The sequence below is a fragment of the Nicotiana tabacum genome, chromosome 7, assembly GCF_000715075.1.
Source record: "Nicotiana tabacum cultivar K326 chromosome 7, ASM71507v2, whole genome shotgun sequence".
NCBI lineage: Eukaryota > Viridiplantae > Streptophyta > Magnoliopsida > Solanales > Solanaceae > Nicotiana > Nicotiana tabacum.
The window spans coordinates 15,230,296-15,302,384 of NC_134086.1; positions in this window are offsets into that span (position 1 = coordinate 15,230,296).

The following is a 72,089-nucleotide window of genomic DNA, read 5'->3' on the forward strand; positions in this document are numbered from 1 at the left end:
CTTGTCTGAGTATGCTTAGATTGCTTGTTTGATAAAAGAAAAATCATATTTCACAAAACTCTTGGTTGCTTTGTCTGTTTTGTAGGAGCTCTAAAGCTCTGTTGAAGTTTTTCCCAATTTTTGATTCACTAATTTCACTCCTAAAAGATTAAGGACCCTAATCCCCTTTTATTTTGTTTATTTTCCCTTGTCTGATGCTATTCCCGTTTTTGTGGGCTAATGCCCACTTTGTATTTTTGTTAATGCTAGTTACTTATATGCCCTTATTTGATGTGGAGTATTACATTCTCTCCACCTTATGAGATTCAGTCCCCGAATTTAGCTAAGGTATGTAAACTGAAATAATTCATCTACTTTCCAAGTAGCTTTTTCAATTGTATGGTTTCTCCATAATGCTTTCACGAACACAATTTCTTTTGATCGTAGCTTTCTTACTTGTCTATCAACAATAGCTATTGGCTCTTCATCATTAGTTAATTTTTCATCAAGTTGTGTAATTGGTGCTTCAAGCACATGAGAGGAGTCCAATATATATATTTTTTTAATCGAAATATGGAACCCTAGATAGAATTCCACCCCTTTCAATCATCTATTATTATCTTATAAACCTTGAATTTATCTTCCCTCTTTTTCTAAATTGCATCACGTCTTTCACAAGGGAGACTCGTATGACCACTCGGTCTCTAATTGTAAATTCTAAGTCTATTTTTTTTCTTATTTGCACAAGAGTTTTATCTACTTTGTGATGTAAATGATATAAGTCTACTAAGTTTGAATCCAATACCTTATCCTCATTGTTTTTAATCATCTAATAAAGGAGTGACTTCGTCACAACGTTTTATATGATGCCATGCTCTAGCTGAAAGATACCATTATAGGTAAGTTCAGCTAAAGGTTGGGAATCATCCCAACTACCTCCAAGAGCAAATATTCAACCTCTCGACATGTCCTCCAAAATTTGTATAGTACGCGACTGCCCGTTTGTCTACCAAATCAATGTAATACTAAGATCAACTCGTGTACCCAATAATTCTTGAAAATATTTCCAAAAATGTAAGGTGAGTCATGATCCTCCCCAGTAGCTAGACACGGGAATGTCGTGAAGTCAGATATTTCTTTCTTGGATATTTATGCATATCTCGCTCCACTGTATATAGTTTTAATCGACAAGGAGTATGGCCATTGTAAGCCGATCTATAATTACCCACATACTGCCACAACTTATAAGCATTCAGGGTAGCCCATTCCCAAAGTACATGGTAACTCTTTCCATTTCTACTCTAGGACTCCGATTGTTGTAGTAGGCCCAAGGGCCATCGACGTTTAACCTTGTCCTGTTGATAATTTGAATAACTAGAAATAAAGTTAATAATTGTTTTTTCAAATATAATCAGGTCATGGTTCATATACGTGTATCTAAAGTCTCGGGCTTCATCAAGAATATATAATGCATCTCAAACACATAATCTATTACCTAGTCGGAAAAACATGCCCTCACTGTCATAGTCATATTCTTGATTTTACCAGCTAAGACATCATCTTAGTAATTGCACAATCACTTATCCTCGTATTGACTAGCCTTTATGCACTTTATATTTGGCTTGACCAATAGGCACTAATTTTTTTTGATTTTTCATATTAAATCTAATACATATACCTTGTAGTCTAGGCATATCTTTGTCCAGAAGTCTCCTTACAGGAGCCAAATGACCCATTTTTCTCTTAATGTATAAGCCATATTATTTGGCCTTTTCGAACAATAAAAATAGTACAATTATATCTTCAATAGTTCCCTCCATCGGCATTACTAAATACTTATATCTTTGCTGTTTTTTAAAAGTACTTTTGGCTCTTGTGCTATATATAAATCTCATAGGTTTCTTCGTATAAGTAGTGTCTCAAAATTCTAAGAGAAAATATACTGTGTCCATCTCCAAATCATAAGTAGCATAGTCTATCTTGAGCTTCTTCAATTTCCTTGAAGCATAAGCTATCACATGATCATTCTGCATGAGAAATATCCTAATCCTACCCTCGAGACATTACTTAACATCATGAACAAGAGCCTAATGGAATAAGGCTAATATTGGTGCAGTTGTCAAGCATATCTTGGGCTTCCGGAAACTCGGCTTACATTCCTCGATCCACTAAAATTTAGTGTCTTTACATACTAATTTGGTGAATGGTGGTGCTATTCTAGAAAAATCCTATACAAATGCCAGTAGTTCCTTCAAGAAAAAAAAATATTCGCAATCTATGTAAAAGAAACGGGTCTCAGCTATTTATGAACTGCTTTTATCTTCTCGGAATCTACCTTATTTTTATTCTTAGTTACAATGTACCCAAGGAACACCACCAAGTCTAGCCAAAATTCACATTTGATGAGCTTATCATTAAGTCGATGTTCCTACCATATTTGCAACATATTTCTTAGGTGAACTTCATGCACTTCCTGGCTACAAGAATATACCAGAATTTCATTACTAAGCATAATAACAAATACGACGGGAAATGACTTTAACAACCCATTCATTAAATCCATGAATGCAACTGAATCATTGATCAGTCCAAAAGGTATCATAAGAAACTCATAGTGCTCGTACTAAATTTTTGAAAGTCGTCTTAGGAATATATTTGACTCTAAATCTAATTGGTGATAATAAGATCGAGGATCAATTCTCGAAAAGTGGTGGTTCCCTGTAACTAATGAAATAGGCCATCTATATGGAAAAAATATATTTTTTTTGCTTATTATTACCTTATTCAATTGCTTGTAGTTGATGAACAACCTTAGAGATATGTCTTTCTTTTTCACGAAAATATATGTTCATCCCAAGGTGATATGATCGGTCTGATAAAATCCTTTTCAATAGGTCATGCAACTTCTTATTTAGTTCACTTTGCTTCGCTAGTTTCATATAATATGAGGGTATTGATATAAATTGTGTCTATTGCTAAGTCAATAAAAATTTATTTCTTGTATCGAGTTAGTCCTAGTAAATACTAAATACGTAAAATTACATCAAAGGATTTTCTCACTATTTGTGCTTTTCTTTTACAAACTAAGAATCACATCTCTTGGATCCATTTGTGAAAGTTACAAGACCATAACCACCTTTATTCCATAAGTATAGAGCCTTCATATATGATATAACTTTACAATACAATTCAAGTCAGTAACAAAAGATGCTCGCGACATGAATGCGAGTAATCAGTCCGAGGTGATCAATAGAAGTTAGTCACAATAAAGAAAAAAAGAGAAAGGCAAGAAGTTAATCCAAATGCAGAAGTTGATAAAAGATGTGGGCTGCTCAAGACACGGCCGAGGTCACAAGCACTGCATGCCTGGTCTTGATCCGAAAAGCTGAAGAAGAATGAACTAGCACCTGCAACTAGCAAGCGTCAAGGTTCAAATCTAAAGTCTGCATGAAGAACCATTCAAGACTCCAGATCAAGCTTCAGAAGACTTATAGTTAGGAATCTTGTAACTCATAGTTGACAGGATTAGTTAGTCTTTTTTATTTTTTGATTTTTGATGTAATAACAGGACCGTGGACCGAAATCTCGACGGAACGACACCTCGACCGACTCTTCACCTCGGCATACTCCATCTTCTCACTCACTTATTAACTACACGTGGCCTGATTCCTTTGTAGCCAAGGATATGTAGGCAGCTCAGATACCAGGGCTCGGTCACATTTTCCATTCTCTTAGTTTTTGGTCTCCTTAAATAAGGGTCGGGTCAAAAAACCTGTCTAGTCGTTCTTTGTCTGAAAACTCTTCGTGTTTCTAGTCAAAGAGGGGCAGATGTAGACATGTGATTTTTGACCCTCCCCAAGATTTTTTTTATATTTTAGCATGTAAATATTTAATTTAGGTCTAATATAACTATTTTAATTAATTTGAATCTTTTACTTTATTTTATTACAAGAAAATGAAAATTACAAAAAAAAATAGTTTCATTAATATTTTTGTAGTCATTTTTAATCTTGAAAAAATACCAAAAAATAGTTTATTTTAATAGTCAGTCTTATTTTAACAGTTATTTTACTTAAGTAGGACTAATTAATAAATGAGGTCGTATTTTAGTCTCGTTCGCGGTGAAAGAATAAAACTTGGGCTCGAGCAACTCATTTTTAGGCTTAATTTTGGACCTAGCCCATAATTCCCAAGCCCATAATTCCTAGGCCCATACCCCTAACCTAATCCTTACCCCTATATAATAGTACCTAATGCCTAAATAGTGACACACCTAAAAAATATTAGATCCGCCGTTTCTATCAAAGGAGGACCCAAAAATCTTTCTTCTTCCTCTTGAAGGAAAACAACAGATCTTCCTCATGAGAGCAGCTCCAAACAACAACCAAAAGTCCTCTTTTCCTCCATGAATAAGCCTTGAAAACTCCATAAAAAACTAGCAAAAAGAGCTCCATTTTTTCACTAAAAACAACCGTTCAAACAGCTATGAGAATCCCTCTATCTCCATCAAAACCGCAGCATCCATCATCCTCAATAAAGGGCTGCACAAACCTGCTACAATCAGCATAAAAACAGCCCTGAAACTAGCTTCTTTCGAGCTAAAATCAACTTTAAAACGTAGCTGAAATCTCTGTGCGAAACATCTCCAAAACGGAGTCGTGAAGCCATTCCGAAACCACCAAAAATCTGATGTGAATCTGCTGAAAAATTAGTCCAAACCCCCCCAGCAAATCACTTCATTTTCAGCTCCAAATCGCTGAAAAAAACACAGCAGTTCACCTCTAAAGATCAGCCCCAGAACCCATGAGAGTTAGCCCCAAAATTCAGCTAGAACCTGATACAAAAAGCAGCCAAAATTAGTGCACAAACACAGTAGCTCCAAGGTTGAGCTTGAGTCCGCCGGAGAGTTTAGGTTCGAGAGAGCTTCGGTCTTGGTTCGTGAGTCCCGAACAAGTTCTATTGATATGATTGCTGTAGAGACTTTGTACTGATTTTAACATTGGGAAATAGATTGGGTGAAGTTCTCTTAAAAAGGTTAGTTTATTTGTCTATTGTTTCCATATTACTTTTTGCTTAGTCATTTTCTCTTTTCAAGTAAATGTTCTGTTGCTCCTGATGTGCTTGGTCTTTTGGTTGCCTAAGTTTGATTTAATTAAGCTTTCTATGTCTCTTTGATTAACTATGGAGATCGAGTGATTGGTATTGTTTAATTAAAATTTCAATTAGTCATGCTTTGCAAGAATAATGGTTAGTTGGGCAGTATGCGAAGGCCAATTAAGAACAACAAATTTGGGCTTTAACATTTATTTATGCAATGGTATTAACTGATAGTTTTAGCAAAAGGATTTAAGCCAAAATCTTGTGCAAATGGATTTCAAGGTAGTAGACCTTCCAAGTTTGAGTGGGCCGCTTGGTTAGGAACGAAATGGGCTGCCAGTTGACCTTTGGATATAACAATTAATTGGGCTCATTAAGTAGTTGGGGTGTGCCATATTAGCTAAATGTATATTTTATGACCCTCAAAAGAGTATTTCGATTATCTATTGAGATTAGAATTCGAGGTGCGCCATTAGTGAATTTTCCATGGCCCTCGCAAAGTTGAAGTGCGGAGTTGCTTTAGGCGCATTATTTTAATAATTTACCTTCCTGAACTTGGGTGCGCATTTATATGACCCAAATCTAAATCTCAACAACATTAGATAAAATGTGTTGCGGACTGCGGGTGTATTTATGTGACGTAGTTCAAAACGCGTTTTATATGACGTTGAATCTTCCTAAAAATATTAAATAAAAGCGGTTATAACGTTAAAATTGAACCATAGACTAAAACATGTATTAAAATCAAGTAAATATGCCAAATATAACAGTTGAGCGACCGTGCTAGAACCACGGAATTCGGGAATGCCTAACACCTTCTCCCGGGTTAACAAAATTCCTTACCTGGATTTCTGTATTCGCGGACTATAAAACAGAGTCAATCTTTCCTCGATTCGGGATTTGAAACCGGTGACTTGGGACACCATAAATTATTCCAAGTGGCGACTCTGAATTTTTAAATAAATAATCCCGTTTCGATTGTCACTTAAATTGGAAAAACTCTTATACCCCCTTCGAGTGGTAAGAAAAAGGAGGTGTGACAGCTCTGGCGACTCTGTTGGGTATAAGGACCCAGAATCTCTGGTTCAGGGTTCAAGAATTCGAGCTTAAAATAATTGTTATATTTGGCTATATTTATTATCTGATTTTATTATATATTTGAGCCTAATGTGCTAAATGTTACTTTTTTACCGCTTTGATATTATTTGAACTGTATATAAACTGCTACAAAACCCCTCTCTTCTCTCTTCTGAGGAGTGCACGCTGGCGTGACTTCTTTCTGTTAGTGTCATATCCCAAATAGAATGAGGTTCGGACAAGTTGCAAAGCCGGATGATCTTTTGGTTACCGGTAAGTCAGGTCTAGAACAATACACCCAGGTTTTAAACCTAGAATAACTCAGCCTCATGTCGGATCCCTAGTAGGAACGCTTATTTACATCATGTGCATTTGACTTTGGGGACACAACATAGGGATTGAGTCCGTCTAGGACAGGTGCACCCAAATTAAAAGACCATCCTGATACATCTTACATGCTACTTATGTATCTGTCTATTTCGGCTTGCATGCTGACTGACTTCTAGAATAGGGAAAAAATGAAAAAAAATGAAAATCGAAAAAAAGAGAAAAGAAAAGAGAGTGAGAGGTAGGTATTTGAATTACCCTGAAATTATGTTGAAATTTTGAAAAAAAAAGTCATTTCAAAATAAGTCATATTATCTTTTGTTCCGTCAAAACTGGCGAACTACGCGGGTCTGATTCTCACCGGATGTGAGATACGTAGGCAAACCTCATCGGTTCCGGCCCATAATTTTCAAAAAATTCCAAAAATATTTTCCATTACTTGCTTCTTTAGAAAGCCTTTCTTTTAGACCCTAATTGTTTTTAAAAAAAAAAATACAAAAATATTTTCTTTTAATTTCTTCGAAAAATCCAAAAATATTTTCATTCTTCTTTCAAAATTGAAAAGGAAATTCAAAATTCAAAAATATTTTCTTTTTTTAGCATTTATTTCATAAATTCAAAATAAAATTCCAAAAATATTTTCTTTCTTCTTTAGAAGTTTTTCTTTTGAAATTCCAGGAAAAAAAATCTTTCTTCTTTAGAAGTCTTTCTTTGCAAAAATGCTGAAGAAAAATCAAAATCCAAAAATATTCCCTTTCTTCTTTATAAGTCTTTCTTTCGAAAAAATAAAATAAAAATTTCAAAAAAAAAGTTAGTTTATTTACTTTATTCATGATCTTCCTGAACTACGCAAGATCTGATTCATGTTCCCATATGATACGTAGGCAACCCACATCAGGTTCGATCACCATTGAAAAGAAATGAAAAAATATTATTAATAATAAGGATCGACTGAGTCCAGTCTAACATGTTTTATTTTGAATTGTGAAGAAAGTTGAGGTGGTTGGTTTCTGGTAAGCTGGAAACACAAGATCCAAGGAAAAATAATAACTAACATCGAAGCTGTTACAAGTGCTCAAGAGACTCAGGGTCAGAGGGATCAACAAGAGTCTACTGTGTTTGAGAAAAATAGAATACTGAAATAGCAAATGACCGAAATGTGTCAAGCATGGACCAGTGGTCAAGGACAGCATCGTCATGAGTCACAATTTGCTACACAACAAGAGCAGTACCACTCTCCTAAGTACCACTCGTACTCGTTTGATCTTCCTGCAAACATTGAGAAGCCTGCCCGAAAGATGGTAGAGGAAGAAATGACCCAAAAAGTGAAAAGCTTAGAACAACGGTTGAAAAACATGCAAGGGTTGACAGGTCAAAAGAGTGTTGCCTTCAAAGATCTATGTATGTTCCCCGATGTCCGCTTGCCGCCTGGTTTCAAGACTCCCAAATTGAAAAGTATGATGGACATGGAGATCCGATAGCCCACCTGAAAAGATATTGCAATCAACTGAGAGGTGTGGGAAGAAATGAAGAATTGTTGATGGCTTATTTTGGGAAAAGCCTTACAGGAGTAGCTTCCGAATGGTTTATGGATCAAGACACGTCTTGTCAAACAGTTCCAATACAACATTGACATTGCCCCAGACCGCAATTCCCTTTCAAACTTGAAGAAGAAACCAACTGAAAGTTTCAGGGAATATGCCATTAAATGGAAAGAGTAAGCGGCCATAGTTAAGCCACCCATGGATGAGCATGAGTTAATCATTGTCTTCCTTCAGGCTCAAGAGCTAGATTATTTTCAAAACATGATGTCCGCAGTGGGTAAATCCTTCTCGGAAGCAATCAAAATGGGGGAAATGATAAAGAATGGTCTTAAGACAGGCAAAATTATAAGTCAAGCAATGCTCAAAGCTACAACTCAGGCTGTCCCGATTGAATCCGATAACTTTAGTGACATGAATGAAAAGCACGAAGAAATCATGATGACATCAGGGTCGAGAAGAGGTCCTAGGAGAGCATCTCGAAGGTATGAACAACCTCATCAGGTTTTCCATGATTCCCTTGAATACTATTACCCACTTCAGAACCCTCAATACTCTGTTGCTGCACCTCAGTATGTTGCTCGACCACCAAGACACCCCAGAAGGCGAGCACCAGTACCAAAAAATCTCCACCAGCCTCCACAAAATTTTCAAATGCCCTATAACCCACATTCAAGCCAGTGGTATAGAAGGGAACAAAGGCTGAAAGATAATTTTACACCAATAAGAGAGTCCTATGCAAGCTTGTTTGATAAATTAAAGTAGTATAACATGATTGTAACTATTCCTCCAAATCATGTGGACCCCCGTGCAAGAATCTTTGATCCTTATAAAAGGTGTGAATACCATTCCAATGCCCAGGGGCACAATGTTGAAAGCTGTGGGGATTTGAAAAGAGAAATAGAAAGGATGATCCAGGAAAACCTGATTGTGATCCAAGACAGTGACACCCAGAATATCGCACAGAATCCTTTACCTGCATATCATGATGCACACTTTGTGGGGATGATGCGTGGTGACAGGGAGGATGAGAATCCTCTCGGGAATTTGCTAACTGAAGTTAATGATTTTGAAATTGGAGAAGGCTCTGCTGATTCTGATGAGCAAGTTTGTGGCTAAATGTCAAGCTTAGCAATTGAAAAGTCATTCCCTCCTCACTAGGAAGGAATCTTGGTAGTTTGTTTTGATGTTTTTTCTATTATCTGGGTTATTTTAGGGTTGTGATCCAGATTTTATTTGTTTTATTTAGTCAAACCCTTCTATCCTTCCATTCTGTTTGTGTGAGTCTTGTCTTTCTATTCCGTTGCTATTTTCATTAGCTGGGTTATTTAGGGTTGTAACTCAAATTTTAGATTGTTTGTCTTGTTGTTTACTCAATGAAATACAGTTTGTCCATTTGTGTCATTCCATGCTTAGTTCTTTTCCCACTAGTTTTAATGACATGACATGCATGCGGAATTTTTGGCCAGATATTAGAAAATTGATTTAAGTTTGAATTGGAAAACTGAGGAAAAGGCATTTTTGAGGATGAATAAAGAGTTGAAATACTTTGGAACTAAGGTCGAGTAAAATTCACCTTCAAATCATTGTGAAGATCGGGCTTGAGGATGTTTAATCAATTGAAGTTTGTTGGAAAGTTTGACATTAAGGGATGGAAAGTGTCTTGTGACCACGACACACCAAGAAGACAATCATGTTCATCAATAATGTGAGCGCGAAAATATACTATATTTGGCGTTCTCGAGGCTGGGAGGCCCTTTTTCTTCTACCCAAACACTATATCCTTTGCCACCCCTTTTGAGCCTGTGCTGTTTTCTTTGACCACCTCTTTTGGAATCAAGTTTAGAGTCAAGAGTAAAAAAAAAAGAAAAAAAAAAGTCCATGTCCCAAGAGTACAAACTAGGGCAATTTTCAAGTGAAAAAAGATGAAGAAGAAAAGAACCGGCAAAGGTCCATGCCCCCAGAAAATAGAAGCTGGGGCAACTTGTATTGAAAAAAAAGAAAAAGAAACAAAAATATAGATGAAAAAAATGTTCGGTCAGATGTTTGAACTACGTTAGACCTGATTCCTTTAAAAAAGGATACGTAGGCAGCCTCACGATTCGATCCAACCAAATAAGAGTTTAGAAGAAAAAGAAAAAGAAAAAATAGAAAAATCCAAAAACCTACAGTATCTGAAACTGGGGCAAAGATTTTATTTCATTTTTAAAAGAGTCGATTCCAAAAGTTGTAAGTATTCAACCCCGTCGTCTTTAGACTGTTTTGAGCCTCATGTCGACCTTTCGTCCAACCCTATCCAAAAACCTTCCAAATAAAGACCTCCCGATATGCCTTCAAGAATGCCAGAGAAGCATGCAATGACAACGGTTGTCACACAACATATAACACTGTCAAGTTACTCGCAAAAAGTAAGAAAAATGAAAAAGAAAAAGAAAAAGAAAAATGAGAGTCTTACTAGCCTCACGGGCACAGTAAGACGACGGTAAATAGAGATGAATAAATGAGAGAGGCTTGTTGGTGAAAATTTCTCGGGGCACTTTTAGTCGAAAGTGAGTCGTGAAGCTGATGCAAAGGATTGACACAGATTGGCCAACTTCAAAGATCATAAGAATGGAAAAACGGAAGATTGAATTAGTTTGATAGATTAGGCCGTTGAGTCCAAATTGCATGTCATGATCATTAAGGCTAGTTATTGAAAAAAAATTGAAAAAAATTCTTCCTTCTGTCCTTCCGATAGGGGCATTTCTTGTTAATACTTGTTTCTTTGCACCATTGTGTCCTCCACTCTGAGTCAGTCCTTCTCAAAACAAGCAAGAAAAGATTTCAAAACTGCTACCAGCTTTTCAGTTGCACAAAGTGAATTTGGCCAGCACACTCAGTTGTTACTGTCAACATGCCTTGACGATTCATGCAAAGGCATCCCCTAAAGACTCTTGTCTGCCTACATGGCGCAAGCAAAGATAACTGGTGATTCTCTCTGATAGACAAATTGCTCAAAAGCAGGAAGTCATTCAAGATATCGGAAAAGGTCACCTAAGCAAAGATCTCCAATTGGAATAAGACTGTTTGAGCTGCAAATACAAATGGTACTGATGTGAAACAATCAGAATTGGTGCAAAACAAAAGTCTTTTGAGACTAACTCAAGCTGATTGAGCAGAAGCCAAGCTGCCCAAGACTCAAGGACACAAACCGACCACCATTTTCAAAACTGACCAATTTTTCTTTGTGTGAAACATGAACAAAGTAGTGCAAGCAAAGTGGTTCAAAAAAAAAGAAAAAAAAGAAAGAAAAAAAAGAAAAAAAAACTAAAAAAAGAGAAGGAAAAGAAAAGAAGAGAAGAGACTACAAATGAAAGTTTCTCAAATCTTTGCCTTTGTTTGTCTTGCTATTGTGCATAAAATCTTGCCACTGATCTTTACATTTTTCCTCCTAGGATAAAAAGTCCTAGTCTGATGAATTTTCTCCTAGGATCGAAATCTTAGTCTGATGAATCTTTCTCCTAAGATAGAGAACCTAGTCTGATGAACTTTCTCCTAGGAAAGAAATCTTAGTCTGATGAATCTTTCTCCTAAGATAGAGACCTAGTCTGATGAATTTTCTCCTAGGATCAAAATCTTCGTCTGATGAATCTTTCTCCTTAGATAGAAGACCTAGTCTGATGAATTTTCTCCTAGGATCAAAATCTTAGTCTTATGAATTTTTCTCCTAAGATAGAAAACCTAGTCTGATGAATTTTCTCCTAGGATAAACATCTTAGTCTGATGAATCTTTCTCCTAAGATACAAAAAAAATCTTAGTCTGATGAATTTTTCTCCTAAGATAGAAGACCTAGTCTGATGAACTTTTTCCTAGGATAAAAATCTTAGTCTGATGAATCTTTCTCCTAAGATACAAAAAAAAAGACCTAGTCTGATGAATTTTCTCCTAGGATTAAATCTTAGTCTTATGAATCTTTCTCCTAAGATAGAAGACCTAGTATGATGAACTTTCTCCTAGGATAGAAATCTTAGTCCCATTAACCTTTCTCCTAAGATACCAAAAAAGAAGTACAAAAAAGACATAGTCTGATGAACTTTCTCCTAATATCAAAATCTTAGTTTGATAAATCTTTCTCCTAAGATAGAAAACCTAGTCCGATGAATTTTCTCCTAGGATAAATATCTTTTTTAAAAAAGGAAGTCTGAATTTGAAAAAAAAGAGGAGTCAATTTTTAGTTTTCTTAAGTAATCAATGTTTAGTTTTCTTTAAATCAGGGGCCCCGCCTGGAGAGTAGGGTCAGTCTTTACTTTAGTCAAGCTTAGTTTACAGTTTTCCGCAAGCTCAATCACTTTTAGGAGACACACTTCCTAGTTTGGTTCATTCAGGTTTTATTTTTAGCAGACGCATTTGCTAGTCAAAGTTTTTGGTTTTACTCATAGGAGACGCATATCTTGGTCTAGTCATTAGTTTACTCTCATCATTGCATCAATAGTATAAGTGGTTTATAATATTTCTAACAGCTCACAAATCCTCCTAGTGCAAATTGAGGCAGAAAATTTCGTTTGTTTTGTTTGTTTTGATGAAATCAGGCACTCACCTGGAGAACAAAGGGAGGACGACACAAGTTCAAAGGAAAGCAGATCAAGTTCGGCAATCTGGCGCCCACCTGGAGAATAAGGGAAGACAACTCAAGTTTCAAGGGAAAGCAGTTTCGAAGGAAGACAACTCAAGTTTCAAGGGAAAGCAGTTTCGAAGGAAGATAGTTCAAGTTTCAAGGGAAAATGGTTAAAGGTGCAAGGGAAAACAGTGTCAAGTAATAAGAGAAGACGGTTCAAGTTCAGCAATCAGGTGCCTAACTGGAGAATAAGAGAATTCACTTCAAAATACAATTCAAGTCAGCAACAAAAGATGCTCGTGGCAAGAATGCGTGTAATCAGTCCGAGGTGATCAACAGAAGTTAGTCACAATAAAGAAAAAAAAGAGAAAAGCAAGAAGTTAATCCAAATGCAGAAGTTGATAAAAGATGTGGGCTGCTCAAGACGTGGCCGAGGTCACAAGCACTGCATGCCTGGTCTTGATCCGAAAAGCTGAAGAAGAATGAACTAGCACCTGCAACTAGCAAGCGTCAAGGTTCAAATCTAAAGTCTGCATGAAGAACCATTCAAGACTCCAGATCAAGCTTCAGAAGACTTATAGATAGGAATCTTGTAACTCATAGTTGACAGGCTTAGTTAGTCTTTTTTATTTTTTGATTTTTGATGTAATAACATGACCGTGGACCGGAATCTCGACGGAACGGCACCTCGACCGGCTCTCCACCTCGGCATACTCCATCATCTCACTCACTTTTGAACTACACGTGGCCTGATTCCTTTGTAGCCAAGGATATGTAGGTAGCTCAGATACCAGGGCTCGGTCATATTTTCCTTTCTCTTAGTTTTTGGTCTCCTTAAATAAGGGTCGGGTCAAAAAACCTATCTAGTCGTTCTTTGTCTGAAAACTCTTCGTGTTTCTAGTCAAAGAGGGGCAGCTGTAGACATGTGATTTTTGACCCTCCCCAAGATTTTTTTTATATTTTAGCATGTAAATATTTAATTTAGGTCTAATATAACTATTTTAATTAATTTGAATCTTTTACTTTATTTTATTACAAGAAAATGAAAATTACAAAAAAAAATAGTTTCATTAATATTTTTGTAGTCATTTTTAATCTTGAAAAAATACCAAAAAATAGTTTATTTTAATAGTCAGTCTTATTTTAACAGTTATTTTACTTAAGTAGGACTAATTAATAAATGAGGTCGTATTTTAGTCTCGTTCGCGGTGAAAGAATAAAACTTAGGCTTGAGCAACTCATTTTTAGGCCTAAGTTTGGACCTAGCCCATAATTCCCAAGCCCATAATTCCTAGGCCCATACCCCTAACCTAATCCTTACCCCTATATAATAGTACCTAATACCTAAATAGTGACACACCTAAAAAATATTAGATCCACCGTTTCTATCAAAGGAGGACCCAAAAACCTTTCTTCTTCCTCTTGAAGGAAAACAACAGATCTTCCTCATGAGGGCAGCTCCAAACAACAACCAAAAGTCCTCTTTTCCTCCATGAATAAGCCTTGAAAACTCCATAAAAAACCAGCAAAAAGAGCTCCATTTTTTCACTAAAAACAACCGTTCAAACAGCTATGAGAATCCCTCTATCTCCATCAAAACCGCAGCATCCATCATCCTCAATAAAGGGCTGCACAAACCTGCTACAATCAGCATAAAAACAGCCCTGAAACTAGCTTCTTTCGAGCTAAAATCAACTTTAAAACGTAGCTGAAATCTCTGTCCGAAACATCTCCAAAACTGAGTCGTGAAGCCATTCCGAAACCACCAAAAATCTACTGTGAATTTACTGAAAAATCAGTCCAAAAAACCCCAGCAAATCACTTCATTTTCAGCTCCAAACCGCTGCAAAAAACACAGCAGTTCGCCTCCAAAGATCAGCCCTAGAACCCATGAGAGTTAGCCCCAAAATTCAGCTAGAACCTGATGCAAAAACAGCCAAAATCAGCGCACAAACACAGTAGCTCCAAGGTTGAGCTCGAGTCCGCCGGCGAGTTTAGGTTCGAGCGAGCTTCGGTCTTGGTTCGTGAGTCCCAAACAAGTTCTATTGATATGATTGCTATAGAGACTTTGTACTGATTTTAACATTGGGAAATAGATTGGGTGAAGTTCTCTTAAAAAGGTTAGTTTATTTGTCTATTGTTTCCATATTACTTTTTGCTTAGTCATTTTCTCTTCTCAAGTAAATGTTCTGTTTCTCCTGATGTGCTTGGTCTTTTAGTTGCCTAAGTTTCATTTAATTAAGCTTTCTATCTCTCTTTAATTAACTATAGAGATCGAGTGATTGGTATTGCTTAATTAAAATTCCAATTAGTCATGCTTTGTAAGAATAATGGTTAGTTGGGCAGTATGCGAAGGCCAATTAAGAACAACAAATTTGGGCTTTAACATTTATTTATGCAATGGTATTAAATGATAGCTTTAGCAAAAGGATTTAAGCCAAAATCTTGTGCAAATGGATTTCAAGGTAGTAGACCTTCCAAGTTCGAGTGGGCCGCTTGGTTAGGAGCGAAATGGGATCCCAGTTGACCTTTGGATATAACAATTAATTGGGCTCATTAATTAGTTGAGGTGTGCCATATTAGCCAAATGTATATTTTATGACCCTCAAAAGAGTAATTCGATTATCTATTGAGATTAGAATTCGAGGTGCGCCATTAGCGAATTTTCCATGGCCCTCGCAAAGTTGAAGTGCGGAGTTGCTTTAGGCGCGTTATTTTAATAATTTACCTTTCTAAACTCGGGTGCACATTTATGTGACCCAAATCCAAATCTCAACAACATTAGATAAAATGTGTTGCGGACTGCGGGTGTATTTATCTGACGTGGTTCAAAACGCGTTTTATATGACGTTGAATCTTCCTAAAAATATTAAATAAAAGCAGTTATAATGTTAAAATTGAACCATAGGCTAAAACATGTATTAAAATCAAGTAAATAGGTCAAATATAACAGTTGAGCGACCGTGCTAGAACCACGGAATTCGGGAATGCCTAACACCTTCTCCCGGGTTAACAGAATTCCTTATATGGATTTCTGTGTTCGTGGACTGTAAAATAGAGTCAATCTTTCCTCGATTCGGGATATGAAACCGGTGACTTGGGACACCATAAATTATCCCAAGTGGCGACTCTGAATTTTTAAATAAATAATCCCGTTTTGATTGTCACTTAAATTGGAAAAACTCCCTTATACCCCCTTCGAATGATAAGAAAAAGGAGGTGTGACAGCTGTGTATGTCAATCTAAATAACTCCGCATGGTAACCAATGGTAATGCGGTAAGACAATAATCAATCATACATATAAGCACGTCCAAATTAACAAGGTTAGGTACAATTTGGCTAGATAGGGTATCCTCTCTTAACTTGAATCCGATAAGCTTAATACAAGGTTTCATATGTACGAGATTCTTCCATAAAAGTAGCAACTATTAAAGGATCTCATAATATCTCAAGATGTTATTTATATAGCGTTTCGTCCCATATAAGAAAAAAATTCATATTGCGAGATTGCCTAGTCTCTACCTTCTTAAATGAATTCTTAGTTGCGTGTCAATCACATCCAGTTCTTAAATATATTTTGTTCTAGCAAGTTCTACTTCCACATAATAAGCCAGAGTCTCCGTATGTGATCTTATTGCCTTGTTTAAACGGTTAATCAACCACTTGACAAACCTCTAAACCAAAGGCGTCACATACCTAGCCAGCTGATAAAGCCTGGTGTCACATGCCAGTATGCCCATCGTTTGAATTAATTTCTTAAGTTTCTATCAGGTTTGCGCTTTCGACTATTAAGAAAGAAACAATTCGTAAAAAGTTTAGTAAGCTTATTTCTAAGTCAGTTGTGTCGTTCCTAACCACGTCCCTAAGAATATGGTTCTATTCTATATAATCGTCATGTACTCCAGTCGATAAGTGGCTAGATCCACATGCCTCTCGCTGAAATATTAGGGAGCTCATACTACTTTAAGTGTTTCGCCAAAAACCTCTAAGGATGATTAGAGTGTCAGAAACAGTAAACTTTGTGGTTTTAATTTTTGGAACTCTATTAAGAATACATCTATGCTCCAGACGATCTTAGTACAAGATGCATAAAGTAAAGCTTTTATATTTCAAATCTATTAGATTATTACCTGTTATTTTTTTTGCCATGTCTACCAATTATATCTATCAAGCTCTCAATTATTCTCTACATGGAGGTAAGTACCTCAATGATACTAATCTCCTAGTTATGGTGGTGGTATAGTACTTAATTCAAGAGTGGACTTTATTACATATCTTAGCGGTATGGAATCCCCTCACAGTGGTACAATGACTTTTTTATTGGCCTTGTTTGCTACTTCAGTTACTTTTCTTTGCAGAATTGCTATCCAATGCCAGCATTTTAGTACCCTTGAACCTCTAGCCAAACTCAATTATTGAATGACTGGTCCGCGCTATACAGGAACAAGATCAAAAGGTTACATTCAGTTATTTGACCCTAATCGTCACACACGCACAGATGAATCAGAAAGAAAAATAAGAAATATCCTATCACGCCCACGCAGAATCACGATTATGGAAATGGCCGGCTACATAACCATAAGTGAGATTCTACTACCAACGTGTGTTCCATTAGTCAAAAGAATAATCTGGCTCTGATACCGACTTTGTCACGACCCAATTTAGAATCATGGCCGATGCTTAGGAGCAAGTGCCCCCAAGTAAGTCTCATCGGTATTTTACAGAAAATCGGATCGAATTTCCCCTATTTTAGGACTATCCACAAATAACCTGTCTCAGAAAACGACAATAAAACCAACCAATGTCCAACAAAACAACTCATAATCTTTATCGACTACACAGTCAGATCTTTATCACTATTAATCTACCACTTGTAAGACCGTGATACTAAATTTATCTCCAAAATACGATAAGAAAGTCCGATCTAACGAACAAGTCGAAAACGATAATTTATACACATGACACTATTAAAATGACCATGGAGCAACTCTAAGAGTTTTAAAGAAAAGGACAATAACCATTAAATAAACTCTTTACCCACACGAAGGAATGCGGGGCTCACCAAAATTGCCAACTCGTACGCTTTAGCTAACAAAATCCTTGCATGATTAAGCTGTTGTCTCTATAAAAATATACCGGGGAGTGAGACGCTAGCTCAGTGAGTAATAACACTTAACCACAATAGTTTTTAATAGGGACAAGTCAGAAAACATGCCAGTATAATCATCAGAAAATGTCATAAGAATGCCCTTTCGGAAACAATAAACAATAATCAGTCTCGTCATGTGTTTCTTGTAATAAAAATCAACTTAATAATTCGGCAATAAACTCGGTACACACTTTGTCATATCAAAGCTTTGTGTTTGGGAGGTTTCCAAGAAAGGATCATATAATCGGTATCACTGTGTGGACCCCTTCATAAAAAGAGTCAAATATAACTGTAGGTCCCTACTCGAGGGAAAACAGTAACTGTATGCTAGTTCTACCTTCCTACTAGCGAGGGTTATAACTGTAATCGATAATCTGTCATTACATGGTGCACCAGGTCTAACGAAGCCGCCGTTAGCTACGAGATCCTTCAAAGTCTCCTCCCATTTATACTTTTCTTTGTAAACAGTAAATATTTACATGAAAGTATTTTCAAAATAGTACAGGGCATTTCAATTCTTATCAAATCATGTAATCCAATTTCGGTAACGGTAATCATATTTCGAGTAATAGTAAAACATGTCTAGTAACAGCGAGAACATCTTAAATAACTGTAAACATCTCAAGTAAATTGTTCGGTACCATATCAAGTAAAGGACTTGTTCCACATGCAATTTTAAACGTTCGATAAAATATTTTATTTTTTCAAAATCATATATAAATCATGCAAATTATGAAAACACAAATTGCGGTAACATTACTACTCACAATACTCGTGCAGGAATACCAAACGCGTCACCTCGAGCACTTCGTCCCACTTCTTCAACTGCCTACTTGTAACAAAATCAATTTATGTATTAACTTCGTGAAGTACCAAAATAATTGGTCCATACTTGTCACCTTTAATTAATTTCCCTATTTTTCATTCCTCTTAAATATGACCATTGATTCTCTACTAAGCAATTTGTTAGGACTTAAATGATTAGAAACTATAATTCTCTATTTGTTCTTATATTTTTATTTGAATCTTTTTCTCATGTAGTATTTTACAGGTATTGTGTCACGACCCAAAATCCACTAAGGGTCGTGATGGCGCCGGACACCGCTGTCAGGCAAGCCAACCAAAATGTACTAGTATCTTCTCATTTTATTTATTTTGAAATAATTTCCTTTAAACAAATGAATAATAAATAATAAACTCCACTGAATAAATGAGGATGTCTTTACAAAATTTAACTACTGAAAAATCCTGTGATCCCCCCAGAACCCGGTGTCACAAGTGCATGAGCATTTACTAGGGAACGAAATAAAATACAGTAACTGTCTAGAATACAAGTGGACAGAAATGAAAATACAATACAATACTGTGAAAGAGACTTGCTGGCCGTGGGTCGTCTCGGAAATGCAGCTCACCTAAGTCTCCGTATCAACCATGTTGCTACGCTCACTAGGCCACTAAAGATGCATGTGCATGTGCAACAAATAATGCACAGAAGTGTAGTATGAGTATGAAAACAACATGTACCCAATGAGTATCCCGTCTAATCTCGAAGAAGTAGAGACGAGAGGTCGACTTCGACACTTACTAGTGGTCCAATAATGATATATTATTAATGCGAATAATCATGGATTTATTAAGAATGACATTAATTTCAAATAAGTCACGAACAGGTAAAAGTTTCTTTTTATATTAAAGGTCTCCGGATTCATAATCCATTAGTTTTCAATTATATCAAGTCGGGGAGATCAAATATCAATATCAATAAATCTCAAGGCAAATAATACAAGCATGCGCAAATCATGTCGAGGTCGTACGACCCGATCCAACAATATTTAAACTGTGCACTGCCGAGGGTCGAATGGCACGAACCATTGATGCATCTATCACTCTGCTCGCGAATCGTACATGTGACGCAGTCAAATATAAATAAACACAATAATCAGTCAATCAAGAATTCATCAAGGAAATTATCAAAGGAAAAGCCAATTCTCTTTTAACAATTCAAGAAAATGAAGTTTAATCTTTTTAGAAATTCATTTACTAATTCGATATGATTTAAGCAATTCAAATTGTCAATAATATTATAAATATTCCAAGTATAGCATGCTTTTGGGTCCTAGACTACCCGGACAATAACATAATAGTAGCTACGCACGGACTCTCGTCACCTCGTGCGCACGTAGCCCCCACAAATAGGAGCACATAACCAATTACCTCACTTATGGGGACAATTCCCTCGTGCGCACGCGGTCAATTACTCATTACAATCCAATTTATAATAATTCCTAACCCCGATCTAGAAGTTGACAAAAATGCCCTCGGGCCCACGTGCCTGGATTCCGAATTTTTTTGAAGATAAGGTTTACCCATGAACTCATGGACTCAAATATATAATTTTCTCTTAATTCCATACGCAAAATCGTGGTCAAATTCCAAGAATATCAATTTTCTAGGTTTTCCCTCAAACCCCACATTTTCTACAAATTTTCATGTCAATATCCCTATATAATCATGTATTTAACTCAAAACTAGCATAAATTACTTACATCATGCTTGATGGTGAAAATGGCACCTCAAAGTGATCCAAAATCAGCTCCAATGGAAGAAAAATGAGGTTGAAATGAACCCAATCCCCGATTTAAAAGAACCTCACTGCCTCCAGAATTTCCGCACCTGCGGTCCCTCGACCGCTTCTGCGGTTCCGCAGGTGCGACTCTATCGCTTCTGCGGTTTCCTCTAGGCTACCCTTTTCTGCTTCTGCGCCTCGTCCACTGCAGGTGCGGTCCCTCTTCTGCGGCTCCATGACCGCATCTGCGGTCTCTTCACTTCTGGCCAAAACTGCGTTTGCAGCTCCGCACCTGCTGCCCAAATTTCGCAGGTGCGGTTATATCAACAACCAGCAACTTCAGCCCTTTCAAAAGTCCCATTTTTGATTCGTTAACCACCGGGAATCCACCCGAGTCTCTCGGGACCCCAACCAGTCCCAAAACACATTACGGACTTGCTCGAGGCCTCAAATCATAACAAACAACGCTAAAACCACGAATCGACCTCCAATCCAAACTTTATGAACTGTAGAACTTTAAACTTCTACTCTCGATGTTTAAACCTATCAAATCACATCCGATTGACCCCTAATTTTTCACACAAGTCATATTTGACGTTACGGACCTACTCCAACTTCTGGAATCAGATTCCGACCCCGATATCAAAAAGTCCACTTTCGGTCAAACTTCTCAAAATCTTCAAATTTCTATCTTTAGCCAAATGACTCCAAAATGACCCACGGACCTCCGAATTCACTTCTGATCGCTCTCCCAACACCAGAATCACCATACAGAGCTACTCCTAGACTTGGAATCCTAAACGGACATCGGTAACACTAAAATGTACTTCAACCCAAACTTATGAAATTTCTTCCAAAATGCTAACTTGCACAATATGTGCCGAAACGTTCCCGGGCCTTCCAAAACCAGATCCGGACATACACCAAAGTCTGAAATTATCATACAAACCTGCTGGAGCCTTTGAATCCCAATTTCGAGGTTGTTTACTCAAAAACCCAACATTAGCTAATTCTTTCAGCTTAAAGCTTCCAAAATGAGAATTCTCTTTCCAAATCAACTCTGAATTTCCCGGAATTCAATTCCGACCGTGCGTTCAAGTCATAAGACCTGAAGTGAAGCTGCTCATAGCCTCAAACTGCTGAACGACGTGCTAGAGCTCAAAACGACCGGTCGGGTCGTTACATTCTCTCACACTTAAACATACGTTCGTCCTCAAACGTGTTGATAACTACACTGAAGTAGTCTGAAATCACTGTTTAACACCTCATGCACCTACCCGTTCTACCACAACTCAACTGGGCGCCGTATCTTGGTCAATCTGAAGATATCCCTTTTCACTTAAGCAAATAAGCCTTTGAGCCCAATTCCATCATCCAGAATTCTCTGCCAGGACTGTTTCCAACATACGATCACCATATCAATCACTACACACTGTACCCAAACATGACTATATACCTTTGCTGAATTCACACCTTGCACCACTTTACTCACAGGACCACAATACATTTTCTGATCAAATTAGTCGAAATTCCACGAATCTGATGCTCCTATTGCACCTCATGGCCTACATAGGTCTTGCTCTAACTCTAACATTACCGCCACGACGGAAGAGATGTGTAGAACTTCATGACCAACTGCCGAATCAATAAATAATTGAGTCTATACTCCTGGCAAGAACCATCACCTCATCCTGAACTAAATAATGGTCTTAGCCCCTTAATATACTTCATATAACTAGATTGCACTAATCCTAAATCCAATGATCTCGTCTCACCTAGTACGGACTACTTAGGCAATAAGACACCTCGGACATGATCAAAAGTCTCATATGATCCCACAATGTGCCAATAGGCTACCAATTCGAACGCGATACAAAAGGAAAATGAACTCTGAAAAAGAAATCCAATTACCCCGCTCGTAAATCATACATGCGATGCGGTCATCATAATTGAACTGACACCCCGCTCGTGAATCATACATGCGACTCGGGTACACAGATAATATGAGTTTTGCGTAGAGACATAGGAAACAAAACACATAAAAACAGATATAGGGAACTATACTCGACATCACACTATTGCGGCGGACAATCCGATCCAAATAACATACCCATCGCGGCGTGCCACCCGATCCACACATAGAATTCACATAAGGAGATATACATCGAGCTAAATTTCTCATTGCAATAAGATACCAAATATCGATCATAAGCACGCTAAGTGCATAATACCATCCCTAGGGAGAAAAATAGCACAATAAGCTACAAAACTCAAGTACAACTGAGGTGCGATATACGATCTGAATCTCAAGAGCCAACCTGCTCATATAACATCATTACTATGCGGAACCTCAACACATAAAAAATTCACCAAGCCGTTTCGCAACTCGCATAGAGCAATACATCATTACATGAAATAGCTGACGACGAAATAACACCCCGACTACTCTTCCATAAGAGGCGCATTACTGAAATGAACACATATGGCCTGATATAGAGCCCATATTCACGTTTAAATCCATCCACAAACCTTAAGTTGATCCTAATCATACCAAACTAGGTTAATAACCTTTAAAAGGTCCATCCTAACTCCCCTTTTCTTATAACACACAAGAACAATCATCATAATCGGAGTAATCCTCCACAGTCCACAACCCAATAGACCGAGTGCCCTCCAGGTATCAATTCTCAATTTAACGACATCACCACAATCTTCATGCTTGGCTTAACTCCTCAATCAATCAAGTGACTACATGCCACACTTATACCCCCTCCCTATGAGGCACGCTCCCACAACCTTCCGTAATAGATAACAAGTCGGTACATCCAAACCACCGGCCGCACTAATGCTGAAAATCGATCAAGAATCCTTAACCAGGATGCAAAGCCTTTTCCACAAAACACTGATCTCAGGTGACGTTGAAGACAATACCAACTTACTTTAAATATCCAAACCCCTTTCCTGCTCATCCGAGCTCGTGACATCCTTGGCAACACTGAACTGCAACCTTAATCCTCACTGCAAACTCCATGCCACTCACTGCACCCAACCTCAGGAGAACCATAGCAACACACAGGTGAATTCTCATAACCGTAGAATATGCAAATCTCTAAGTTGTGGTCTAAGCCACCATAGCCCTTTTGGGATCCGCCTACACATAACAGGCCATAATGGTAGAATACTTCTAAATAACATCAATTACGGCGGCCGACAAGCCTCACACGTACCATCACAAATCACTTGCATAACTTGATCACGCTGAAGGAAGTGATCACTACCACCAATATGCCAATTCAACTATGGCTAACCAATCTATCTTCTTCCAATTTATCCTTGATTTCCTTAGAAATAATAATAACTCCATTCAACACATAACACACTCCATCCGCACTCATCCTGAGTGACCTTGAATCACGAGACCATGCTATCTCAAATCCCACAAACCATTTCATATTTCCCAAAAGATGCACTGCAAGTCAAACATCATAGAACATTCTGGGTTTCTTCTCATAAGTTGCTACAAAAGCTTGATTCTTAACCGTACCTACAGGCTCGAAATCATTAGGCACCACACTTTACCCCTTTGAATCCACTAGGATCGTTGTTGAGAGCCACCCGCTCTGACTTGGCCTCGAATATAATCAACTCCATGAATCTTCTATCACATGAATACCCTCTCAGCGAAGCACCCGGCAGAATCACTTCCCTTTAAACCCGCTTCTATACAAGACATAAATCCTAAATCCTTCCCCAAGTCTGAACATGAGCCAATAAGGCCAACTATAGCACACCTTTAATAATTCTTTTGCTCAAATTACCACTTATGTTCTTTTCCCGCAGCTGAAATAACCCATCAATATGCTAATAACCAGAAACCTCGCAAGTAGTTAACCATGCAACCCAATAATAGGCAGTGGGACTCTCACACTTAGCTCGAAGCCACTATTACACAACTCTAGAATTCACCAGGATTCGTAATCTCTTATTGACATAACCTTACGCAATCAACCGCCAAAATTCTCGGAATCTTTCTGTAAGACCCCTTTTTTATACTATGCATCATCAACCACATTCGCACGACCGATCTCTTCGCTATATAACCAATAGAATTCATCGCAGAAGCCTCTCCAACCACGCAACCGCTAACCTGCTCACAGGGAATAACCCACATGTGGAAATCACTTCCCAACATCTTCCAACGCTGCTGTATGGGGTATAATCACTATGACATCAATAACCCATCCTGAGTCCGAGCTCACTCTCTAGCTGCACAAGTCCATTCACCCCTCTTGGACATTAATTAAATGTGCGGTAACATCTTTCCAATTCAAACTTATGTTGTATCCTTCTTCATTTCAAGCAGCTCCTTTTCGTTATATCAAATCTTCTGCCGCATAATGGCCCATGCTTCAAATTAAATCTGTAGGTCCCAATCACTAATCTCTAAAATTTCCAAATCATTCCCAACTCTCCGTAAGGTGCGTAGTCATCCTACCACAAAGCCCATATGCAACTCCGCTACTCTCCCACTTTGGCGGAACTCACCCTTTTAATCGACTACTCGACCTTTGCTTCTTATACCTGGCCTTCTAGAAATTTTAACCACCACCTGACACTCCCTACATGTCCTTCCTAATCCTTTGCTTCTCAGTTGTTTCCTTAAATAAAATCCATCTTTGTAGCACTTGAACCCACGAATCGCTACTAACTTTAAACCTTTTCGAAGAACATCTTTCTCGAGCCGTCAACATTAGGAACACCAATTCAATCCTGAACCACTACACCCCGCAATATCTAACAGTCGTTTCTCCAATGTTATTTCACAATATCTTACCCCAAGGTGAATTGCAGAAGACCATAACACCGGCGAACTTAACACATACAATCGAGGACGACGACATTACATCGCAAATAAAAATTCCACCACGCTCGCAAATACGAAGTCTCATTACATCATCAACCCAAATCTAAACATTCTTAGTCCGATTACCTTTCCCCTGTCGGGAATAAAGTACCGTATCTCTAGATCTTGCATTGAGTAAACCTTCATTCAAGTCATTCACTGCCCCTGACGCGTAGGCAAACATCCTACCATCATATCAATACTGCGAAACAATCATTCATAGCATCATGGCAACTTGTTCCTAGCCTCAGAGCTCTCAGAAGTACCGTTACTGAGATGAAACAATAGAATATCCTCCCACAAGGTGACAATAATAACTCAGACAACCCCGCAAGGTGAAACACCCCGCACCACATTCGTAGTGCCATTACAATTCTTCAATTCTCGATTTATAACCAGCTGTTTGCGTCACATATGATTGAGTAGGAAGGAAACAAGGGCATAAGCCTTAAGGAATCAAATCGCACGATGAGGAATCAAGAAGGGAAGTCCTCATAACAGCCCTGTAGCCTCCCGAAGATAAGTACAGACGTCTCCGTACCTATCCACGAGACTCTACTAGACTTGCTCATGACTCGTGAGACCTAAGGGAACCTAGTGCTCTGATACCATGTTGTCATGACCCAAAATCCACTAAGGGTCGTGATGGCGCCGGACACCGCTGTTAGGCAAGCCAACCAAAATTTACTAGCATTTTCTCCTTTTATTTGTTTTGAAATCATTTCCTTTAAACAAATGAATAATACACAATAAACTCCACTGAATAAATGAGGATGTCTTTACAAAATTTAACTACTAAAAAATCCCGTGACCCCCCCCCCCAGAACTCGGTGTCACAAGTGCATGAGCATTTACTAGGCAATGAAATAAAATATAGTAACTGTCTGGAATACAAGTGGAAAAAAATAAAAATACAATACAATACTTTGAAAGAGACTTACTGGCTGCGGGTTGTCTCGGAAATGCAACTCATCTAAGTCTCCGTATCAACCATCCTGCTACGCTTAATAGGCCACTAAAGATGCATGTGCCTATGCAACAAAAAATGCACAGAAGTGTAGTATGAGTACGAAAACAACGTGTACCCAATGAGTATCCCGTCTAATCTCGAAGAAGTAAATACCAGAGGTCGACTTCGACACTTACTAGTGGTCCAATAATGATATATTATTAATACAAACAATCATGGATTTATTAAGAATGACAGTAATTTTAAATAAGTCACGAACAGGTAAAAGTTCCTTTTTATATTAAAGGTCTCCGGATTCATAATCCATTAGCTTTCAATTATCTCAAGTCGGGGAGAGCAAATATAATTATCAATAAATCTCAAGGCAAGCAATACAAGCATGTGCAAATCATGTTGAGGTCGTACAGCCCGATCCTAAAATATTTAAACTGTCACTGCCGAGGGTCGAATAGCACGAACCATAGATGCATCTATTACCCCGCTCACGAATCATACATGCGACGTGGTCAAATATAAATAAACACAATAATCATTTAATCAAGAAATCATCAAGGAACAATAATCCAAGGAAAAGCCAATTTTCTTTTAACAATTCAAGAAAATGAAGTTTAATCTTTTTAGAAATTCATTTACTAATTCGATGTGATTTAAGCAATTCAAATTGTCAATAATATTACAAATATTCCAAGTATAGCATGCTTTTGGGTCCTAGACTACCCGGACAATAACATAATAGTAGCTACGCACGGACGCTCGTCACCTCGTGCGCACATAGCCCCCACAAATAGGAGCACATAACCAATTACCTCACCTATGGGGACAATTCCCTCTTATGCGGACAATTCCCTCTTACTAGGTTAGAAAAGAGACTCACCTTGCTCCGAAGATCCATAACCGACATTTCACGCTCTTCCGAAGACTCGAATCGATGCACAATGCTCCCAAAACTAGCCAATAATGATGCAAATCCATTAATATATGTTCAATTACTTATTACAATCCAATTTATAATAATTTTTAACCCTGATCGAGAAGTTGACAAAAACTCCCTCGGGCCCACGTGCCCGGATTCCGAAATTTTTTGAAGATAAGGTTTACCATGAAATCACGAACTCATATATATGATTTTCTCTTAATTCCATACCCAAAATCGTTGTCAAATTCCAAGAATAACAATTTTCTAGGTTTTCCCTCAAACCCCAAGTTTTCTATATATTTCTATGTCCAAATCCATATATAATCATGTATTTAACTCAAAACTAACATAAATTACTTACCTCATGCTTGGTGGTGAAAATTGATCCTCAAAGTTGCTCCAAAATCATCTCCAATGGAAGAAAAATGGGGTTGAAATGAACCCAACCCCCTCCGCACCTGCGGTCCCTCGACCGCTTCTGCGGTTCCGCAGGTGCGAGCCACTCTACCGCTTCTGTGGTTTCCTACATGATCCCCTTTTCTGCTTCTGCACCTCATCCACCGTAGGTGTGGTCCTGCTTTTGCGGCTCCATGACCGCATCTGCGGCCCAAACTTTGCAGGTGCGGTTATATCAACAACCAGAAATGTCAGCCCTTTCAAAAATCCCATTTTTGATCCGTTAACCACCCAGAATCCACCCGAGGTCCTCAGGACCCCAACCAATCATACCAACCAGTCACAAAACACATTATGGACTTGCTCGAGGCCTCAAATCATAGCAAACAATGCTAAAACCACGAATCGACCTCCAATTCAAGCTTTATGAACTTTAGAACTTCAAACTTCTACTCTCGTTGTTTAAAACTATCAAATCACATCCGATTGACCCCAAATTTTGTACACAAGTCATATTTGATGTTATAGACCTACTCCAACTTCCAGAATTGAATTTCGACCCCGATATCAAAAAGTTCACTTCCGGTCAAACTTCTCAAAAACCTTCAAATTTCTATCTTTAGCCAAATGACTCCAAAATGACCCACAGACCTCCGAATTCACTTATGATCGCGCTCCCAACACAAAAATCACCATATGGAGCTACTCCCAGAATCGGAATCCCAAACATATATCGATAACACTGAAATGCACTTCAACCCAAACTTACGAAATTTCTTCCAAAATGCTAACTTCCACAATAGGTGCCGAAACGTTACCGGGCCTTCCAAAACCCGATCCGGACATACGCCCAAGTCCAAAATCATTATACAAACCTACTGGAACCTTCGAATCCCAATTCCGAGGTCGTTTACTCAAAAATCCAACCTTAGCTAATTCTTTCAGCTTAAAGCTTCTGAAATGAGAATTCTCTTTCCAAATCAACTCCGAACTTTCCAGAATTCAATTCCGACCGTGAGCTCAAGTAATAATACCTGAAGTGAAGTTGCTCATGGCCTCAAACTGCTGAACAATGTGCTCGAGCTCAAAACGACCAGTCGGGTCGTTACATATTGCTAACATGTACATTAGTGTTCTTGGTATAACTAATAGAATATATTATTTTTCAATCTTCATAGGGAATTCATGATTATGCTAAATAAAAGGAATACCTTAAGTTTCTTCTTTCTTTCCATTACAGTGATATACCAAACTAAATCTTAACATAGTAATTTATCTCAAATCTTGTAAAGATTAATACATATACCCATTTAGGTAAAAACAATACCACTAAACTGTGTTTTTTTCTCTTTACATATGATTCTTTTCTACTCTAAGCAATGAGCCAAAACTAGAAAAAAGACATTAATTTTCCAAAATAATTCTCTTAATTATTTAATATTTCAGTACCCAATTTAATGTTCATAAATCAGAAAATAAGAGCAAGAACATTATCGAGAACTTACTTCCTTAGTCGAAAGAGATCTGAAATCATAAGAGCTTCTTACTTCTCTATTTCACTTGTCTGAGTATGCTTAGATTGCTTGTTTGATAAAAGAAAAATCCTATTGCACAAAACTCTTGGTTGCTTTCTCTAATTCGCAGGAGCTCTAAAGCTCTGTTGAAGTTTTTCCCAATTTTTGATTCACTAATTTCACTCCTAAAAGATTAAGGTCCCTTATCCCCCTTTTATTTTGTTTATTTTCCCTTGTCTGATGCAATTCCCCTTTTTGTGGGCTAATGCCCACTTTGTATTCCTTTTTTAATGTTAGTTACTTAAATGCCCTTATTTAATATGGAGTATTACACCAGCCTAGCCGATTGCAGCTGCTCAGGACTATGTAGCTTCTGCCATGCCAGAGGACGAGCAGCGTAGGTTGGAGAGGTTTGGTACACTTCAGCCTCCGACTTTCAGTGGTGCAGAGGGCGAGGGTGCCCAGGGTCTTGGATAAGCGTTAGAGGATTCTTCGCACAACGGGTATTGTGGAGACTAGCGAGGTCGCTTTCACTACTTTTCAGTTTTCTGGAGCTGCCTTCACTTGGTGAGAGGCTTATGAGAGGCGTAGGCCTGTTGGTGCAGCACCCCTTACCTAGTAGTAGTTCTCCGTTCTCTTTCTAGAGAAGTATGTACCGCAGTCTCGCAGAGAGGAGCTGCGCAAATAGTTTGAGTGGTTGCATCATGGAGAGATGACTGTGGCACAGTATGAGATGAGGTTTTCCAAGTTAGCTAGTCATGCTATTTGGTTGGTTCCAATAGATAGAGAGAGGATTGGGAGGTTTGTGGATGGCCTCACTTATCAGCTTCGTATTCTAATGACTAGGGAGAGGGTGTCTGGTGCTACTTTTGAGGAGGTTGTTGACATCGCTCGTGAGATTGAGTCAGTTCGTCGCTAGGAGCGAGATGAGAGGGAGGCCAAGAGGCCTCGAGGATCTGGTTATTATGGTGGTGCTCCTTCGAGAGGTCAGTTTCAGCACAGCAGAGGCCGTCCATTCAGGCATGCTCTGCCAGCTCGCCCAGGTTATCATGGGGCGTCATCAGGTTATGGTTCTCACAGTTCTCATCAAGGCCAGTCATTACTTAGTGCCCTTCCAGCTTAGAGTTCGTCCTGTGCTCTATCAGTTCAGGGCTCTTCTATGCAGGGTGCATCTTCTAGCCATTCCGGTATTAGGGATTCCCTTCAGTCCCCATCTCCAGCACCCGAGAGTTGCTATGAGTGTAGAGAGATGGGTCATATATGGAGGCAGTGTCCTCATCGTCGTGCAATTTTATCTCAGTAGAGGGGCAACCATCGGCTTCAGCATCAGTTACTTCACTACCACCACCCATCCATCTAGAGGTAGAGGTCAGTCAGCTAGGAGTTGCCCTAGAGGGGGAGGTCGTTCATGTGACTTGCTTCAGCAGATGGATATTCTAGAGTGGAAGTGGGAGCGGATCACCATGGACTTTGTAGTTGGGCTCCTATGGACTTTGAAGAAGTTCAACGCTATTTGGGTGATTGTGGATCGGCTGACCAAATCCGCGCACTTCATTCTTGTGTGTACCACCTATTCTTCAGAGCGGTTGGCAGAGATCTATATCCAGGAGATTGTTCGTTTGCATGGTATCCCAGTTTCCATCATTTCAGATAGGGGCACTCAGTATACTTTGCAGTTTTGGAGGTCTGTGCAGTGAGAGTTGGGTACTAAGGTTGAGTTGAGCACGACTTTTCACCCTCAGATGGACGGACAATCCGAGTGCACTATTTAGATATTGGAGGACATGTTGTGTGCTTGTGTCATTGATTTCGGAGGGTCATGGGATGAGTTTCTACCACTTGCATAGTTTTCTTATAACAATAACTACCAATCGAGTATTCAGATGGCTCCATATGAGGCTTTGTATGGGAGGCGGTGTAGATCTCCAATTGGTTGGTTTGAGTTGGATGAGGCTAGGCTATTGGGGACAGACTTGGTGTAGGATGCTTTAGAAAAGGTGAAGGTAATTCAGGAGAGGCTTCATACAGCACAGTCGAGACAAAAGAGTTATGCTGGCAGAAAGGTTCGAGATGTGTCCTACATGATTAGTGAGAAGGCTCTATTGAAAGTTTCGCCCATGAAGGGTGTTATGAGATTTGGGAAGAAGGGTAAATTGAGTCCTCAGTTCATTGGACCTTTTGAGGTGCTTCGGAGGATTGGGGAGGTGGCTTATGAGGTTGCTTTGTCACCCAGCTTGTCAACTGTGCATCCGGTATTTCATGTTTCTATGCTCCAGAAGTATATTGGAGATCCATCTCATGTTTTGGATTTCAGCACGGTTCAGTTAGATGGTGATTTGACTTATGATGTGGAGCCAACAACTATTTTGGAGCGTCAGGTTCGAAAGTTGGGATCAAAGGATATAACTTCAGTGAAAGTGCAGTAGAGAGGTCGGCCCGTGGAGGAGGCTATCTGGGAGACTGAGCGGGAGATGTGGAGCAGATATCCTCACCTGTTTGAGGCTTCATATATGTTTCTTGACTCGTTCGAGGACGAACGTTTGTTTAAGAGGGGGAGGATGTAATGACCTGATCGGTCATTTCATGATTTACCGCTCCGTTTCCTTAATTTCTGCTTCTTATTACTTTGTTTACTGATTCTATGTGTGATCGGATTGGTTGGCTCGGGCTCGGAGAGGTTTTTGTAAGGTTTGAGACACTTAGTCTCTTTTGAGAAAGCTTAAGTTGGAAAAGTCAACCGGATGTTGGCTTATGTGTTAATGGGCTTGGATGTGAGTTCCGATGATTTGGATAGCTTCGGGAGGTGATTTGGGACTTAGTAGCGTGATCGGAATGTTTTTTGGAGGTCCGGAGTAGATTTAGGCTTGAATTGGCGAAATTAAAATTTGGCGTTTTCCGGTTGGTAGGTGAGATTTTGATATAGAGGTCGGAATGAAATTTCGGGAGTTGCAGTAGTTCCGTTGTGTCATTTGTGATATGTGTGCCCAATGTATGGGCTTCGGGAGTTGATTCTGGAAGAGGCCCATAGCTCGCGGTATTCCATTCATCCGGGTGCCGCGAAGATGTATCAGGATCTGAGACAACATTATTGGTGAAGGAGAATGAAGAAGGATATTGTGGGATTTGTAGCTCGGTGTCTCAATTGTCAACAGGTGAAATATAAGCATCAGAGACCAGGTCGGGGTTTAGGGTCATGACAGCAGGACACTACGAGGTGGGTAGTCCCGGAACAGAACAATCTTGTGTCATAAGAAAAGCTATTATCCAAATCGATTTTTTTTTGAAGAAACTAACTAATCAAAACAGAACAAATCACCACCAAAGGATATGGTACAGTGGATGGGACTTCTCCTCCCTTTACCAGAGGTCTCGAGTTCGAGCCCTTTGTATGGAAAAATCTTTGATAGGGAGCGCTTCCCCCGAATGGGGCCCTACGCGGTGCGAATTCGGATATAGTTGGGCTTCAATATGGGTACCGGACATCGGGTGGTAAACCAAAAAAATAGAACAAATAAAAAAAGGAAAAACGGGATAAGGAATTTAAAGAAAAGGGCCGAAGCCCATTTGAAATACATCTGCCAAAAAGGGTAAAAATTACACGGGGTGCCCTATTAGGTCGCCACCATTTAACCTATACCCATTTTTTAAAAAACTTTTAACTTGTACCCAATTTTTAAACAACTTCAGCCATTTTCTCATCCTCCTCCTTCTCCTTCATTTTCTTCTTCTATTAACAACTGAAAGACACTATGATTAATTCTAAAATACTACCACCATTCCATATGTTTGACCAATTAGTGTACATGTTCCTCCTCCTGATTCATAACTGGCGTATCACATTAAGTCAGCATTTGTGGCATCGAGTTCTTTTTGGAAGTGAATAACTTGCTTTTGAAGAACTGAAATTGCTCCAACACAGCCATAGACTGGATCTTTTAAGCGTGCCTCGGCTTCATAAGTGAGAGAATTGACAACATCTTCTCTCTGATGTGGTTGGATGTCATTTAGGAGCTTACTTACATTATTGGCACCAAATACTTTGTGTACGGTTGTGAACTCTATTGGCTCCTCTAGAGGGAAATAAGGAGCAAAAATGCAACTTAGCAAGCATTGTTTTCTCAATAATTTGCAGGCAGCGTATGGAGGGTTGGAGTAACTGCTGGAAGAAGATATCTTGCTTACAAAAAGAACACTTATCCAGGACAAAAAAAAATTCAGCTTATATAGTGCTAAAGTTTTTACAAATGAACTAAATAACTTCAGCATCTTCTGCTGAAGTTTTTGAAAAAGCTTATCCAGGACCAAAAAAACTTCAGCTTATTTAGTGCTGAAGTTTTTACAAATGAACTAAATAACTTCAACATCTTCTGCTGAAGTTTTTGAAAAAACTTTATGACAAAACTAATGAATCCAGGACAAAACAATTTCAGCTATTTTAGTGCTGAAATTTTTAAAAATGAACTAAATAACTTCAGCATCTTATCCAGGACAAAAAAACTTCATCATTACCTTTGCTACTTCAGGCCCGTCTACTAGAATGCTAAAGTTTTACGTGATTGCCTTTGCTACTTCAGCCTCGTATGCTGAAGTTACGCGAAAAAGTGGGTACGCTTGCAATTATTTTTGCAAAGCGGGAACAAGTTAAAACGTGACTCAAAAAGCGGGTATAGATGCAAATCTCCCAAAGAAAGGGGAAAAGGGAAAAAGGGGGACGTAGCTTGCTGCTAAGACAAACCGAAGAAAGGAAGGGTTTCAGAAAAAGAAAAAAAATCCCTTAGAAAAAAAGGAAGAAAGCATCGAACAGGAAAAACAAAAGAAAGTGAGTCTCGGGTGTTTTTTTAGCGCCGAAGATCGTGTTTTATCTATTCTTTGGCATACAATTCCTTGGATTTCAGCAGTACACTCCAGGTAGTTACATGTACTTCTTCCTCTTTTAAGACAATGGAATTTTATATACATAATTCTGATAGGACCACGTAGATATAATTTTGGAATTGTATTAAGAATTTGAAAAATAAAGTTAAGAAAATTGGGAGAAATTCATGAGACTTTTCTGTGAATTAACTGGGTATATCATATGAATAGGCTGTATTTAATTTGAAGTATTCTCAAATACCAATAGCGTGAGTAAGTATAAATTGACGAACTAAGAGTAAAATATGAAATTCAAGAGTTGGGTATTCTAAATTAGCTAAAACAAGGAAATTAACATGAGATCATATTATGTAATTATAAATTGATTGGAGGAAGTTGTACGAATTGCTCGAGGTGAAACATTTGGTATTTCTGCACAAGTACTGTGAGTAGCAACCTTACTGCAATTTGTATTTTCATAACTTACATGATTTGCACATGCTTTTTAATATGAATATGTTACCGATTATTTTGAGTGTCATATGGGATAAGCCTTTTACTCGATATGATACCGAAATAGTTATTTCAGATGGTTACCATTGTTTTAAATATTCTTGTTTTCACTTGATATGTTTTACCGTTACTTGAATTTACTACTATCGAAATGAAATTACATGATTTGATAAGAACTGAAATGCCCTATATTGTTTTAAAATATTTTCTTATGAGTATATACGGATTACACAGACAAGTATAAATGGGAGTAGACTTTGAAGGATCCCGTAGCTTACAACGGGTTCGTTAGACCTGGTGCACCTTGTAATTACCGATTACCGCTACAGGCCTCGCTAGTGGGAGGTAGTGCTAGCATACCGTTACTGATTTCCCTAGAGTAGGAACTATCGCTATATTTGACTTCTTGCGAAGAAGTCCATAGTTATATAGATTACATGATCCGTTCATTGAAACCTTCCAAATAAGAATATGATATTATACATTGGTTACCAAGCTTATTACTGATTTTTCAATTGTATTATACTACAAGAAAAAATGATAAGAACGAAAATTATTTATTATTTTTGAAAGGGCAATTTTATGATATTTTCTATTTAATATACTTGCATGTTTTCTGACTTGTCCCCTGTAAAAACGGTTATTGATTAAGTGTTATTACTCACTGAGCTAGCGACTCACTCCCTGCTATTTTTTTTTACAGAGACAACAGTTGACGCATGCGAGGATTTCGTTAATTAGAGCGCACATGTTGATAATTCTTGGTGGCCTCGCACATGTTCGTGTGAGCAGAGATTTTATTTATTGTTATGGTCTTTTCTTTGAAATCTTAGAGTCGCTTCATAGTTATTCTTTCAGTATCATGAGTATTCTTTCGTTGTTATAGACTTATGATGAGTATTGCACTTTCTTATCGAAATTGGATATAAATTAGTATTTCTGGTTGTTAGTGGGTTGGTTAGTATTGGTGGAGACTTATTTTAGTTAATTGATAAGTTGTTGATTGTTTGGTTGATATTAGGATGGTTGGTTGTTGATTTTGAGACAAGAAATTTTTTGGATAGTTCAAACACTGGGGAAACTCTGTCCATTTTTCTGTAGAATACCGATAAGGCTTTCTTGGGAGCACTTGCTCCTAAAAGCCGGTCGCGATCCTAAATTGGGTCGTGATAAAGTTGGTATAAGAGCTTAGGCTTTAAGTCCTGAGTCATTGAGAAATGTTTAGTAGAGTCTTGTTCATGGGTATGTAGGCACCCATACTAACGATCTTTAGGCTACTGAACATCTAGAAATGTTTTCCCTTCTTTCATTCTTTGATCATGCGTTGAGATAACTTGAGATTGACTTTCGAGTATTTCTTTCGTAGATGGCTAAGACACGCACACCCTCATCTACTGGACATAGTGCTAGACGTGGTACTCCCCGGGGTGGCGGTCATGTTGGTGTCATCAAACTAGAAGACAAGTTGCTCTTCACCCTGAAGTTGAGAACATGGGTCAACCCGAAGATACTATGCTAGATCAAGTACAAGAACATGGGGTTCAGGATGCTCCATCACCAGTGCCAACTGTTGTACCTACCATTGCCTTACATGTCGACGCAGTAGCAAGGTTATTGAATATGTTAGAGGCATTGGTGCCTACTCAGGGTGGAAGTTCAGCTCCTCAGGCTACCTTATAGACACAAGCACCTGCACAGACTCATACTTTCGGGAATAAGGAAGTATCCCTACAGGAGTTCCTGAAATTGAAATCACCAAAATTCACAGATTCTGATAATTTAGCATATCCTCAAAGTTTCTTGGATGGGACACTTAAGTCATTATGTGCTCTAGGAGGTTCTAGTGAGAGTTGTAGAGCTCGCAGCATACAAACTAGAGGATATGGTAATACATGGTATGAAACTGTGTTGCTAGGAAGGCCAGCAGAAGCAATACCACTGACATGGGAGGAGTTCACTAAGTTGTTCATGAATTATTTTCTTCCAAACAACTTGATGCAAAAATATGCTAAAGACTTTGAGAGATTGGTTCAGACTCCAGATATGAATGTATTAACATATAACCCCAAGTTTTGTAAGCTGGCTAGATATGCTCCTTACTTAGTGACTATCGAAGAAGCTCGAGTTCAAAGGTTTGTTGATGGATTGGTTAGTCGTCTATACACTACAGTAGCCCCACAGATGAAGACTTTATCCTACTCTGATATAGTCTAACTTGTTATAAAGATTGAAAAAAGGGACGTGATGAGCGTACAACTAGTGATTTATGTAAGAAGGCCAGGACAAGAGGGTCTTTCAGTGGCGGTTTTAGTGAAAATTAAAGAGCAGGAAATCAGGGACAACAACTGGGTTCTCAGACAGGGACACATTTGTCTTCACAGTTCACATATATACCACATTACAGACAGGATACTAGGGGACCGTCAGCATTTGAACATCGTAATTTTGGGCAGATATATACCACTACTCTCGTCTGCCAGACCTGTGGTAGATCACATTTGGGCCAATGTCGTGTTCTAATTGGAGAGTGCTTTCGGTGTGACCAGTTGGGACATCACTTGAAGGATTGCCCTCAGCCTCTGAGGAATTTCGACCAGGCTTATATTTAGTCAGCTGCACCTACTCAGACTACTCGTAATACTTCAGGTTCTACAGGTACAGGAAATAGAGGTCGAGGTGCTGGGGACCGTGCTACTGGAATTCAAGGACAAAGGAATGCCGGTAGAGGTCAGGCGAGAGTTTTTGCATTTACTAGACAGGATGCTCAGGCCTCGAATGTTGTGGTTACAGGTATTATTTATGTCTGTTCATTTTATGCACTTGCATTGGTTGATCGGGGATATACTCACTCCTATGTGTCTTCGTACTTTGCTTTGAGGTTTAGTAGACAGCCTGGGCTATTGAATGACCCTTTTCTAGTTGTTACTCCTATTGGAGAGTCTCTATTAGCGGAATACGTGTATCGTGCTTGTCAGATTCGGGTTGAAGGTAGAAGTACTTTAGCTGACCTTATTGTACTCGATATGATTGACTTTGACATGCTGATGAGAATGGATTGGTTATCTTCTTGCTATGCTATAGTCGATTGTCATGCAAAGATAGTTAAGTTTGAGATACTGAATGAATCTAGTTTTATTCTAAGAAGGAGTCAGGTTCCAGAGATTTGCAAAGTTGTATATTTTATGAAACCTCAACGATTTTTGAAGAAAGGTTGCCTGGGTTTCTTAGCTATTATAAATGACACAAGAAAGGAAACAGTTAGCATAGAAAATGTACCATTATTAAGAGAATTTTCTGATGTATTTCTTGAGGATTTACCAGGATTGCCTCTAGTACGAGAAATAGATTTTGGTATTGATTTGCCACCTAACACACAACCCATATCAATACCCCCATATCGGATTGCTGTCACGACCCTTACCTCGAACCCGGTCGTGATGTCGCCTTTCGTGAAGACAAGGCCAGCCATTTCAACCCAATTCAACTTTTAAAGCAAATAATCAACATGAAAATAGTCTAAACATGATTTACACAATACTAAATAGCGGAAATATCGATAACAATGCGGAAAGTCCAACCCGACACAACCCTAACCGGGGTGTCACAAGTCACGAGTATCTACAAGGGTATAAATACAACTAAAAGTCTGAAGTGTACAAATATAGACTAATGAAATGAAGAGAGAGAAAAGCGGTGTTGCGAACGTCGGCAACTACACTGCTAAACTCTGATGATTCTGCATCCGACCAGCCAATACCCGCTACTGGGTTTAGAAATACTTGAATCTGCACACAAGGTGCAAGGAGTAAAATGAGTACTCTAACTCAGTGAGTAATAATCATAACTAAAGTCTGAATGGTAAGAAATCACGTAAAGAATATCAAGATGTTGTATAGAAGTAGTTCAAATCCAGTAAGAAAGTAGCGAAGCTATAAAATCTCTTAAAACATCTTAGCTTAGTTTGAAACTTCTTTGAAAATGACTTTTTCAATAGTTATGCAAATGAATGCAAAATAATTAGTGCAGCTAAGCACAAAAATCCGCCCATCGGGTACAAATACATAATTTAAACAGGTAAATAGTAGGCAAATAAGAAAAGATAAGCACTTAAGGTTCGCCCCTTGGGCAATATCTCATAACAGTACCAGCCCCTCGAGCTCAATCTCAGAACAATACCAGCCCCTCGGGCTCAATCTCACATCAAAATGGGTACCCACGCTCACTGGGGGGTATACGGACTCCGGAGGGGCCCCTTACGGCCCAAGCGCAATATCAAGCCATCTCGCCGCATCAAATCTAGGCCCTCGGCCTCACATCAATCAATAAGCCACCTCGTGGCGTACATATCTCAAGCCCTCAGCCTCATAATCAAATCAGTATCTCACTGCTGCGGCGTGCAGCCCAATCCAAAAGTATCCTCACAATACAGGCCCTCGGGCTTACTCAGTCAGAAATCACATAAGCCACTCGGGCAACAGTAAAATATGATGCTTAGCCCAAAATGTTGTTTAAAATATCATTTCAAGTGTTAAAGCAAAATAATTGGATGAGTTTTGAAAACAGTGGAAAATAACATGACTAAGTTCAACTATAAAATCAAAACAGTGAGGAAATATCAACAACAATCCCCGAAGGATTCAAATAGCTGGCACTAGTCTCAAATATGGCATTCAACCCAAATAATGATGATAGCAATTAGTTTTCAGTCAAATACGCGGTAAAATCAGCAATCAGGACGGACCAAGTCACAATCCCCAATAGTACACGACCCCACGCTCGTCGTCAAACGTGTGCCTCACCTCAATATAGCACTACGATGTGCAATCCTTGGTTTCATACCCTCAGAACACCATTTACAATCATTACTCACCTCGATCCGGCTAAATCTTTAGCTTGCGACGCCTTTGCCCCTCGAATCGGCCTCCACGCACGTCGAATCTATCTAAAATCATAGCGAATTCGTCACAATATGCTAAGGAAACAAAGCCCAAGCGAGAACAATCAACAAAGGGCATGATTCCTGAAATTACCAAAACCCTAGCCCCGGGCCCACATCTTGAAATTGGGTAAAATTTATATTTTCAGAATCCTCATATCCTCACGAGTCTAACCATACCAAAATTATCCAATTCTGGTACCATTTGGTCCTTCAAATCATCATTTTATATTTTTGGAAGATTCCACAACTTTTCTTCCCAAATTCCATCTTAAATCGCGAATTAAATGATGAATTCAATGATAGATTTTTGTATTCTTGCCAAATCTGAGCCAGAATCACTTACCCCAATGAAATTCTTGAAAAACCTTCGAAAAATCGCCAAAATTTGAGCTCTCTAGGTCAAAATATTAAATAAAATCCAAAACCTCATGTTTATAGAGTACCCCACATATTTCCACCTCTGCGGACCGTACCAAAACGATCGCGGTCCGCACAAAAATGACTGCGACCGCACAGGTTTTCATCTACAGTGATAGGCTTTAGTATTTTGGCCATAACTTTCGCTACAGATGGCCAAATTCTGATATCTTTACCTTTCTGGAAACTAGCCACGAAGGGCTGCAACTTTCGTTTTTGAATCATCTCAAATTCTTTGTATATCAAAAGATATGAACTTTCAAAGTAGGACCAGTGAAATGTTCCCCACCGCGGCCGCACTGCATTTTGTGTGGACCGCGCTGGTGGGTTCCGAAGCCTGCAATCCTTCTGGATCTGCTACAACTATGATTTTTGGCCTAAAACATCCCGGAACCTACCCGGAATCCCCCGGAACTTCAAACCAATTGTACCAACACATCCCATGACATCGTTCAAATTTGTTCAAAACTTCGGAACGCTCACAACAACATCAAATCACCAATTTAACATAAGATTCAAGCCTAAGAACTCCAAGAACTCTTAAATTATGCTTTCGATCAAAAAGTCTATCAAATCTTGTCTGAATGACCTGAAATTTTGCACACACATCCCAAATGACACAACGAAGCTACTGCAACTCTCGGAATTCCATTCCGACCCCTATATCAAAATCTCGCCTATCAACCGGAAATCGCCAAAATATCAACTTCGCCAATTTAAGCCTAAATCTTCTCTACAACTCCAAAACACATTCCGATCGCGCTCCTAAGTCACAAATCACCTAACGGAGCTAACCAAATCATAAAAATTCCAATCCGAAATCCAATATTGGTCAAACCTTTCAAATTTCAAGCTTCCAAACTAGGAACGTTTTTTCCAAGTTTATTCCGATTATCCTGAAAACCCAACCAACGATTTACATAAGTCATATTGCATCACACGGGGCAAGTCATACCCGAGAACTGGCGAGTGAAATGCAAAAGCTCAAAATGACCGGTCAGGTCGTTACATCCTCCCCCACTAAACCATACGTTTGTCCTCGAACGTGCCCAAAGTTGTTCCAAAAGCCAACCAATTGTTGAATAGCCTTACCATGCACATACCCGGGGGTGATCCCACGTCACCCTATCTCACATAGGTTCGATAACACAATATAACTAAAATTTCACAATCCATCCTAGTCCATAAACCATAGAACCACATTTCCTCTTCTAAAATCATAAACACGATCAAAATCTCACATTTATACTGTGAATAAGTTCGAACAAGCTGTAACAAACCATATATGCTATCTCCAGTGATATCACATGATATACCACATAACTTAACACTTGTAGTGATAACTTTTAACCACAACAGCTGCACACAACATCCGTATACCGATAGAAAAACTCTTATCAACTAAAGTCTCATCCAAACACTTTCATATACTGCCAATGATCACTAAGACACGCGATAAGCCATAACTATTTCCCAGATCAACCATTCATGAAGCCACTTATTCCTTGGCAAATACCACAGCAAATTTCCGAACCGAAGCTCGATACTATCCTTCCAACATGCTAAAATCGCATTTGTTCGTATTTATTAATGATCCCCAACGATCTCCTCTAATCTAACACATTACTCTGGTGACATGACACATCCATATAGGCCTAACCCACAACTTGCACAATACACGCATCAATACGCAACAGTCCAAACATACTCAAATCATGAAAATGACTCAAATGAAAGAGTTGTACCTCAAGTTCACCAGTACCACCACAACACAAGGTTGAGAACCTGTCTCACATCATAGGAACAAAACACACGAATCTAACCCACAAGGTCATACCTCCACATAACTTCATTGCGATGTGCGATCCTATCCAACACTGCTCCACATGAACCACCTTAAGTCACATTGCTCGAAATCGACAACCACTCCCAATTCGATGTCTGGAACCAAAGAAAATCATCATACCCACAGTGAAGCAAATAACATACAACATACTAACCCGAAAAGGACATAACTGATACACCATTCACCGAACAACACCCAATCACTCTTCCCACTCGACTTCCACAATGAAATCCCAATAGAACCGCACCATATGTGCCCATAACCAACAAATCATAACATCTCGCAACACATAAAGGTATCTCATGGATCTCCCTAGATTACTAATAAGCTCAATAACAATCGAATCAACACACCCCTCAACAGTACAATTCGGAGCCAACCAAGACGGCTCAAATTAGAACACGCATCCACATTGGCCTGCCAACGAACAACTTATCACAAAAATCTTGGAGCTGCTCTTCAACGCCTTTAACTCTGCCGGTGCCATACGATACGGTGACCAGCATCAAATCAATACCGAGATCCACAACCTTGTCCGATGACATGCCCGACCATAAGAAACATATCCGAAAAGTCCCTCACCACTGGAACTAAATCAATGGTATGAGCCTCTGCACTGACATCTATCACGAAAATCCAACTAAGAAAAACAATCCTTCCCGGCTATCCGCTGGGTCTTTGAAATATAAAACCACTCCACTAGGACATTGTCACACCTCCTTTTTCCATACCCACGAGGGTAAAAGGGAGTTTTTTCCAATTAAAGGACAATCAAAACGGGATTTGTTTAATTATTTCAGAGTCGCCACTTGGGAGATTTTAGGGTGTCCCAAGTCACCAATTTAATCCTGAATCGAGGAAAAGAATGACTCCATATTACAGTCTGCGTACAAGAAATCCGGATAAGGAATTCTGTTAACCCGGGAGAAGGTGTTAGGCATTCCCGAGTTCCGTGGTTCTAGCACGGTCGGTCAACTGTCATATTCGGCTTGATTGTCTGATTTTATATAAATATGAAGTTATGTGCAGATTTTAACTCTTGACCACTTTTATTATTATATTTTACGAGAATTGCAACGTCGTGAAAACATATCTCGAACCACGTTACATCAATGCACCCGTGGTTGTTGACATATCTCGACTCGGTTGAGATTTGGATTTAGGTCACATAAATGTGCACCCGAGTTAAGGAAAATAAATTATTAAAGGCGTGCGTAAAGCAACTAGCGTATTGTTATTTTGGGGAAGGCCGTAAAATTCACTAAACGGCCTGTCCCGAATTCTAAGTATTTTTATATATACATTTAGAGGGCCCCGCAGCTTGTGCATTTTTTTGTTTGTCGAGGCTCGTCTCATTCATTATTTAAAAAAGAATTTGCAACATCATGGAAATGCATCTCAGACCACGTCACTATCAAAGTACCCGTGATTAGAGACACATTTCAATTTCGTTGAGATTTGAATTTGGGTCACATAAATGTGCACCTGAGTTTAAGGAGATAACATTATTAAATACGCGCCTAAAGTGACTAGCGTATCATTATTTTGGGAAGGCCGTGGAATTTTGCTAAACGGTCCATCCCGAAGTCTAAGCAATTTTAAAACAAATATTTACTGAGGGCCCCGCGATTTTTGTATTTTTCGGCGAGGCTCATCTCATTTTTATTTTTAAGGATAAACCTACAGCAACTACATTTTTTTTCTATTACGTTTGTCTCTAAAACAAAAGAAAATACCTCGATAAATTACATGCTGAAAAGGTGTAACTTACTAGTTATTAGTTTACGGCTGACACAAATGATTAATTGCAGCAGAGTTTGTACAAAGAGGGATTGCTTTCGTTCTATATTCTATTATTTAACAAAACTGAAACATGAGATTGACGCACAATAATATCGAAGCAGATTTTTTTTAGATGAAGAAATTAGACGTATGCAACCTTATTCATTGACGGGCATACATATGAGGTTCAGTCAATTATTCCTTACATGCTTGACACTTAAAAAACGAAACAACTGAAGCTGACCCTATCTAACTTAGGTGATATTACTACGTGTTTAACTACACGATTTTTTTTATCTTTGTGCCATAATCCAGATTGCCTAGTATGCCTTCGAAATATACATTATCTACTGATGAATTAGGGTGAAACAAATGTGATCACTGCATTCATTTTAACAGACCCTATGCGAAACCATTGTTGGCCGAGTATCACTACTATCCAGCTAGCTTCTTTCTGATTAACATACAACGATAGATGACCAGACCAAACTCTTATGGACTGAAAACTGTTTCATTACATAGTTTGTAAACCAAACTTTACATGTTAAACACAAAAATATTCTAAACTACAAACAACAGAATAACGGTAACTATGTTAATGTTTGGACTGCAATACTTCTTATACTCTTATTCAGCTCCAAATTCATCATTCCGTCAGTGAAATTAGGATGTGTACCTGGAGGTTTGGTCAATAAGAAGGAGAATAAGAAAAGTATCAACAGCAGGCAACCAGATAGCAACAACACAACAACAACAATCAGCAACAATGTCACCAATAGTCCACAAACAACCAATAGCAATTTCAACAACGATGAAACCCACAGGTGGTCGAGCACCACAAAACAAACCTAGAAACAGAGTAGCAACCAGCAGGAAAAACCCAGAATACTCCATGCAATAGCAACAACAGTTCAATAATCACAACAAACCCGATGAATAACCAACTACAGCTTCAATAATCAGTAAGACCAAAACTCAAACCCCAGCATATAGAAGCTCAGATTCCAGTAGTAATCTCACATAGAAATCAGAATATCCTCTCAACTGTTGGAAGAAGCTCTCTCTCTCAGCTATTTTTCAGAATCCTTACTGTTTTTTTTCGACCCAGAAAACTTCAGCTATTTTTTTTTAACCCCCTTTCTTTGTCCTCAACGGTCCTATTTATAAGCAGAAATGGCAAGCACTAAGCTGCCTTCATTCCCCCATTCCTTTTCTGCCCATAACTCCTTAAAAACTAATCAAAAGAAATTCCCCATGCCCATCTATTTGACAGCCCTCTGGCATGTGTTGTTCTGCCCAAAGGTATGGGCAGCCCCTTTTTTATTTAATCAAACCCCATGCTACTAAGTTTGGTTCCCCACTATTTCATTAGTTTAATCCTATTTCAGTACCCTATTGTCAGCTCACTTAAACTAATCATTTCTGTTCTTTTTACAACCCAAATTACCCATGTTAGCCCCTGGTTATCACTGTCTTGCCCTGCTTCTATAGAAGGGAATTTGAACTTCTGAGAGTTCAATTTCCAGCTACCCTAGACTGAATCTTTTAGTTGTTTGCAATGCAGTTACAAACTAACATTCACAGATAATGTCAAACGTCCAATTAACAACACAGGTTCGTTCAATCATATGAAGTTGTATGAATTAGAATATTTGAACATTCAGCCTTATAAAATTAATCGACGACGTTTATCTGATCGACTATACTAATTATAACATAAAACAATCAGTCGATCAATCAAACAACACGAACATGGCATCGACTTCCTTCAACAACTTTGCACAACACAGAGAATCTATATGAATTATCTATTCGACGACATTAATTAACTCGAGCATGTATATCACAAAACGTATTCAAACATACACAGAAGAACAATCGACCAAATAAAAGGCCTTACAAAGACGGAAGGAATTGAAAGAAAATATCAGAAATACCAAACAAACATAACAAAACATGCTAACAAACTCAATCAATATTCAAACAAAACTAGAAAAGAAAAGGAAAATTTACTGTGAATGCTCAACAATGAACGAACCAGGTCTGAACTAGATTTGACCATTTGAGGCAGAAAAAACTTTAATCGGGGTGTTCTCGACCGAGAACACCTTGATTAAAGTCTATTAGACCCCAAACCCCCATGAAACTGGCCGTATTCCCCAGGTTCTTGCGTTCTAGGGTTCGAATCTTCAGATTTGGGGTTTTAGGATTTGTGGGTGGATTCGGACCAAACCAAGCTTGGTTTGGTCACGAGGGAGGTCAGGGTAGTGGCTGGTATGAATCCAGGGTGGGTTAGTGTAGATCGGGGTTCTGCTCGAACCTTCAAATGAAGATTCGAGATGTTCGGGGAAGATTCGAGGTAAGCTGAGTGTAGATTTGGAGAGGGAGGGTCATGGTCGTTCAGGGGTGTTAGACTCAGGGCCAACGGCACCGTTGCCGCCGGCTTTCAGGCGAAGGGGTGGGGTGGCGGCTAGGGTTTCCATGGGAACCTGCCTCTGAGCTTCAGAAGACGAAGAGGGGTCTGGCTATGGGGGGGCTGGGGTGAAGGATTGAGGTTTTTATACGGGGGAGAGGATTGATCCTGGGCCGTTCGATCTGATGAGATCAATGGCCAGGATCCCCTGGCTGATGCAGAACGGCGTCGTTCCACTTAAGAGGGGATCGGGTTGGTCCGGGGTCAACGGATCGAACCGGGTTTCATTGGGCCGGGTTAGGGAATGGGTGAGGGAGATGGGATGAGGGCCGTCAGATCGACCTGGTTTGAACGGCTGAGATGAACCATCCCTGAAACGACGTAGTTTTGGTGTTGAACTACGTCGTTTTGATGGCCTGGGGACGGGTTGCTTGGGCTGGCTGATGTGGGTTGCTTTTGGGCCTATTTTTTGTTTCATTTCTTGGCCCAAACCGATTTTTATCACTCTTTTCTTTTGTTTTCTAATTTTAAACTAAAAAAAAATGAAATTAAAACAACCATTAATTAACACTTAACACAATTATCACACACATATTAAAATATTTAAATAGGTGAAATCACACCCTAGCGACAAAAATAGAATAAAAGATGCATATTTTTTGTGAATTTTCTTTTAATGACCGAATTATGGTTTAATTACACATGACACACATATTTTGTATTTTTGTCTGATAAGATTAAATAAAAAATTGACAGAACCACAAATGACTACCAACACATGTCACGTAAAATCAAAAAATTGTACAGCGAGGCCATTTGTCATTATTTTTTGATTTCTTTTGGAGTGATTGTCCGTGAAGCAAAAATCACGTGCTTACAGCTGCCCCTCTTTGCCCGAAGACACGAAGGGTTTTCGTGCAAAGATAAAGTGAGCGATTTTTGCTCAACCGAGTACTCCGTGTGAAGCATTTTTGAAAAAGATTTGACCGAACCTTTGGTTCAGAGGTTTCCTACATATCCTGGGCTGAACAGGAATCAGGTCAATGTAGTTCGGGAAGTTTTGGTAGCTGGGACTACCGTGTGACTATAACGTTCGCTGTTGTTGTGTGCTGTTACATGCTGCTGTATGCTGTTATCGCTAACCGATCTCCTTGTTACATTGTGCTAAAAGGAAAAACAAGAAGCTAGGCTAGACTATGGATCATAAGATCTCATCTATCCTCAACTTGTTCTTGTCGCCTTGCTTTCTTGTCGGCTTGCATTTTCCTCCGATGCTTTTATTTTGTGAACTTGGGGGATGACACTGGCCCTTCGCTTTTCTGAGTACCAGTTTTCATCATTTTGCTTGGTCCGCTGGGGACATGGCTTTCTTCATTAAGCTTTTCAGTGGTTCCTCTGGTGGTACGGCTCCCTTCACCAGATTTGTTATGCTGGGCATGATTTAATGTTCACAAGCCGCTTCTTTCAAAACGCATCCTTTCTTCCTTTTGACTCACGTGCCTGAACCTATGCCAGGACTTCTTGTTGCAACCTCCTGCTTCCCGGTGCCGGCGATTTTTTATTGTTTCCTACTGGGTATTCCTATTGTAACCTTCTGTCTTCCGGTGGGGTTACTGATCTCAAAATCTGAAGCATAAGACTAAAAGCTATTCCTCTTATTATTATAGGTGGGCGCCTATTTAAACTAAGACTGAAAGTTATTCCTCTCGTTATACAGGTGGGCGTGTATTTAAACTAAGACTGAAAATATTCCTCTCATTATACAGGTGGGCGCCTATTTAAACTAAGACTGAAAATATTCCTCTCATTATACAGGTGGGCGCCTATTTAAACTAAGACTGAAAATATTCTCTCATTATACAGGTGGGCGCCTATTAAAACAAAGACTGAAAATATTTCTCTCATTATACAGGTGGGCACCTATTTAAACTAAGACTGAAAATATTCCTCTCGTTATACAGGTGGGCGCCTATTTAAACTAAGACTGAAAAGTATTCCTCTCGTTATACAGGTGGGCGCCTATTTAAACTAAGACTGAAAAGTATTCCTCTCGTTATACAGGTGGGCGCCTATTTAAACTACGACTGAAAAGTATTCCTCTCGTTATACAGGTGGGCGCCTATTTAAACTAAAACTGAAAAGTATTCCTCTCGTTATACAGGTGGGCGCCTATTTAAACAAAGACTGAAAAGTATTCCTCTCGTTATACAGGTGGGCGCCTATTTAAACTAAGACTGAAAAGTATTCCTCTCGTTATACAGGTGGGCGCCTATTTAAACTAAGACATGAAAATTATTCCTCTCGTTATACAGGTGGGCGCCTATTTAAACTAAGACTGAAAAGTATTCCTCTCGTTATACAGGTGGGCGCCTATTTAAACTAAGACTGAAAAGTATTCCTCTCGTTATACAGGTGGGCGCCTATTTAAACTAAGACTGAAAAGTATTCCTCTCGTTATACAGGTGGGCGCCTATTTAAACTAAGACATGAAAATTATTCCTCTCGTTATACAGGTGGGCGCCTATTTAAACTAAGACTGAAAAGTATTCCTCTCGTTATACAGGTGGGCGCCTATTTAAACTAAGACTGAAAAGTATTCCTCTCGTTATACAGGTGGGCGCCTATTTAAACTAAGACATGAAAATTATTCCTCTCGTTATACAGGTGGGCGCCTATTTAAACTAAGACTGAAAAGTATTCCTCTCGTTATACAGGTGGGCGCCTATTTAAACTAAGACTGAAAAGTATTCCTCTCGTTATACAGGTGGGCGCCTATTTAAACTAAGACTGAAAATTATTCCTCTCATTATACAGGTGGGCGCCTATTTAAACTAAGACTGAAAAGTATTCCTCTCGTTATACAGGTGGGCGCATATTTAAACTAAGACTGAAAAGTATTCCTCTCGTTATACAGGTGGGCGCCTATTTAAACTACGACTGAAAAGTATTCCTCTCGTTATCCAGGTGGGCGCCTATTTAAACTAAGACTGAAAAGTATTCCTCTCGTTATACAGGTGGGCGCCTATTTAAACTAAGACTGAAAAGTATTCGTCTCGTTATACAGGTGGGCGCCTATTTAAACTAAGAAAATATTTGAATTCGTTTCCTCGTTCCTCCGAGAAAATTTTTGACAACGGCAGAAAATTTTCTGCCCCGGTTTTGGTGATCTTTCTGGCATCGCGTCCTGCTACCATCATCAACCTTTATTTTCCTGCAGCAGACAAAAGGATTTAGTTAGTTTCAATCATGGTGGGCGGCGGTGTCCTTCCCGCTGGGGGATGATATTTCCCTTTTCTTTTCCTTGCTCTGTGCTCCAACAAATGGTGGGTGGATAAAGTTGCTTGCTGGGGGTGCCCTGCCTCCTGGGGATGGTTTTCCATTTATCCCCTTTTCGGCTTTCTCTTTACAGGACACGTTGTGGGAGTCCGCTTTAATCCCGAAACCACTCCCTTTAGGAGTTTACTTCCTCCCAAAACTGCAAGGCACAGCATTGCATCACCTGGGGATAACCGTTAGGACTGTTAGGGTTATCTTGCATCGGATTAATTTCCCTTTCTTGTGGCATCTGACCATTTCGGACTTGGGTCCGTGATTTATCGACATTCTGCGGGGAAACCTTCTCGGAACTTGGTCCACAAGTCCTTCACCCGTTATTTTCCGCTCTCTTTACGTCACCCTTAACTTTCTACACAATTCGTCCTTTGGTTTTGCAACCGACGCCTTTTGTCTCATTGCCTCGGCTTTTGGCCTATCCCCTTTGCTTTTGTACCCCTTCGGCCTCTGGTAGTAAACTTTGAAAAATCCTTTTCAAAAACGAAATTTTAGAAAGAAAAATGAAAAAGATAGAAAAAGAGAAAAATCTTTCTGAACCAATACTTGGTGGAAAAAGGAAAAGAGAAGAACTTATCTGGATGACATGACTGGTCCTTACGATCATGACGTGCACCCTAGATTCCCGACCAAGTCTATTTGTATCAATCATCCTGCCTGATGGTCTTACTTGCTGGGGATAAATGAGTGTCCATTTCTTCGCGAACGTGGACCCTTTTGTCGATCTGTTTTGTCGCCTTATAGTGCCATTCGAGGGGTTTTCACTAATGAGACTCTCTCTTTTCTCTCAACTCCCGGCGCCTTATGGTGCCTATGAAGGTTTTTGTCACGACCCAAAATGAAGGGCCATGACTAGCACCCGACCACACTTGCCGAGCACCAACGTACATTTCATCTAACCTTCATTATTATCTTTTAAGGCTGACGAGATCAATATAAATGGTAGACCTAGATCATGGACAACCAGCAATAAAATATGACGGCATGAACATACATAGCAGGGGATGACCAGACAATCAAGAAACTACGTATAAGGTATGAGCTACCTCGCTACTATGAAAGACTATACAACAAAAACTAGCCGACAAGGCATACCAAACTATACATGAGACGACACTTGTCTATGAGCCTCTAACAGAACATAAGTGTTGCAACATAGCCGGAACAGGGCCCCGACATACCCATAATGTCTATAACAAAAATTGCATACCAAGACCAAGGCAAGTCCGGAGAAGGAATCTCGCCAATCACCGCTGAACTGGACAGTCTACTGTGGTGGGGGAGCTGCACCTGCCTATCTATCAGGACCTGCAGCACGACATGCAGCATCCACAAATAAAAGGACATCAGTACGAATAAAGTACTGAGTATATAAGGCAAGGAACCATAAATACGATCAGTAATGTAAGCAAGGATAGAGAATATACAACCTGTAACATCTTAGTACCTCTGAGGGCTACTTACATGAAATGCATGATACATATGTATAAATACATAAACCTTTAAAGCATTCGCCTCTATGGGCATCATCATCATCATATCGTACCCGGCCATAATAGGCTCGGTAGAATCGTACCCGGCCACGTGGAGCTCGGTAAAACCCAACTGATCAGTGGTTGCACAATAGGTGCCGTACCCGACCAACTATAGTGTGGCTCGGTAGAGTAAAATAGATACATATATATAATGCATGCTCGACTCATGGAATCACATTCTAAACCTTTCGGAGTGACGTAAGGTCGGTATCCTCTGTACACGTTATTAGGACTAACTCTTCACTATGAACCTTATAAGAATCAGGAAGTACCAACAACATTGATAACATAAGACTAAGAGAAGCAACATTAACATCAATCGCTCCATAAGAGGGAAAACAATGTAAGTACTGCTAGCTTCTAAGAGTAGAGTATCTTGGAAGATCGTTCATTACATTATGTACAATCGGAGTCGTGCAAAAGAAGGAAAGGGATAGCCTCACATACCTTGTATATACTTCCCCAATCTCAAGCTATGCAATTGTCAAAACTCCTTAGTCTACAATAAGAGAAACGATATTATCGTTATCATTTAAGCGTCATAACTATTATGTATCGACCACAACCTATTTTACGATAAAACGGACAGCACCTCCCCTATATATATGACCTCACACCATTCAAAACAGTCACCAAACATCCCAAACAACATCAATAATAAACGTATTGAGCCTCCTAAAATAGTCCACACACAGCCTAATCACTTCATACATACGACGACCACCGTAGTCGTGTCAAACAACCTGGAAATGTTACGAATAACTATCAGCCTATAACCCTACATATATATGGTGTTTCTCCACACCCTTCCTCATCCAAAACTCCACAAGATAGTAGTAAAATACGCAGCCTAACAACAACGCAAAACAGTCCATAAAACAATAACATTACTACCAAACCTTTCGATATATATCTCACAAGTTCTAGCTTCAATGGCTTAGCCGCAACTTGGATAATCTTAAATACATATAGAGTAAGAGGTTACTTACCTTTATACAGAAATAACAACTCCAATTTGACCTTAAATTTCTATGAAATATCCCTCCAATGCTGCCACAACAACAAAAGAGCGAAACTAGCGATCAATTAGTGTTTTTCGGCACTAGAATCACTTTAGAAGGCTTGAAATCACCTAGGATTGATATTAAGAACATGAGGGAGTATTTACAGAACATAAACCCTTTAAAACAACCTCCCACACGAGCTGGAACGACACAAAAATGAGCAACAACAAGAAGAACAAGAGACTTACTAGCGCCACGGAATTCCCGACACTTGATTTGTGTTGTTTGCCCTTTTTTTGGGTCTTGAATCTTGAGAGAACCTTGAGAGGATGTTCCTAGGGTTCTAAGGTCTGAAAATAGTGAAAAGAAATGACTTAAAACGGGTTGGAGTCATCCTATATAGGTCCAAATATCTTAAACCGACTTAGTGGGCCCCATAGAGAGGTGCTTGGCGCAGTCTCGCGAAAATGCGAATATCTCTTTACTCCGAGATCGTATCGATGAACGGTTTAATGAGTTGGAAACTAGACTCATAGATCTTTAATTTTGTTGGTATATCACCCTGTAATTCCTTGTAAATTATGAGAAAAGATTAGAAACATTTGACCTAATGTTTAAGTAAAATTATGAACCTAAGTTGCGACAACTTTTGTCGACTTTTGTTTCATAACTCGTTTGACTTCAAGACTTATGATACGGATATTATATGATTAAAATACCTTCATAAATGACCTCTTGAGTGTATTAATCACCGCTAGATTACCTGAAAATTCGAGTTACAACATCCTTGATTCGTTTAACTTCTAATACTGGTTAATCACCCTTATACACTCTTGTATCACTTAAGACCAATAGGATAGACTTCTTATCATCTCAAAGATAATTCCTTCTTGGATTTATGTTAACTAATATATGGCATGAACTAACACATGTGGATATGGGTTGTAACACCCTCCCCCCCTTAGGAACATTCGTCCTCGAATGTAAGGGTTTATGGGGAGTTTAAATCATCGTGGATTCCAATGGAAATTTCCGATCAATTTTCCCCTATAAAATGGTCACTAGCAAAACTTGCATGTAATTAAGCCCAACATATGGCTTCACAAAGCATTATGCGTATTTACGTTATCTACATATCACCATTTTGTATTAAGGAGGAGTATTCTCAAATTATTGCTTACCTCATAGAGCCATTTCTTCTTCCAATGTATCATGTCTTCCACCAGCATCCTTGTTATATTCATTCTTGAATAAGTAAGGGTATTTAGACTTCATCTCCTCTTCTGCTTCCCATGTCATTTCTTCCATATTTTTGTTCCTCCACAATACTTTGACGGAAGCTACATCTTTTGTTCTCAGCTTGCGGACTTGCCGATCTAATATCGCCACTGGAACTTCTTCATATGATAGGTCCTCTGTAACTTGTACATCTTTGATAGGGATGACTCGAGAAGGGTCTCCAATACATTTTCTCAACATAGATACATGGAATACCGGGTGGACAAATTCCAATTCGGATGGCAATTCTAACTCATAAGCAACCTGTCCAATCCGTCGAAGAATTTTATACGGCCCGATATACCTTGGACTCAGCTTACCTTTCTTCCCAAAACGCATAATACCCTTCATTGGTGAGATCCTCAGGAAAACCCAGTCACCAACCTCAAACTCTAGATCATGACGTCGGACATCAGAATAAGATTTTTGCCTGCTTTGTGCCGTCCTCAATCGCTCCTGTATCACTTTCACCTTCTTAATAGCTTGGTGAATCAAATCTGGCCCATATAATTCTGTTTCACCGACTTCGAACCATCCAACTGGTGATCTACATCTCCTCCCGTATAGTGCCTTGTATGGGGCCATTTTAATACTGGAATGGTAGCTATTGTTATAGGCGAATTCTATGAGTGGAAGATGATCATCCCAATTCCCCTTAAAATCTAGAACACATGCTCGTAGCATATCTTCCAGTGTCTGAATGGTACGTTCAGCCTGTCCGTCAGTCTGCGGATGAAATGCAGTGCTGAGATTTACCTGTGTGCCTAAACCCTTATGGAAAGACCTCCAAAAGTTAGCCGTAAATTGAGCTCATCGGTCTGATATAATAGATATGGGCACACCATGAAGCCTAACAATCTCCTTGATATACAACTTTGCATAATCTTCAGCCGTGTAAGTTGTCTTCACTGGAAGAAAATAGGCACATTTTGTAAGTCGATCAATTATCACCCAGATGGAGTCAAACTTATGATAAGAGCGAGGTAATCCAATAATGAAGTCCATATTAATCACCTCCCACTTCCAGGTCGGAATCTCTATATTTTGAAGCAATCCACCGGGTTTCTGATGTTCTATCTTTACTTGTTGACAATTGGGACACTGGGCTACAAATTCTGCAATAGACTTCTTCATATTATCCCACCAATATTGTTCCTTGACATCATGATACATCTTTGTCGAGCCGGGATGGATGGAATATCGGTATTGATGAATCTCATTCATAATCTTCTCTCGCAACCCTGCCACATTAGGCACACACAATCGGCTCTGGTATCTCAGTGCCCCATCTTTTCCGATCCCAAAAGCCATACTTTTACACTGTTGAATGCTTTCTCTTAATCGTACTAAGATAGGATCTTCATATTGTCGTGCTTTTACCTCTGCTACCAAAGATGATTCTGATGTATTCTGTACAGTAACACCTCCATCATCAGAGTCTAACAATCTGATTCTCATATTGGCTAGCTAATGAAGCTCTTTAATCAACCCCCATCTACCTGCCTCAATATGTACTAAGCTTCCCATTGATTTACGGCTGAGAGTATCTGCCACAACATTGGCTTTACCGGGATGATACAATATCTCGACGTCGTAGTCTTTCAATAATTCAAGCTACCTACGCTGCCTCAAATTCAACTCTTTCTGCTTGAAGATGTATTGTAAACTCTTGTGATATGTGTAGATGTCAACATGGACGCCGTATAAGTAGTGCCGCCATATCTTCAAAGCATATATTACTGCAGCCAATTCCAAATCATGGGTTGGATAATTCTTTTCATGCTTCTTCAATTGTCTTGATGCATAAGCAATCACATTCCCACGCTGCATCAATACGCACCCCAAACCTATACCTGAGGCATCACAATATACCACATAACCTTCTGTTCCTTCAGGAAGAGTGAGCACTGGTGCAGATGTCAATCGATTCTTCAGCTCCTGAAAACTACGTTCACAAGTGTCAGACCACTGGAATTTGGTAGCTTTTTGTGTTAACTTAGTCAATGGTGATGATATAGAGGAAAATCCTTCTACAAACCGCCTATAATATCCTGCTAGCCCTAGGAAGCTGCGGACTTCTGATGGTGTTGTAGGTCTCGGCCAATTCTTTACTGCATCGATCTTCTGAGTGTCAACACTAATACCCTCATCAGATATCACATGGCCAAGGAATGCTACTGAGTTCAGCCAGAATTCACATTTGGAGAGCTTAGCATATAACTTACGATCCTGAAGCGTCTGTAATACTATCCGCAAGTGGCCCGCATGTTCCGCCTCCGAACGAGAATACACTAGAATGTCATCAATGAATACAATCACGAACACATCAAGATAGGGCCTGAATATAGTATTCATGAGATCCATAAAAGCTGCTGGGGCATTTGTTAGCCCGAACGACATCACCAAGAACTCAAAGTGCCCATATCTTGTCCGGAATGTCGTCTTTGGAATATCTTTCTCCCTAACCCTCACCTGATGATACCCTGAACGTAAATCAATCTTAGAGAAATACTTGGCACCCTGGAGTTGGTCAAACAGGTCATCAATTCTTGGAAGTGGATACTTGTTCTTTATAGTAGACTTATTCAACTGTCGATAGTCGATACACATCTGTAACGACCCATCTTTCTTCCGCACGAATAGGACTGGTGCACCCCAAGGTGAAGTGCTAGGCCTAATAAAGCCCTTATCCAGCAAGTCCTTCAACTGCACCTTCAACTCTCGCAACTCTGACGGGGCCATTCTGTATGGAGGAATAGAGATCGGTTGAGTGTCAGGCAACACATCAATGCTAAACTCAATCTCCCTTTCAGGAGGAAGGCCTGGGAGTTCATCTGGGAAAACATCTGGGAATTCGTTGACCACAGGGATTGATTGTAAAGTAGGCGGTTTCGCCTCCGTATCCCTAACGCGAACGAGATGATAAATGTAACCTTTTGAGATCATTTTCCTTGCCTTAAGATAGGAAATAAACCTACCTTTCGGTGTAGCAATGTTCCCTTTCCATTCAATGACGGGTTCACCCGGAAATTGGAACCTAACCATCTTCGTACGACAGTCAACATTTGCATAGCATGAGGCCAACCAGTCCATTCCCATTATCACATCAAAATCAACCATTTCTAACTCAAATAAATTTGCCGAGGTTTGACGACTACAAATCATCACAGTGCAACCTCTATATACCCTTTTAGCAATAACAGAATCTCCTATGGGAGTAGATACCGCGAGGGGTTTACTTATCAATTCAGGTTCAATGCCAAACTTATTAGCCACAAAGGGTGTAACATATGATAATGTAGATCCCGGATCAATCAACGCATATACATCATAAGAAAACACAGGATATAATACCTGTAACAACATCTGGAGACGACTCGAGATCCTGTCGACCTACTAGAGCATAGGTTCGATTTTGAGCACCACTCGAACTCGGCATTGCACCTCTACCCCTACCACGACCTGTCGACTGCTGAAAACCCCGTGGTGGAGGTCGAACTGATGAGGAAGAACCAGACACAGATCCAGTCGGCTGAGCCATACCATCACCTCCTCTATTAGGACAATCCCGCATCATATGGCCAGGCTGCCCACACGAATAGCATGCATCAGAACCTCGACGACACAGTCCAAAGTGGGCCTTGCCGCACTGATCACAATGTGGTGTTGGGGGTCTCATCTGACTAGTATCCCTGTGATGTTGCAAGCCAGATGCCCGCGAACTCTGACCTGGACCAGAATAGGATCGATCATATCGAGGCCTCTGAAACTGTGGAGGAGAACTAGCTACAGGTGGCGCCAAACTCCTCGAAAACTGTGGCCTGATGCGGCCTCTGAAGTTATCAGAATACCCTGCAAATCTCGCCCTCTTATGCTGGCCTCTATCCTGCTCCCTAACTGCCCTCTGTTGGCGCTTACGATCCTCTAGGGTGTGGGCATAAGCTTGAATACGGGAAATATCCATGCCCTCCACCAAGGAGGCTGTCGTACACTCATTTATCAGATGTGGTCCCAACCCATTCGCGAACATATGCACCCTATCACTCATCTCGGCCACCATATGGGGAGCATACCTTGCCAAAGAATCAAACTGCATACTGTACTCTCGCACACTCATATTACCTTGTCTAAGGTTCAAGAACTTATCAGCTCTAGCTCGTCGTATCTCAACTGGCAAGTAGTGACGAAGAAAGGCCTCAGAAAATTCCTTCCACACAGCTGGAGGAGGGTTCGGACCCCTGGATCTCTCCCAACTATCATACCAGAGAACCGCTAAATCCCGTAACCGATAAGAAGCCAACTCTACTGCCTCTGTATCACTAACATGCATAACCCGAAGTGTACGATGAACTTGGTCAATAAAAGTCTGTGGGTCCTCCTTGGGGTCTGATCCGGTAAACACTGGAGGGTCTAAATTAATAAAATCACGAACTCTTGTACTAACTGGTTTCTCAGCAGCACTTGTATTCTGCCTCTGATCCTGAACAGCTACCAAGCTAGTCAATAACTACAAAGCACTCCGCATATCCTGGTCTGGAGTGCCAGACGGAGGAACTGGAGGCGCTGGGTGCCTTCTAATATCCTCTGGAGGAGATGGAGTAAATGAGGTATGAGAGGGCATCTCACTTTGAGCCTCACTTTGTCCTGCTCTGACTTGGGGCACCTGACTGGTACCCTCTCCCGCTGCTGTATCAAGCCGTCTACTAATCGTTTGCTTCCTAGTCGAAGGCATTACTGAAAAGAAAAAAAAAGGTGAATATTAGAGACGAACACTTACGACTCAACTCTACGCACGATCTAGATTCAGGAAGAAGGTAACAACCCTAGATGTCATGTAGCCTCCTGATTATAAATGTGGTGCACTACACATCCATAATCAAGACTCTACTAGACACGGCTCATAGACAACCCCTAGGACAGACTTGCTCTAATACCAAGTTTGTCACGACCCAAACTGAAGGGCCATGACTAGCACCCGACCATACTTGCCGAGCACCAACGTACATTTCATCTAACCTTCTTTATTATCTTTTAAGGCTGACGAGATCAATATAAATGGTAGACCTAGATCATGGACAACCAGCAATAAAATATGACGGCATGAACATACATAGCAGGGGATGACCAGACAATCAAGAAACTACGTATAAGGTATGAGCTACCTCGCTACTATGAAAGACTATACAACAAAAACTAGCCGACAAGGCATACCAAACTATACATGAGACGACACCTGTCTATGAGCCTCTAACAGAACATAAGTGTTGCAACATAGCCGGAACAGGGCCCCGACATACCCATAATATCTATAACAAAAATTGCATACCAAGACCAAGGCAAGTCCGGAGAAGGGATCTCGCCAATCACCGCTGAACTGGACAGTCTACTGTGGTGGGGGAGCTGCACCTGCCTGTCTATCAGGACCTGCAGCACGACATGCAGCGTCCACAAATAAAAGGACGTCAGTACGAATAAAGTATTGAGTATGTAAGGCAAAGAACCATAAATACGATCAGTAATGTAAGCAAGGATAGAGAATATACAACCTGTAACATCTTAGTACCTCTGAGGGCTACTTACATGAAATGCATGATATATATGTATAAATACATAAACCTTTAAAGCATTCGCCTCTGTGGGCATCATCATCATCATATCGTACCCGGCCATAATAGGCTCGGTAGAATCGTACCCGGCCACGTGGAGCTCGGTAAAATCCAACTGATCAGTGGTTGCACAATAGGTGCCGTACCCGGCCAACTATAGCGTGGCTCGGTAGAGTAAAATAGATACATATATATAATGCATGCTCGACTCATGGAATCACATTCTAAACCTTTCGGAGTGACGTAAGGTCGGTATCCTCTGTACACGTTATTAGGACTAACTCTTTACTATGAACCTTATAAGAATCAGGAAGTACCAACAACATTGATAACATAAGACTAAGAGAAGCAACATTAACATCAATCGCTCCATAAGAGGGAAAACAATGTAAGTACTGCTAGCTTCTAAGAGTAGAGTATCTTGGAAGATCGTTCATTACATTATGTACAATCGGAGTCGTGCAAAAGAAGGAAAGGGATAGCCTCATATACCTTGTATATACTGCCCCAATCTCAAGCTATGCAATTGTCAAAACTCCTTAGTCTACAATAAGAGAAACGATACTATCGTTATCATTTAAGCGTCATAACTATTATGTATCGACCACAACCTATTTTACGATGAAACGGACAGCACCTCCCCTATATATATGACCTCACACCATTCAAAACAATCACCAAACAGCCCAAACAACATCAATAATAAACGTATTGAGCCTCCCAAAATAGTCCACACACAGCCTAATCACTCCATACATACGACGACCACCGTAGTCGTGTCAAACAACCTGGAAATGTTACGAATAACTATCAGCCCATAACCCTACATATATATGGTTTTTCTCCACACCCTTCATCCAAAACTCCACAAGATAGTATTAAAATACGCAGCCTAACAACAACGCAAAACAGTCCACAAAACAATAACATTACTACCAAACCTTTCGATATATATCTCACAAGTTCTAGCTTCAATGGCTTAGCCGCAACTTGGATAATCTTAAATACATATAGAGTAAGAGGTTCCTTACCTTTATAAATAAATAACAACTCCAATTTGACTTTAAATTTCCATGAAATATCCCTCCAATGCTGCCACAACAACAAAAGAGCGAAACTAGCGATCAATTAGTGTTTTTCGGCACTAGAATCACTTTAGAAGGCTTGAAATCACCTAGGATTGATATTAAGAACATGAGGGAGTATTTAAAGAACATAAACCCTTTAAAACAACCTCCCACACGAGCTGGAACGACACAAAAATGAGCAACAACAAGAAGAACAAGAGACTTACTAGCGCCACGGAATTCCCGACACTTGATTTGTGTTGTTTGCCCTTTTTTTGGGTCTTGAATCTTGAAAGAACCTTGAGAGGATGTTCCTAGGGTTCTAAGGTCTGAAAATAGTGAAAATAAATGACTTAAAACGGGTTGGAGTCATCCTATATAGGTCCAAATATCTTAAACCGACTTAGTGGGCCCCATAGAGAGGTGCTTGGCGCAGTCTCGCGAAAACGCGAATATCTCTCTACTCCGAGATGGTATTGATGAACGGTTTAATGAGTTGGAAACTAGACTCATAGATCTTTAATTTGGTTGGTATATCACCCCGTAATTCCTTGTAAATTATGAGAAAAGATTAGAAACATTTGACCTAATGTTTAAGTAAAATTATGAACCTAAGTTGCGACAACTTTTGTCGACTTTTGTTTCATAACTCGTTTGACTTCAAGACTTATGATACAGATATTATATGATTAAAATACCTTCATAAATGACCTCTTGAGTGTATTAAGCACCGCTAGATTACCTGAAAATTCGAGTTACAACATCCTTGATTCGTTTAACTTCTAATACTGGTTAATCACCCTTATACACTCTTGTATCACTTAAGACCAATAGGATAGACTTCTTATCATCTCAAAGATAATTCCTTCTTGGATTTATGTTAACTAATATATGGCATGAACTAACACATGTGGATATGGGTTGTAACAGTTTTCACCGATAAGACTCTCTCGTTTTATATCTCTCATCTTTCGTCGCCTTACGGTGCCTGCGAAGGTTTTCACCGATAAGACTCTCTCATTTTATTTCTTCAGCGGGAATTGGGGTGCTGTCGATATGACCCTCTCTTCTGGAGATTCCTTTTGACTATCAATTCATTTCCAGTTTTATGATCCTCTTCTTTACTGGGGATCAGTGTATTATTCTCGGCTTTATTTGCCTGACTTGGCACCTCTTGGAGGTTGATCGGGAGGTCTTTTTTGGACATCGATGTTGGTTTTGGTGTGGGGTTAAAAGAAAGGCTATCAAGAATTCGGAATAACTTAGACGGGTGAGCCACTACAACTCTTGGAATCAAACCTTTATTGAAACTTTAAAACATATCCTCTGCCCCAGTTTTCTCGCTTGGGGGATTTTTATTTTTACACTATGTTGGGCTATGTGCGTTACGCACAACTGTGCACACTGTGCACACTATGCACACTATGACCGAGCCATGAGGCGCCTACGTATCCTCTTCGAGGAATCAGGTCAAACGTAGTTCCTAACGGTTTTGTTTTTCTTGTGATTTTATCTTCTTTCTTTTCATTTTATTTTAAAGATTTTTTTTTTCTTTTTTTTTCTTTTCATATCTTTTCCATTGGTGGTTCCAAAAGAGGGGTATGAAAGAATAATTTAAGGCTCAAAAGGGGGAAACAAGGGTTAAAAGTGTTTGGATAGAAGAAAGAATTGCCTCCGTCATTTCATTATCCAATAAGTATCAAATACAAACAAACGAACCAACGACTACCATAATCAAGAAATTACGCATAATATCTTTTGACTGCATCTGCATTGATAGCCATGTCGACACATCTTCCCTCGATATCCGTCAAACACAAAGCACCGTTGGTCAACACTCTGGTCACGATATGAGGCCCTTGCCAATTTGGAGCGAACTTGCCTTTTGCCTCGACCTGATGCGGAAGGATCTGCTTCAATACCTGTTGCCCTACTTCAAACTTCCTGGGGCGTACCTTCTTATTGTATGCCCTTGCCATTCTCTTCTTATACAGGTGACCATGGAACACTGCTGCCAATCTTTTCTCGTTTATCAAGCTCAATTGTTCCAATCGAGCTTTGACCCATTCATCATCGTCAATCTCGGCTTCCGCGACAATCCGGAGGGACGGGATTTCAACCTCCGCTGGTATTACTGCCTCAGCTCCGTATACCAACGAATAAGGGGTTGCACCTGTGGAAGTCCGGACCGTAGTGCGATAACCCAACAAGGCAAAGGGTAATTTCTTGTGCCATTGTCTAGATCCTTCCACCATCTTCCGCAGTATCTTCTTGAGGTTTTTATTGGCTGCCTCGACCGCTCCATTCGCCTTGGGACGATATGGGGTGGAATTGCGATGTGTAATCTTGAATTGTTGGCATACCTCTCTCATAAAGTAGCTGTTAAGATTTGCACCATTATCCGTGATGATCACCTTCGGGATCCCAAATCTGCAGATGATATGGGAATGAACAAAATCCACCACTGCCTTTTTAGTAACCGACTTGAAGGTTTTAGCCTCGACCCATTTTGGTGAAGTAGTCAATGGTTACCAGAATGAACCTATGGCCGTTGGATGCTGCCGGCTCGATAGGCCCAATGACATCCATGCCCATGCAACAAACGGCCAGGGTGCTGACATCGTATGTAACTCTGTTGGCGAAGAATGAATCAGATCTCCATGTATCTAACACTGATGGCATTTCCTCACGAAAGTGATACAGTCATGCTCCATGGTGAGCCAATAATACCCTGCTCGAAGGATCTTCCTTGCCAACACATATCCGCTCATATGTGGCCCACAAACTCCAGCATGTACTTCTGCCATCACCGTCGTGGCCTGACCGGCATCTATACATCTTAACAATCCCAAGTCCGGGGTTCTTCTGTACAAAACTCCTCCGCTGAGGAAGAAACCATTCGACAAACGCCGAAGGGCTCTTTTTTGGTCTCCAGTGGCCTGTTCCGGATATATCCCCATTTTGAGGTACTCCTTGATATCATGAAACCAGGGCTCGCCATCTACTTCCTCTTCTACCACGTTGCAATAAGCGTGTTGATCACGAACTTGGATGTGCAGGGGGTCAACATACATTTTGTCAGGGTGGTGTAACATTGATTCTAAGGTGTCCAATGCATCTGCAACCTCGTTATGAACTCTCAGGATATGTTTGAATTCCACTGATCGAAATCACTTGCTCAGATCGTGCAAACATTGTCGATATGGTATGAGTTTCAAATCCCATATTTCCCATTCACCCTGAATCTGATGCATCAAAACGTCCGAGTCCCCCAAGACCAAAACGTCTTGGACATCCATGTCTGCAGCTAATCGCAAACCCAAAATGCAAGCTTCATACTCGGCCATATTATTGGTGCAATAGAAGCGTAGTTGAGCTGTAACAGGATAGTGGCGTCCTGTTTCAGAAATAAGTACTGCTCTTATTCCAACCCCTTTCGCGTTCGAAGCTCCATCGAAGAAAAACTTCCAAGCCAGTTCCTCGGGTAACTCCAGCTCACTTGTATGCATCACTTCTTCGTCGGGAAAATACGTTCTTAAAGGCTCGTATTTTTCATCAACGGGATTCTCTGCCAAATGGTCGGCCAGCGCTTGGGCTTTCATGGCTGTCCTCGTCACATAGACGATATCAAATTCTGTGAGCAGAATTTGCCATTTTTCCAACCTCCCTGTGGGCATAGGTTTCTGAAAGATATACTTTAATGGGTCCAAACGGGATATGAGATAAGTAGTGTACGAGGACATGTAGTGTTTCAGCTTCTGAGCTACCCAAGTTAGGGTGCAGCATGTTTTCTCGAGTTGAGTGTACTTGACCTCATACGCTGTGAATTTCTTGCTGAGCTAATAAATGGCCTCCTCCTTCCTCTCTGTGACATCATGTTGCCCTAGTACACAACCGAATGAATTTACCAGGACCGTCAGATAAAGAATTAAGGGTTTCCCCGGCTTAGGTGGAACCAACACGGGTGGATTGGACAGGTATCCTTTGATTTGGTCAAAAGCCTCTTGACACTCTGCCGTCCAGCTTACCGCAGCATCTTTTTTCAGCAGCCGAAATATGGGTTCACAAGTCGCTGTGAGTTGAGCGATGAAACTGCTGATGTAATTGAGTCTCCCCAACAGACTCATTACCTCTGTTTTGTTCCTTGGCGGCGGCAAATCTCGGATGGATTTGATCTTAGATGGGTCTAACTCAATACCCCGTCGACTGACGATGAATCCTAATAGCTTTCCTGATGGAACCCGAATGCGCATTTGGCCGGGTTGAGCTTGATATCATACCTTCGGAGTCTTCGAAAGAATCTCCTTAGGTCTGCTACATGGTCTTCCTGATGCCAAGACTTTATGATAACATCATCTACGTACACCTCAATTTCTTTGTGTATCATGTCGTGAAACACAGTAGTCATTGCTTGCATGTACGTTTCCCCGGCATTCTTCAATCCGAACGGCATTACCCGATAGTAGTAAGTTCCCCATGGCGTGATAAATGCTGTCTTTTCCGTATCTTCCTCGTCCATTAGGATCTGATGATATCCCGCATAGCAATCCACGAAGGATCCGATCTCGCGCCCAGCGCAATTATCGATCAGGATATGGATGTTGGGCAATGGAAAATTGTCCTTGGGACTTGCTTTGTTGAGATTGCGGTAGTCGACACATACCTTGATTTTCCCGTCCTTCTTCGGAACTGGTACCACATTGGCCAACCACTCGGGATATCGAGTGACCCGAATGACCCTCGTCTGCAGCTGCTTAATCACCTCTTCTTTGATCTTTACACTCATTTCTGTTTTAAATTTCCTTAGCTTTTGCTTGACCGGAGGGTATGCCGGGTCAGTGGGCAATTTGTGAACTACTAAATTGGTGCTTCATCCCGGCATGTCATTATATGATCATGCAAAAACATCTTTGAATTCCACGAGGGTTTTGATTAATTCTTCCCTGACATTTGGCTCAATGTGGATGCTGATTTTGGTTTCTCGGACATTATCCGCGTCTCCTAGATTCACAGCCTCAGTGTCATTTAGGTTAGGCTTGGGTTTCTCTTCAAATTGGCACAGTTCTCGGTTTATCTCTTCGAAGGCTTTATCCTCGTCATATTCAGATTCATCGTCACAAACGACCTCTTGTATCATTAAGTCGGACTCAGATTGATTTATTAGACTAGGTCGAAGATCCGTTGTGCATGCCATGTCATTAGAACCAGTAAAAAGAGAACTGTTCAGAAAGAAAAAGAACAAAACAAAATTAAAATGAGACAAAAGAAGAGAACTTTATTAAACTTGCGGGATAACAGGGTTCACACTTTTACAAAACAAAAATAAAATTTGGATTACACCCTGGAATAATCCGAACAAGAAAAGCATAAATCAAAGCCTACTACCAAGACTCCCCCCGGACAGGAAGAGGAGTAACCGTCCAATTGTTGGTTTTGGCCTCAGGCCCCACAAACTGTATCTCCGCTCTGCTGGAACTCTCTCCAGCTTCTACCATACTGACATCAGCGAATAGCCTTTCAAAACTCTGATTTAGGTCCCCGTCCATCCCAATCAATGGTCCGAGAATCTTTGGGACGGGTGGCCCCTTGGCACTTGCTCTTACAAAAGATCTTGAGAGACGTGGCACATGCTTGGGCAGAAACCAAACTTTCTTCTTCATTTTTCGCGCCCGCTTCACATCTACCGCAGTTGGTGTGAATCCCAACCCAAAGGTTTCCAAACTTTGGGGCAGGGAGACCGGTTGGACAATCCCCTGAAGCTCGACCCCCAAGCCTTTTCCCGGCACAAACCCGTTGCCCAATATTTCCGAGACCATCATGATTGTTGCGGCAGCTACCCTAGGGTGCGGGATGATTTCTCCTTCAGAAATTTTGTTTGCCGACACTGTATCGAAAATCTGGTAGACCCAAGGACCTTTGTCATCATCGGTCTCTATGAAGGGCACAATGGCGCCACCCATGGTGCACGCCGTGTCTTCGCCGTGCAGTACGACCTCTTGTCTATCCCACTAGAACTTAACCATCTGATGTAGGGTGGAAGGCACTGCTTTGGCTGCATGAATCCACGGTCGTCCTAACAGAAGGTTATAAGATACTGTGGCATCTAGCACCTGGAACTCCATGGTAAACTGGACCGGACCGATGGTCAATTCAAGTACAACATCCCCCACAGTGGCTGTTCCATTTCCGTCAAATCCTCGAACACAGATGATATTCTTGTGGATTATTCCGTGGTCGATCTTTAACTGGTTCAGGGTGGATAATGGAAAAATATTGGCACTTGAACCGTTATCCACCAATGCCCGAGTAACTACCAAATTTTCACATCTGACGACTAGGTAGAGAGCTTTATTATGCTCCATACCTTCCATTGGCAGATCATCATCTGAGAATGTTCTGTTCACCTCGAAAATTTTGTTGGCAATGGTTTCCAGGTGGTTTACAGAAATCTCGTTGGGCACATGAGCTTCGTTCAATATCTTCATTAGGGCCCGACGATGTTCCTCAGAATGGATTAGTAATGACAGCAGCGAGATCTGGGCCGGTATTTTCCTCAGCTGTTCGACCACGGAGTAGTCCTGCACTTTCATCTTCCTCAAGAACTCCTCAGCCTCTTCTTCGGACACAGGTTTCTTGGTTGCAGCTGGGTTGGTTCTTCTCAGCTCCACCGGAGCAAAACACCGTCCTGATCGAGTCAGCCCTTGCGCTTCACAACTAACTTCCTCCACTTGTTTTCCTTTGTACATCACCACTGCCTTCTCGTATTTCCAAGGCACGACCTTGCTATCAATCATCGGCAGCTGGACTACAGGTTTTATGGTGACCAGTTCCCTGTATACCCCTTTCAACACAACTGCAGGTGTGGGTGGAGTCCCTGATATTACCAACTTGTTTGGCTCGGGTTTGCTTGTTATGGTGGACGGGCTCTTTCGCAATATCACTACTGGCTTGACGCCTTCTCCCTGCGATTGTACCCCCGTTCCTCCACAAGTCGATCCTTCTTTCGGGGCGGCCTGGATCATCATCACTGTCTGTGAGGGCTTTCTCAGCTCTCCTCCCTCATACACCAACTCGATCATGTGAGTCTCGTGGTGCGCCGGCAGCGGGTTCTGGTTGATGTTAGGTGCCTCCGGCGTCTGGACCTCGATTTTGTTATCATCAATGAGATCTTGTATCGCCTGCTTCAGCCTCCAACACTTTTCAGTATCATGTCCCAGCATTCCTGAGCAGTACTCATAGCTTATTGACCTGTTCACATTTTGGGGTGGGGGGTTTTGATCTCTAGGTTCGACAGGACTCACCAAACCCAACCCTCTCAATTTGTGGAATACAGCGGTATAGGTCTCTCCCAGCTCAGTAAAGGCTCTGTGTTTCTGTAGCCTATCATTTTTAGCAGCCTGACTCCCTCGAAAACCTGCCCTTGGAGGGTCCCTGTATGCTCTCGGTGGAGGGTAGGTATTTTGTGGTGGTGGGTAGGTATTATGTGGAGCTGGGTATGTATTGGGGGGAGCTGGCGCACGCCATTGTGGGTTAACCGGAGGTTGGGTGTATGTCTGGGCTTGATGGACGGTGAAATGTGGCTCTTGAGGTGGGTAGTAGTGATGTGGTGGGCTGTATGGGTAGTTTGGCCTGTGAGGTCTGGGTTGATTGTACTGTGGTCTACCAGACCTGGCCCAGCTGCTTGCCTCAATCGTGGCAATTTCTTCTTTCTTCCTTCTTCCCAGCGCACCTCCCGTGCCGCTCTGAATAGCCTGGGTCGTTGCCTTGAGTGCCGAGTAATTCAGGATTTTGTCAGACCTCAGACCCTCTTCTATCATGACCCCTATCTTCACTACCTCGTTGAAGGATTTTCCAACCGTCATCACCAAGTGACCAAAGTAGGTTGGATCTAGTGTTTGCAAGAAGTAGTCCACCATTTCTCCCTCTCTCATGGGAGGATCAACTCTGGCCGCTTGCTCTCTCCAGCGGAACCCGAATTCGCAAAAACGTTCCCCGGGCTTCTTCCCAGTCCTCAGCAATGTGAGATGGTCAGGGACTATCTCGAGATTGTATTGAAAATGACCTGCGAAAGCCTGCGCCAGATCATCCCAAGTGTACCATCTGCTGGAATCCTACCTGGTATACCATTCTAGTGCCGACCCGCTCAGACTTTGGCCGAAATAAGCTATCAGCAGCTCATCTTTGCCATCTGCCCCTCTCATTTTGCTACAGAATCCCCACAAATGCGCCATGGGATCACCGTGCCCTTCATATAAATCAAATTTAGGCATCTTGAAACCAGCCGGGAGTTGGACGTCCGGGAAAGGGCATAGATCCTTGTAGGCCACGCTGACCTGGTTGCCCAATCCGTGCAGGTTCCTGAAGGACTGCTCTAGGCTTTTGAACTTCCTCAATACCTCATCTTGTTCTGGGACTTTAACCGGCTTTTCAATCTCTGCCGGTACCTCCAAGTGCGGATTGTAGGCATGTGGTTCAGGGGCATGGAATGTGGGCTCAGGGGGATAGTATTGCGTATCGTGAGCCTGAAACAATGGCTCGCTAGTCTTTCTTTGCAGGGTGGCTGATGTGGGTCCTACAAAAGTGGGAACATTTGGTGTTGGGAGAGGTTGATGGGGTGGTGGAGCTTGGGAATCATGGGGGCTTCTCTCCTGATAATAACGGTCATTCGGGAGGCTTGTTGAAGGGTCGGAGTGAGGGTATTCCGGCATGTGCCCTAGTGGCTCAGGGCTCTTTTGTGCTCTGGCTAGAGCTAGCTGCATTGCATTCATCTCTAGTCCCATCCTTTCTATCTTTTCCATCGCTTCTTTTAACAACTAGCTCATCGGCCTTTCTTCCTCGGTACTATTCTCTGATGTAGTCATGCTCGTTGTTACCGGTCGTTTGGATCTAGTTTGGTAAGGGCGTGTTTCCAGAATTCTTTAACAACTAACTGTCTGGAGGTTTGAAAACAACAAACTTGTTAGCGTTAGAGTTTAACAGATTTGATAACAACACATTGAGGATGCAATGCTCCTAGGCAGTTAACTATTTCTAACATGCTTTGCTTCAAACAACATGCGTCATCCCGGCTTGCTCATTTGTTCTTTTAAAGCACTTTGGGAAACCCTGTATTTTTTCACTTTTTTTTTGTTTTTTTTAATGGCGGTCGAATATTATGTGGACTGCCTACGTATCACGTCCCCGTGTGAATCAGATCGGGCGTAGTTCTTCCATAAAGTAAAGAAACACAAAATTCTTTTGGAGTCATTTAATTCATCATCAAAATTTTTGCTATTACAACTTACTTCAAACAAAGAATAGCAACAGTACAGATTCCAAAGTTTTTAACCTAATTCCTTGACAAAAAGAAAACAACACATGGGAGGACAGCAAAGCTAATTAAACCAGACTCGAACTAGGGGCTACAATATCAACTTGAGGGCTCGCGAGGCATAGCTCGGCTTTTACGCGGCCCTTGGTGTATGGTCTCTCTGTAAGCTCTTCAACTCATACATGATCCGATGGACGCAGCCCATGATGGAAACAAGGAGGGTTTTCCGAGGTATTTGCTCACATGCTAGGCATTTCATGTAGATGTAGTGCCCAATTTCGTCGATCCTTCCTCGAATGTTGTCCCTTTCAGCGAACAATTGCTTTATCTGCCGGTTCTTTAATCCCAGTGCTTGAGCGTTGTTGGCAAGTCGATCCTGGAACATCTCCATTTGTCTTTCCATTCTGGTCATTGCGTCGTAACAACGCCTTCTGTCGGCTTGGGCATCTCGTGCTTGTTTGAAGATCTGCTCCTGAAGTGTGGAGTTTGTTTTTCTTAATATCCCGATGCTCATTTCATAATCCCTTATGACTTGTTGCAGACGCTGCCTACGGGCCATTGTACCTTTTGCCCATCTGACCTTCATCCTTGCTATGCAAGCCTCTGCTTGTTCTAACTTTTCTTGGCTTTGGCTGACCTGATTTCTCAAATCTGCTATCAATCTTTCGTCGGAGCGACGCTTCTGTCGGTCAATGTTACTCTTGCTGGCTTGGCGAATGCGGGCCTTTAGTGTCTGGTTCTCTTGGGCTAACTTATTCTTTTCACCCCGCTCGGAGGCGACTAGCACGTTGTTCTCAAATACAAGCCTTTCAACTTGTTGTTTTAGCTTCCTGATTTCAGCCCGGTAGCCTTCCTCCCTTTTTAACCAGCCCCACTGTGCATGTGATGATTCCTCAAAGTCTTGGATGTGAGCTCTCTTAGTTGGTCTCTGATGCTCAAGCTCTCTTATGTACCACGTGAGGTATTTTGCCGACACTTCGCCCTTGGACCTGTCTCGTACACAAGTATCTACCTTCAGGGTTTGACATTCATTCCAGATTCGCCGAACGACCGCCTCAGGGAACTGCCCACCAGGTCCGATTTCGATCACCTGGCTACTGAGATCCTCTTCTTTCGGGATTATTTGGTATCGTCCCAACTGTCTCAACACTCTGCATGGTGCGTAGGGCTGGATACTTTGGAGACCCATCAACAGCAAATGAGATCTGGCGGTCGACATGTGTATGACCTCACCTATGGGTAGCCACTCGAATGCCCATTCTATCTGGTTTGCTGAAACTGAGCGCAACAGCGTGACCCATTCGGCGACCCCTTCTGATAGATTGAAACCGTCGACCCTGGTGGGAAACTCTTCTATACAAGTCTTTTGTAATGACCCATATCTCAGCAACTGAGGGCGATGACATAGATGCTCTATCAACCACATTTGCAGTAGTATATTACATCCTTCGAAAAAACCTCCTCCGGTTTTGCAAATAGTGAGTGCGCGGAAAATATTTGCTATTATCATTGGTGCCAGAGTGCTGTTTTCTTGCTTGAGCAAAGTGCTGACGACCCCAGCGATTTGTATGTTAATTTTCCCATCCTTTCTAGGAAACACCAGAAAACCCAGAAAGGCTATCATGAAAGCAATACATCTATGCTTCTCCCATTTCAACCGGCTTTCCCCACTGCAAATCTTACTCTCGGGATTGTTGAACCCCCTCAGATGACCGTACCTATCGTACAGAAATGCCAAACTACAAAACCCTTTTGATAACTCTGGGTTATGTACTGTTCTACGAATCTTTACAATGTCCAGGAATTTGTGTATGGTCATGGTCCTTGGTGCAATGAGATACTGTTCTTTCATAGGGATTTTAGGACATCCAATGTACCCTGCCAACTCCTCCAGCGTCGGGGTGAGTTTGAAGTCCGAGAAGTGAAATACATTGTGTGCCGAGTCCCAAAATGAAATTAAAGCCCTGATAATGTCCCCTCGTGGATCGATGTCCAGCAATCCAACCAAATTTCCCAAGTATATTTTGACCGTATCTCGCCCTAATCCTTCTAAGTCGTTCCACCACATGCGTAAGCCCAAAGGGACTTTGTTTATAATGGCCTCAGATGAACTCTTACTTGTGCTCATTCTGCACATTTATTAAGGTGATTTCAGACGAAAGCAAAAATCTTTATTTTGATTCCAAACAATTTTCGTTTTCCCTTTTTTTTGAAAGAAACAATATATGTATATACATATATGTGTATATATATACATGCATATATCATTATTGGTAAAACAAAAACGGGAGTTGGACCCGATAAGGGTTGCCTACGTATCCCACATCCGGTGAGAATCAAACCGACGTAGTTCGGGTTAGAAAATTGTCTAAATCACGGGTTTTTCTCAAAATTGAAAATATTTGGACATTGCTTTTTCTTAAGTGAGAAACTCTTGAAAATCTTTGTCATTTATTTATTTATATTCTTTTTTTTTTCAAAATTCCCGTTATCACCCGCCGGTCAACATGCAAATTCGAAGCAAATTAAATGCGCTAACAGACAAAATTCCATATGATGGTCTTTTTGTTCCAGGTTGCTATTCCTAGACGGGCCCAACCCCTGTGTTGAGCCCCCTAAGTCAAATGCAATGTGATGCAAATAAGCGTTTTCCTACTAGGGATCCGACATGAAGTTATGTTTTACTAAGCTTCAAACTGGTCTTTGTTCTAGACCTGGCTTACACGAGCGGACAACTCGAGTCGAGGAGGGGGCTACGTACCGGGGACCCGCGGGGTCGTCCGGCTTTGTAACTTATCCGAGCCTCTTTCTACTTGGGTATGACACTAACAGAATAGGGAGTCTCGACCAGCGAGCTTCTCCTCGGAGGTAAGAAGAGAAGGGTTTCGGCACAGTTTATATACAGTCAAATAATATCAAAGCGGTAACACACATCATTTTGCACATGAATCACATATAAGAATATCAGATAATAAATAAAGCCAAATAGAACAATTATTCTAAGCTCAAATTTCTAACCCTGAACCAGTGGTTCTGGACTCTTCCCCAGCAGAGTCGCCAGAGCTGTCACACCTCCTTTTTCCATACCCGCGAGGGTACAAGGGAGTTTTTTCCAATTAAAGGACAATCGAAACGGGATTTGTTTAATTATTTCAGAGTCGCCA